This window comes from Homo sapiens, chromosome 9 (assembly GCF_000001405.40).
Source record: "Homo sapiens chromosome 9, GRCh38.p14 Primary Assembly".
In the NCBI taxonomy this organism is placed as follows: domain Eukaryota; kingdom Metazoa; phylum Chordata; class Mammalia; order Primates; family Hominidae; genus Homo; species Homo sapiens.
In genome coordinates this window covers 65,261,172-65,325,123 of record NC_000009.12, presented here as the reverse complement: position 1 = coordinate 65,325,123, position 63,952 = coordinate 65,261,172, and the positions used below count along the sequence as shown (strand labels likewise).

At 37.1% G+C, this 63,952-nt stretch overlaps 1 protein-coding gene and 1 pseudogene across 1 annotated transcript, besides 3 other annotated features; both read left to right on the top strand.

The window, feature by feature from the left end:
• Positions 3,842-37,844, top strand: ZNG1DP (Zn regulated GTPase metalloprotein activator 1D, pseudogene; annotated as a pseudogene).
• Positions 18,261-18,785: an enhancer, noted in NCBI's record as "H3K27ac-H3K4me1 hESC enhancer chr9:70199945-70200469 (GRCh37/hg19 assembly coordinates)". NCBI's record gives its function as "activates a minimal SCP1, AML or CMV promoter by ChIP-STARR-seq in naive and primed H9 embryonic stem cells {active_cell/tissue: H9 hESC(naive and primed)}" and the evidence as "EXISTENCE:reporter gene assay evidence [ECO:0000049][PMID:30033119]".
• Positions 18,786-19,312: an enhancer, noted in NCBI's record as "H3K27ac-H3K4me1 hESC enhancer chr9:70199418-70199944 (GRCh37/hg19 assembly coordinates)". NCBI's record gives its function as "activates a minimal SCP1, AML or CMV promoter by ChIP-STARR-seq in naive H9 embryonic stem cells {active_cell/tissue: H9 hESC(naive)}" and the evidence as "EXISTENCE:reporter gene assay evidence [ECO:0000049][PMID:30033119]".
• A 2,070-nt stretch (positions 37,845-39,914) lies between the features above and the next one.
• FOXD4L5 (forkhead box D4 like 5) lies at positions 39,915-43,023 on the top strand. Its single transcript, NM_001126334.1, has one exon. It carries the CDS (start codon positions 40,747-40,749, stop codon positions 41,995-41,997), a length of 1,251 nt encoding a protein of 416 aa, NP_001119806.1. The 5' UTR covers positions 39,915-40,746; the 3' UTR covers positions 41,998-43,023.
• Positions 41,391-41,922: an enhancer, noted in NCBI's record as "H3K27ac-H3K4me1 hESC enhancer chr9:70176808-70177339 (GRCh37/hg19 assembly coordinates)". NCBI's record gives its function as "activates a minimal SCP1, AML or CMV promoter by ChIP-STARR-seq in naive H9 embryonic stem cells {active_cell/tissue: H9 hESC(naive)}" and the evidence as "EXISTENCE:reporter gene assay evidence [ECO:0000049][PMID:30033119]".
• Positions 43,024-63,952: the final 20,929 nt, after the last annotated feature.

Sequence of the window (63,952 nt, the reverse complement as noted above, 5' to 3'; positions counted from 1 at the left end):
GAATTCTAATATTTTGGAGAGGTAAATGCATTTAAAACATTGCACATTACCTTGTGAAACTAACATTGTATTAGTTACATTTAGGCATGGAAATGCAAAAACAAATCTGTAATTCTTCTGTCATATCATTTTTATGCCTCACAAACTCATAGCCAAATAACCCCAATTTCATATGTTAAAAAAGCTTTCATAAGGTCAATAATATAATATCTTGAAAAATATTTCAGTTTAAAAAGAATTTTCAGTACTATAGGATCATTCAGAGGCAGATGCCTTGCCAAAAATATATCATTGTTAAGTAGATTTACTGCTTAATGGGAAGAGATTTGTTGCTGCATGTTAGATGGCATTTTTCATGTAACATCTTTTATGTATCCCCACAACAGGAGGTGTTAATTACAATTCATTCAACAAATATTTCTTGAGCCTTTGTGCCAGGCACCATTCCAAGGTCTGTTAGCAGCCTCATTCTCTAGAGGCAGAGTATATAACAATAGGACTTGTTGTAGCCTCAGGCCAAGATGAATTATGAAAAAAATATTAAACTTGATCTTTTGGCATGGAATGATTTTTGATACAATACTTGTCAAGTTCTGTGACTTCCATAATTGCAGAGTGGGTCTGCAGTTGAATTGAACAAGATTTTGCCTGAAGTAGAAGTATCATTGCCATGATTTTATTTCAGTTTTGTTTTCCTCAAAATAGAATTTGCTGAACTTTTAGAAGGAAAAAATGTTTCTTCTATAGACCTAATCAAGCGTGTTAAATAAAATTATTACCTGCTTGCTCTGAGGTTCCAAACTATTCAGATACCCCTAATGATCATCTCCCCATGAATTATGAAACTGGTTTGGCTCTGATATATGGTTATTGACATTTGTGTAGCATTGTACACAGACTGATTTTATGTGGCATAAAAGATTTCACAAAGGCTTTAAAATTATGTTCATTTTACTTGATGGGTGTGTGTTCAATTAAAAAAAAAAGTCCCTGTGATTGTATATAAAATATAGTATCCTGTGATGATGAGGGTGTTAGATTTAGTTTCGTCCTTTATAAATGAAAATAGCCATCTCCCATAATTATTATGAAAGCTAAATGAGAAAAATGTATATAATTTATAAAGTTAGATTCAAGGATTTAATTCATTTGTAAAGTTGGCTTCAAATATAGAGTATTACTATAATCTAGTTGCCTCTAAACCTCAGTAGCCAGCTTTTTATTGTGACAGGGAACCTCTATTGAGGTTTGAGGTAATGAGGGTAAAAGTGTAATTTCCCAGAGAAGAAGCTTGTGATGTTGATGACGTTAGGGATGTAAACAGGATTATGAGGGGGAAAAAAAAAAAACAGACAACAAAACTTGCCTCCAGAGAGATGGAAACTACCACTTGGGCTCTAAGTCAGTGTCAAAATATTTTTTGGAGTTAGCCTGACTCTGGAGAGGTCAGTAAAATAAACAGTTGCACTGAGAGGCCAGATTAGCAAGTATGGGTTTCTAAATGATAAACTGCTTTTTGGCTAGAATCAGGGCTGAATCAGCCTTCCCACCACTTATTTGTTTCTAGGGTGTTTGAAAGGCCTAGTACTGAGTTCACGTGGTGCATGATTGTGGGCTGGGGTGCAGGGAAGTATTTTAGATTCTAATATGGGGGTTTGGTGTGAAGGGAAGTATATTAGATTCTAAGAAACTATATTTCAGTGGTTATCCTTTTTTTAAAATAAGTAATAATGAATATTTAGAACCAGAACAGTTTTGTAAGAAGGAAAATACCTAAAATCTGAACTGTAATCTTCTATGTTTTTATGACATTATGTGAATCAAAGGGGTTTTCCTTTTAAGTAAAAGAAAAGGTCAGGAGTATGAAATCCTAAGCCCTCTTCCTCCCCCTATAAAACCCCACAGGTTCACTTGTAGAAAAAAATTGCAAATGAGGAAGAAAAATGCTTTCAGCTAGAAAAGTTAGTTTTGGATTTGTGTATTCAGTAACAGAACATGTTGAAGTTTTTATTAAATGCAAGAAAATGTCTCTAAAGTAAAATCCTTTGTGTTGACATTAGATTTTTTATTGTATTATAGTAACTTTATTCAAACTTTTTTTTGTTTAGCATTTAACAGAAGAGAAACCTGATGGCCTTATCAATGAAGCTACTAGGTATTCATATTTAAAGTATATATTGATTGCTGGCTAATTGTAAAGAGAAAAATCACTAAGATGAAAACCAAAAACAAACTAAGAAATTTTAAAACATAGTCAAGGAAAATTTGTTTTCTTTTTTTCCCTTAGTTGAATTATTGCTATCTATTTATAATGATCTCATAACTAAACTTTTACTTGAAGTCATTTTTGTCGTAGCATAAAGTGAATGCTGAACACAGGAGTTCTGTAATTTTGAGGAACTCGGGAAATATTAACATTTAGAAATATTTTCTTGTTATACAATTTCTTTGGGATTGAAGATTTTTTATATATATATATATGTATAATAATAATAATAATTATTATTTTTTGAGACAGAATCTCACTCTGTCACCCAGGCTGAAGTGCAGGCTCACTGCAACCTCTGCCTCCCAGGTTCAAGTGATTCTCCTGCCTCAGCCTCCCAAGTAGCTGGGATTACAGGCACCCGCCACCATGCCCAGCTAATTTTTGCATTTTTTTATTTTATTTATTTTATTTTATTTTATTTTATTTTAGTAGAGATGGGGTTTCACCATGTTGGCCAGGCTGGTCTCGAGCTCCTGACCTCAGGTGACCCACCCGCCTCGGCCTCCCAAAGTGCTGGGATTACAGGCATGAATCCACTGCGCCTGGCTGAACTTAAGTATTTTTGTAACTTTTTTCCTTATGAAAATATGGTTATTATAGAAAATATAAATAAGCCAAATAGAAAATAGCCAAATTGGATTTGTGATGTACATACTGTTGAAACCTGCTCTTTCAGTGAACTAAAGTTAATTTAGTTTTGAGAATTTAGTTGTATTCTTTGAGATAAAGCATAAGACCCTGAATAATTGAGGAAAATTGAAAGAATTTCCAGTTTTACTATCCTGTTAATAGAAAATAGAGCTTCTGATTATTATCATCTACTTTGTTATCTAGCATTCAGTCAACTGGATTCTTTACAGAGATAATATACAGTATATTTATAGTGATAAAGAAGACATTTGTGCAATATCCTGATATATCTTCTGAAGTATAGCTTATTTTTTTTAAGAAATGGAGTCTTGCTATGTTGCCCAGGTTGGACTTGAACTCCTGGGCTTAAGGGATCCTCCCTCCTCAGCCTCCTAAGTAGCCAGGACTACAGGTGTGCTCTACCATGCCCAGCTCTGAAGTATAGTTTTAAAAAACCTGTTTAATACAGTTTTTAGTATTAAGTGAAGTTATTCTATTTCTTTGAAAATTTTGGTAAATATTACAGTATTTTAGTAGGTAAACTCTTCTTCTTTTTACCATATTGGATATCTGAATTTTATGCTTTTCTTCACAAAGAAAATTATGAGTTTAAAATCATCCTTTTGATTGTAAACTTTTTGAGACTTATCTTTGTAGCGCAAGAGTAGCAAGTAACATAACTTAGTAAATACTTTGCAAATGGGTAATGTGAAATCTGAACTTGCATAGTAATGAATACAATTCATTCACATTGAAAAATTAGCGGATTAGGAGTAAACTGAATCACTCCTATAGAGCACTATATAATTCTTAACTGATATATTGATCTACATGAGGTGTTTTTATTTATTTTTAATTTGTTAACATTTCTCTTTTGATGTATTAATCTGCATGCGTGTATATTATTTAAAATTTCTTAACATTTCTTTTTGTTTGCTATTTTAGGCAAGTTGCTTTGGCAGATATCATTCTCATTAATAAAACAGACTTGGTTCCAGAAGAAGATGTAAAGAAATTAAGAACGACAATTAGGTACAAAATGATAAGTGTGTTAAGTGCCTACAGATCCATATTGTATACACAGAATATTTTTTACTCTGATTGTTGCCCTGTAGAAACTTAAGGTATAAGGTTGACCTGCTTCAAGAACGTTAGGGAATCACATATATTGTTGATGGCTAATTGTTATATAAATGGTAATACATAAAATTAGTCCTCAGTGCTTGCAGAATATAGTTCACAGTTAATAGACTGATATTCAGGGTCTTCGCACTCCATCTTTCTTTTCCTGTCTTCTCTTTGACTCTTTCCTAATGTCAGTCTTCCCTAACTTTACCCAGGATGGTTAATTCACTTTCCCATGGATGCATCCTCTCAGTTCCTGTCTTTACTCATAATGTATTCTCACTCTGCCAATCCCTGAGTTCTTTCTTGTTCTGTTTTTTTTTTTTTTAAATTTATTCTATAGAGCCTATTCTGTCTCTCCCCGCTTCCTATGTGAAGTCTTCCCTGACTCAAGTGGTCTCAGTTTTCCCTGAACTCTTGTTGACTTCATCTTCCTTAACTGTCAACCATGCCTTGTCTTCCAGCTTGCTTTAATATCTTCTTTGTCCATAGCCAAGGCTGATCAGCATAGGACAATCAGGACAATATGAATGATGCTCAAATATGTGCTAACAGTCATTTTGCTGACTGTTCTGGAGACTCCCATTCCTTTTGAAAACAAAGATGGACTTTTCAAATGAAGTTATAGTTCAGGGACTTTGTTTTGAATTATTTTGTAAGACCTGAACTAATAAAAGCCCTATACAGAGAGACATTCGGTAGCTATTATTATTGGTTATCTTTAATGTGTACAATGCTTTGAGCGTGATGGTGGCTCAAAATTACTATTCTTAGTATTTATAAGTTCTACTGACATTAGATTTTGAATCTGTCATCTCAGTTCATATAGTATATATTATAAATTGAATCAATAAAGGTAAGGCTCATTAGGAGATTATTTGCCATGATTAATGATTGTGGAAGAAAGAAATTCACATTTTTTCCACATATTTCATCTTATTTTAATAGTAATGTCCTTAAACTTTACTATAAAAAAATATAATGTCTCCATGTGGAGGGTAGGTATTGTTGCGTAGTGTTGAAGATCACAGACCTTGGAATCTGCTTGGGTTCTAATCCTTGGTCTGTTTCTCATTGTCTTCTTAGGGAGCTTATTTACCCTTTTAAAGCCTCCTCTGTAAAAGGCATAATGCCTATCATAAGTTTGCTTTGAGTATTACGTGAGACAATGTTGGTAAACTTTGCACAGTGCTGACACATAGTAAGTGCTCTGTTAGCTATTATTATGTAATTTTTTTCTTAGCTTACATAGTAAGTTCAAGGTATAGTAAAAAAGGGAAGAAAGAAAAAGATGGCTGATTTTGAAAAGGAGAAAGTGATGAATGAAGATTGCTTTTACATTTTTTGACACTGGTCTTCTAATCTTGTTTCCTTCATAAATCTTGTGCACCATTGTGATTGCTAAGAAGAACACAATCTATTTAGCAAACGTTTTTGGCATAAAAGGAATGATAATTATTACTTGACTTTTATATCCTTATAGAGACCTAAGCTAAATCTCTGACACTGACAATATTGACTATTAGCCAGCTTGTTAACAGTACTAGAAATGAATTTGGAAGAAGCAATTTGATAAATTACACACCCTTTTGGCTTTTACCCTCCCTTTATATCAGACTTGTGACTGACTCAGAATGATATTTGGGGAGGTGAAAAAGGTAAACATGTTTGAGAGGAATTAGCCATCAGACTAGAGTGTATTCAAAAAAGAAGATTTAAGAATTTTGTAAAATAGTGGAGAGACTTGCCTCAGAATCATTATATGTGGGAAGCCTTACCCATGAGAACAACCTTGAACAAGTAGCAAGAATCTTGGGTAAGTAACCCTAAAGACAATTGAATTCATGATAGGGAATTGATGATTGATGATAGGCAATGGAAAAGATAAATAGATGAGGTGTACAGTGTGCTGAAAAGAATTTAACAGGTACTTTTTGGTGCCATACAAAGCCATATTCTATAGTATCAAAAGAGGGAGAATAGGCATAACGGGTAGAGAGCCTAATTAGGGAACTGACGAGGTTATTCTATAAAGGAACCTGGGATGTGTGACTTAGAATTACTGTGAATACTAAGGACAGGCTGGGGGCAAAGCAACTTACAACTAGGTTTTTATTTTTAGTGTGTATATAGCCATTTCTACCACGTATGCCTGAGGAAAAAAGTGACCACCGTAAAAATTTTGAGTATCTACTCATTTTTAAGATCACTAGGATAACTGACTATTTATGAATGATTTTTTCTAAAGTGAAGCGTCTTTTTATTAACCACAAAGTAGCCCTTAATCTGACAGTTGTGCGAATTTTTGCATATATGTTTTATTGATGTATGAGTGGAATATATGTGATTTATTGTTTGAAGGAAAATCATAATTATTTTTTAAAGCAAGTTTTGTTTTTCTGTTTTTAATTTTTTTCTGGTTCCAGATGTATTTGGGTATGCTTATTTCCTGTTTTAGAAACAATATACTTTGTATACTTTTTTAAAAAGTTAATTTTTACTTTTAAACTTTGTCTTCCTCATTTATTATTTATTTCAGATCCATAAATGGACTAGGACAAATCTTAGAAACACAAAGATCAAGGTACTTTAAAAAAGCTATTCCTATTAATAACAAATCATTTTAGTTATTAATAATAAACATTAAGTAATTGACAAATATGCTTGATTCTGATATAAGAAAGATCTAAGTGCATTTAAAAAGAATTGGATCCAAAATGTTGTTTGGAATGCTCTTAATAAGTTAGTTTGGCATATTTGGCTAGTACATTTGCCTGTCTTCAAAACTAAGATTACAAAGCCATGATAACACTGTGTAAGTGTTTGCTTAATGAGGAAGAAAAGACTTCCAAACACTCGAGAGGGTAACTCAGTACAGAAATCTGAAGTATATTGAGGAATCTTAATTTGAAGTGTTTAAATGGCTTTTTAATATTTAAAAAGCCTTCTTAGTGTTTTATAGTTGCCAAAAAATACATGGAGTCTTTACCTTGAAGTTCCTGACAAATTCTTTTATTAAATTTTGACTTTCATTTTCTCTAGGTTCTGTTCCTAAAACATCTGTGAAGTGTATTTCTGTAGATTAAATTCTGTTTTCCATTGAATGTTATCTTAATTTCAGAAAATTTCTGTGCAGGGTTATTTTATTAAGCTCATTTTTTTTTTTTTTTTTTTTTTTTTTTTGGTGAGAAAGGCTCAGCAGCTGATAGACTCAGCAACAGGCAGCCAGGAGCTCTGAGGCTCACAGCTGGCATTCTAGTTCCACTCAGTCTCTACTTGAGAAATTCTTTCTTTGGAAGTACAGCAGAGGCCTTAGGTGAGTGGCTTGTCTGCTATGGCAGAGATTAGAGGTGCTGCCAGACTGCCATAAGTGTTAGGCAGTAACAGCAGCAGCTGCTTATATGCATGTGAACAGCTGGGGAATTAATTTGGTATGCATTCTCAGGAGCCGCTCATCTGCTGGCAGAGGTAGCCGAAGAATGCCCTTTAGTGTAAGTCCTCTACAACCATACACCAAATGTGCTCCCTGCATTTCAAATTCCATTGTAGAAAGTCTCTGATAATCTCACTTATACCATGAGCCATTCCTCAGTATCTGTCCTCTTCCTGTTAGTGTTCTACAATTCCTTTCTCCTTAATTTTTCTCCGCTTTACAAAATGTCACACAGACAAGTGCATAATACTTAAACAAGCTTTTAAAAATAATGCTCATAAATAGCTTTGGTTCTGTCATAATATTCGTATTTATAAACATTTTAAGTCAATTCTCTTCTTTTGTTTTCATTTCAGAAATATCCATGTCCTGAATAAAAGTTGTGTCTTGATTAGTTTATTATGTAACAATTTAGTGTGTTTGACATTTCTAACTTTTATTTCTAACATTTGCTTTATTATAGAACAATAAACATGCAGTGATTGATTTTTCTTACTTCAAGTGGATGAGTGAGCAAGTGACTAAAATCTTCTGTGAATTCTTCAGTGTATGGTTCTTGCCAATGCATCTGAGAATCTAGGGACTTTCTGAAATAGTACTTCCTTGCTATGAGGACTGAAGTTGGATTAGAATCCGTTTCAATGAAGATCAGATGTCCTGAGTAGAATTCTTACTATTGGGTCCTGAATCTTACATTAAATATTCTCTCAAATTCCTTGAGGCATAGCAACTTGAGCTTACCAGTTTAGAAACTGGAGATTTGGGCTGGGCGCGGTGGCTCACGCCTGTAATCCCAGCACTTTGGGAGGCCAAGGTGGGCGGATCACGAGGTCAGGAGATGGAGACCATCCTGGCTAACACTGTGAAACCCCATCTCTACTAAAAATACAAAAAATTAGCTGAGCCTGGTGGTGGGCGCCTGTAGTCCCAGCTACTCAGGAGGCTGAGGCAGGAGAATGGCGTGAACCCGGGAGGCGGAGCTTGCAGTGAGCTGAGATCGCACCACTGCACTCCAGCCTGGGTGACAGAGCGAGACTCTGTCTCAAAAAAAAAAAAACAAACAAACAAAAAAACCGGAGATTTGGTTAACAAAATAGTCAAAGTCACTCTTATAGAAGTTTTGTTTTATTTTTTGTTTTTTAAAATTTTTTTACCATTTTGTAGCTGACAAGTACTGACAATAAACTGCTATAAGCATGTGTAGAAAAAGGCTCACCTTGAGTAGTTAAGAGTAAGGAAAAGGAATAGTGTGTAGCATCGTCTTAGTGGTAAGACTTAAGTTGATTTAGTAGCAAATGGAAGTACTAGTGAACCACATAGATTTCAGAAGTAGGAGTAAAAGGTTAGAAGATGTGTCATTTTAATCTTCTCTAGACTTTTTCTTAATTTTTAGAAATGTAAGTGGACTGAACAGAGGAAAACCAAAACACAGCTGGTCAATAATAAGTTAAATTAATTTGACAAACTGCCTGCTATGCATTTCATAGCATTTTAAGGACTATATAAGCAATGGATAAGGCGAAAACTCTGCCTTTAAGGAGATCAGTCACTGGGGGGAAACAGAAGCAAACAAACAAAAAGGCAACATAATAGATATTAATATTAATACAAGAATTTTAAAAGCACAGAGTTCTATAATAATAGGAAAATAGAGGGAATGATTGCTCAACTTTTCTTGAAAAAGAGTCAGGAAAATATTGACCGAGAAGGCAGTCATTGACCTGAGTCTTAAAGAATGAATAAGGTTTTTACAGATGGAGTAGGGTAGGGATAACTTTCCAGGTATAAGGAAGATTTTGTATTCCAGGGACCTTTGAATATTTTAGAATGGCTAGAAAACTTGGTATTATGTAGCACAGAAAAAGTGGTATGACTGAAGAGATAGAGAACTTACCACAAAGGGTCTTGAATGCCATGATACATAGTTTGGATTTTCTTCTGTAGGGAGCAAGGAGTTAGTGAAGGATTTTAAAAGCAAAATGACTCTTGGGAGGTAGATTCAATGTGAGGCTAATCTCCGAGGTATAGGAAATACAGGAAGGAGGAGCAACAGGTCGGGTAGTGGTGGAAGCAGGTTTGGAAAATGTGATTAGTTTTGTAAACGTTTTTGAGTTTGAATTGCCACTGGGGAAGGCTTTTGGAAATTTATTTCCAGAGTTGAAGACTGAGCTATCATTGCAGTTTGCTCAGCTATTTACTGAGCTATCTACTGTCAATTTGGATAGTATCTACAGTTTTCATTGTAGATACTGGATACTTGGATTGGCTGGTGCACCCTGTTTGTGAGACTCACTGGAGTTTGAAGAGATGACCACTGGAAAATATCCCTAAGCAGTAGCTGCAATTCCACCCCCACCTTGGAGAGCCAAAACCCTCTTCGTTTTCACTCTCCTGTCCTTGGTCTTAAGCTACTTAAAGCAGCCTTTAGACATAGGGAAAAATTGAAAGCCTCTCTTTTAAGAAAAACATTAGGTACTTCTGGAATAGAGAGTTCAAGAAATTAGGAGAAAAATGAACTTTTGAAGCTTTTTCTTTCCCTTTTTTGTTTACTTCATTCTCTTACTCAGTTTTAAAATGCTGGTAATGGTCTTTTTTTTCTTTTTTTTTTTTTCTTGGCGATTTTAATGCTTTGGAAAAGATCTCATGCTTTTATCTCCAAAGGAGGAAATTAATTTGATGCCATGGAAATTAGTTTTCTAGTCGTATGCCTTGAATGAGTGAAGAATTTCTTTTTCATGGTGGTACTAAATTTGGGGAAAGCTATAGAAACTTTCATCTGGAAGCTTACACTTTTCCTCTTTTTTGAAAATTTGGTGAGAGACTTGGATATTTTATTATTTTCTGTAAAAGAGTGTAATTTGTTGTACAGGTCTAATATTGATCCTTTTTTGGAAGTATGGAAAGAATCTGAGTATAAAGCAGAATTACCTCTGGATGGCATGTATTCTCAAGGACGCTGTCATAGTGAAACAGTTTATTTAGAAGCTTGTGTTTCCAAACTGTTGAATTTGATATTCACAAAATTGGCATGTGTAAACTTTATTAAACTTTAAGCTATTTCCTAAGATGAAGATGACAAACTTGGAGGGAAACTTCATTCATTTGGTTTATTTTTATTTTTATTTTTATTTATTTTTATCTTTTTGAGACAGAATCTCACTCTGGTTTGAGACAGAATCTCACTGTGTCCCCCAAGTTGGAGTGCGGTGGTGCGATCTCGGCTCACTGAAACCTCTGCCTCCTGGGTTCAAGCGATTCTCCTGCTTCACCCTCCGAGTAGCTGGGATTACAGGTGTGCACCACCACACCCAGCTAATTTTTGTATTTTTAGTAGAGACGGTTTCGCCACATTGGCCAGGTTGGTGTCAAACTCCTGGCCTCAAAGTGATCCGCCCACCTTGGCCTCCCAAAGTGGAGCCCCCGTGCCCCTTGTTTGTGACCTGTCAATATAAATATGCTCAGTAGCGGGGGGAGGGGTGGGGGGTGAAAAAGGAAATATGTTTAATATTAAGACTTTGGCCTTTTAGTGTAAACTGATATTCAAAAATTTCTTCATAGAACATTTGCTTCTTTGCTTGATCATTTTTCTAATTCTGTACATCTAAAATGCCCAGAATTTGAGTTGCTGTTATAGTCTACTAACATAGAACTTTGGAGTAATAAGATGGGAATTTGTCTCTCTTTTGCCAAGACAAGTATTCGTAATCTAACACAGTATTGTTGCCACGAGTACGAGTATGTGATAGACTGTTGAGAATAAAGAAAGCAGGCACAGTTGGTCAGTCCTAAGATAAAGGAGATGTTTTTTCTTATATGTTTGTGCATTAAAGAAAAAAAAATCTTGAATCTGACCAATGATGTTTTTTTTCCTTGTAAGAAAATTTAACAAATGTTTGGCAAGCTTCTGGAATCTAAATTTGAAATTATACATTTGTCATTTTCTTTAAATATTTCTTCACCTTAGCTTTGATTATGAGAAATCACTGTCCTCTGCTGTTCTTTTTTTTTTTTTCTTTTGAGGCGGAGTCTCACTCTGTGCCAGGCTGGAGTGCAGTGGTGCAATCTCGGCTCACTGCAACCTCCACTTCCTGGGTTCAAATGATTCTCCTGCCGCAGCCTCCCGAGCAGCTGGGACTACAGGTGCATGCCACCACACCCAGCTAATTTTTGTATTTTTGGTAGAGACAGGGTTTCACCACGTTGTCCATGGCCAGGATGGTCTTGATCTTGACCTTGTGATCCGCCCGCCTCGGCCTCCCAAAGTGCTGGGATTGCAGGCATGAGCCACCGTGCCCGGCCTGTCCTCTGTGGTTTTCTGGGCTTATGTTAAAATTATAACTCAATCACCAGTCTTTATAAATTTGCTTTTTTATATTTAAACCAAACCTAATGCTAATTGTGATATGTTATTTATTCTCACCTGATTTGAATCATTGGATTCAATTAAATGAGTTTAATTATCATTAAATAATTCTAAGAGAAATAATGTCTATTCGGATGGTGGGAATTTTCTTTCTACATGCAGCCCCATTCTGAATGAATGAAATCAAATCACGTGAAGATCAGGGTCCTAGAGTAACCTAATATTTTGTACATTGGTTATTTGACTCCTCATTTTTATATTACATGTTATATCAAGGGAGGGGGTATAAAAGAAATACAAAAATTGCAGAGGTATCTGGAATGTACCTATTTGTTAATTCTATTTGTCATTTCTTTTGTTTCATCTTTTGAGTAATAAGCTGCTTGGAAAAGTTTCTGTTCTTTAGCTGATTTTTTAGCTATAAAAATGTATTTGAAAAGCTCATAAATTTCAGGATTGAAAAGATAATTGAAAGTTTAAAAAAAACCTAATTCATTGAAGTAATAACCAAATAATTTTCAATCTTGATTCAACTGTGATTCAAATCTTACACCATTTGCCCACTTCTATGAATTTTATGTATAAAATTTTTTAAGAGTCAGAGTTTTTTTTTCTTGATTAATTGGATGTATTTCACAGAATTTCCAACTGCTCACGTTAGTTTTCTTCCTTTTAGAGTTGATCTCTCTAATGTATTAGATCTTCATGCCTTTGATAGTCTCTCTGGAATAAGGTATGTTTTGTATAATTTGGTTACTTTTATTGTTATGTACCTTTTTTCCCCATAGTTAACAGGAATGATTTGCACAATTGCATCCATGATTTAAGCTTCCTGCCATTCCTTTGGCATACAAGACCATTCTTAATGAGGTATATTCTTGGAAGTTTTACTAATTGGTTGTTTGGAAATCATATTGCATTTTCCTGTAGAAATTATAGTGTAAATGATAGTTAACTTTAGAGGCTAATCGTTAACACTTCTACACCAAACACTATGTCTAATACTCTTTCTATGAGAAAATGCATGAAATACATGGAAAATTTTAGCTTAGCGTTTTCACACAAATAACTCTCTTCACTTTATTTTTTTATTTTTTATTTTTTCTTGAGTTTTTTTTAAATTTATTTATTTATTATTATTATACTTTAAGGTTTAGGGTACATGTGCACAATGTGCAGGTTAGTTACATATGTATACATGTGCCATGCTGGTGGGCTGCACCCACTAACTCGTCATCTAGCATTAGTTATATCTCCCAATGCTATCCCTCCCCCCTCCCCCCAACCCACAACAGTCCCCAGAGTGTGATGTTCCCCTTCCTGTGTCCATGTGTTCTCATTGTTCAATTCCCACCTATGAGTGAGAATATGCGGTGTTTGGTTTTTTGTTCTTGCGATAGTTTACTGAGAATGATGATTTCCAATTTCATCCATGTCCCTACAAAGGACATGAACTCATCCTTTTTTATGGCTGCATAGTATTCCATGGTGTATATGTGCCACATTTTCTTAATCCAGTCTATCATTGTTGGACATTTGGGTTGGTTCCAAGTCTTTGCTATTGTGAATAATGCCGCAATAAACATACGTGTGCATGTGTCTTTATAGCAGCATGATTTATAGTCCTTTAGGTTATATACCCAGTAATGGGATGGCTGGGTCAAATGGTATTTCTAGTTCTAGATCCCTGAGGAATCGCCACACTGACTTCCACAATGGTTGAACTAGTTTACAGTCCCGCCAACAGTGTAAAAGTGTTCCTATTTCTCCACATCCTCTCCAGCACCTGTTGTTTCCTGACTTTTTAATGATTGCCATTCTAACTGGTGTGAGATAGTATCTCATTGTGGTTTTGATGTGCATTTCTCTGATGGCCAGTGATGGTGAGCATTTTTTCATGTGTTTTTTGGCTGCATAAATGTCTTCTTTTGAGAAGTGTCTGTTCATGTCCTTCACCCACTTTTTGATGGGGTTGTTTGGTTTTTTCTTGTAAATTTGTTTGAGTTCATTGTAGATTCTGGATATTAGCCCTTTGTCAGATGAGTAGGTTGCAAAAATTTTCTCCCATTTTGTAGGTTGCCTGTTCACTCTGATGGTAGTTTCTTTTGCTGTGCAGAAGCTGTTTAGTTTAATTAGATCCCATCTGTCAATTTTGGCTTTTGTTGCCATTGCTTTTGGTGTTTTAGACATGAAGTCCTTGCCCATGCCTATGTCCTGAATGGTAATGCCTAGGTTTTCTTCTAGGGTTTTTATGGTTTTAGGTCGAACGTTTAAGTCTTTAATCCATCTTGAATTGATTTTTGTATAAGGTGTAAGGAAGGGATCCGGTTTCAGCTCTCTACATATGGCTAGCCAGTTTTCCCAGAACCATTTATTAAATACGGAATCCTTTCCCCACTGCTTGTTTTTCTCAGGTTTGTCAAAGATCAGATAGTTGTAGATATGCGGCGTTATTTCTGAGGGCTCTATTCTGTTCCATTGATCTATATCTCTGTTTTGGTACCAGTACCATGCTGTTTTGGTTACTGTAGCCTTGTAGTATAGTTTGAAGTCAGGTAGTGTGATGCCTCCAGCTTTGTTCTTTTGGCTTAGGATTGACTTGGCGATGCGGGCTCTTTTTTGGTTCCATATGAACTTTAAAGTAGTTTTTTCCAATTCTGTGAAGAAAGTCATTGGTAGCTTGATGGGGATGGCATTGAATCTGTAAATTACCTTGGGCAGTATGGCCATTTTCACGATATTGATTCTTCCTACCCATGAGCATGGAATGTTCTTCCATTTGTTTGTATCCTCTTTTATTTCCTTGAGAAGTGGTTTGTAGTTCTCCTTGAAGAGGTCCTTCACATCCCTAGTAAGTTGGATTCCTAGGTATTTTATTCTCTTTGAAGCAATTGTGAATGGGAGTTCACTCATGATTTGGCTCTCTGTTTGTCTGTTGTTGGTGTATAAGAATGCTTGTGATTTTTGTACATTGATTTTGCATCCTGAGACTTTGCTGAAGTTGCTTATCAGCTTAAGGAGATTTTGGGATGAGATGATGGGGTTTTCTAGATATACAATCATGTCATCTGCAAACAGGGACAATTTGACTTCCTCTTTTCCTAATTGAATACCCTTTATTTCCTTCTCCTGCCTAATTGCCCTGGCCAGAACTTCCAACACTATGTTGAATAGGAGTGGTGAGAGAGGACATCCCTGTCTTGTGCCAGTTTTCAAAGGGAATGCTTCCAGTTTTTGCCCATTTAGTATGATATTGGCTGTGGGTTTGTCATAGATAGCTCTTATTATTTTGAAATACGTCCCATCAATACCTAATTTATTGAGAGTTTTTAGCATGACGGGTTGTTGAATTTTGTCAAAGGCCTTTTCTGCATCTATTGAGATAATCATGTGGTTTTTGTCTTTGGTTCTGTTTATATGCTGGATTACATGTATTGATTTGCATATATTGAACCAGCCTTGCGTCCCAGGGATGAAGCCCACTTGATCATGGTGGATAAGCTTTTTGATGTGCTGCTGGATTTGGTTTGCCAGTATTTTATTGAGGATTTTTGCATCAATGTTCATCAAGGATATTGGTCTAAAATTCTCTTTTTTGGTTGTGTCTCTGCCCGGCTTTGGTATCAGGATGATGCTGGCCTCATCAAATGAGTTAGGGAGGACTCCCTCTTTTTCTATTGATTGGAATAGTTTCAGAAGGAATGGTACCAGTTCCTCCTTGTACCTCTGGTAGAATTCGGCTGTGAATCTATCTGGTCCTGGACTCTTTTTGGTTGGTAAGCTATTGATTATTGCCACAATTTCAGATCCTGTTATTGGTCTATTCAGAGATTCAACTTCTTCCTGGTTTAGTCTTTGGAGGGTGTATGTGTCAAGGAATTTATCCATTTCTTCTAGTTTTTCTAGTTTTTTTGCGTAGAGGTGTTTTTAGTATTCTCTGATGGTAGTTTGTATTTCTGTGGGATCGGTGGTGATATCCCCTTTATCATTTTTTATTGCGTCTATTTGATTCTTCTCTCTTTTTTTCTTTATTAGTCTTGCTAGCGGTCTATCAATTTTGTTGATCCTTTCAAAAAACCAGCTCCTGGATTCATTAATTTTTTGAAGGGTTTTTTGTGTCTCTATTTCCTTCAGTTCTGCTCTGATTTTAGTTATTTCTTGCCTTCTGCTAGCTTTTGAATGTGTTTGCTCTTGCTCTTCTAGTTCTTTTAATTGTGATGTTAGAGTGTCAATTTTGGATCTTTCCTGCTTTCTCTTGTGGGCATTTAGTGCTATAAATTTCCCTCTACACACTGCTTTGAATGTGTCCCAGAGATTCTGGTATGTTGTGTCTTTGTTCTCGTTGGTTTCAAAGAACATCTTTATTTCTGCCTTCATTTCGTTATGTACCCAGTAGTCATTCAGGAGCAGGTTGTTCAGTTTCCATGTAGTTGAGCGGTTTTGAGTGAGATTCTTAATCCTGAGTTCTAGTTTGATTGTACTGTGGTCTGAGAGATAGTTTGTTATAATTTCTGTTCTTTTACATTTGCTGAGGAGAGCTTTACTTCCAAGTATGTGGTCAATTTTGGAATAGGTGTGGTGTGGTGCTGAAAAAAATGTATATTCTGTTGATTTGGGGTGGAGAGTTCTGTAGATGTCTATTAGGTCTGCATGGTGCAGAGCTGAGTTCAATTCCTGGGTATCCTTGTTGACTTTCTGTCTCATTGATCTGTCTAATGTTGACAGTGGGGTGTTAAAGTCTCCCATTATTATTGTGTGGGAGTCTAAGTCTCTTTGTAGGTCACTCAGGACTTGCTTTATGAATCTGGGTGCTCCTGTATTGGATGCATATATATTTAGGATAGTTAGCTCTTCTTGTTGAATTGATCCCTTTACCATTATGTAATGGCCTTCTTTGTCTCTTTTGATCTTTGTTGGTTGAAAGTCTGTTTTATCAGAGACTAGGATTGCAACCCCTGCCTTTTTTTGTTTTCCATTTGCTTGGTAGATTTTCCTCCATCCCTTTATTTTGAGCCTATGTGTGTCTCTGCACGTGAGATGGGTTTCCTGAATACAGCACACTGATGGGTCTTGACTCTTTATCCAATTTGCCAGTCTGTGTCTTTTAATTGGAGCATTTAGTCCATTTACATTTAAAGTTAATATCGTTATGTGTGAATTTGATCCTGTCATTATGATGTTAGCTGGTTATTTTGCTCGTTAGTTGATGCAGTTTCTTCCTAGTCTCGATGGTCTTTACATTTTGGCATGATTTTGCAGCGGCTGGTACCAGTTATTCCTTTCCATGTTTAGCGCTTCCTTCAGGAGCTCTTTTAGGGCAAGCCTGGTGGTGACAAAATCTCTCAGCATTTGCTTGTCTGCAAAGTATTTTATTTCTCCTTCACTTATGAAGCTTAGTTTGGCTGGATATGAAATTCTGGGTTGAAAATTCTTTTCTTTAAGAATGTTGAATATTGGCCCCCACTCTCTTCTGGCTTGTAGAGTTTCTGCCAAGAGATCCGCTGTTAGTCTGATGGGCTTCCCTTTGAGGGTAACCCGACCTTTCTCTCTGGCTGCCCTTAACATTTTTCCCTTCATTTCAACTTTGGTGAATCTGACAATTATGTGTCTTGGAGTTGCTCTTCTCGAGGAGTATCTTTGTGGCATTCTCTGTATTTCCTGAATCTGAATGTTGGCCTGCTTTGCTAGATTGGGGAAGTTCTCCTGGATGATATCCTGCAGAGTGTTTTCCAACTTGGTTCCATTCTCCCCGTCACTTTCAGGTACACCAATCAGACGTAGATTTGGTCTTTTCACATAGTCCCATATTTCTTGGAGGCTTTGTTTGTTTCTTTTTATTCTTTTTTCTCTAAACTTCCCTTCTTGCTTCATTTCATTCATTTCATCTTCCATCGCTGATACCCTTTCTTCCAGTTGATCGCATCGGCTCCTGAGGCTTCTGCATTCTTCACGTAGTTCTCGAGCCTTGGTTTTCAGCTCCATCAGCTCCTTTAAGCACTTCTCTGTATTGGTTATTCTAGTTATACATTCTTCAAAATTTTTTTCAAAGTTTTCAACTTCTTTGCCTTTGGTTTGAATGTCCTCCCGTAGCTTGGAGTAATTTGATCGTCTGAAGCCTTATTTTCTCAGCTCGTCAAAGTCATTCTCCGTCCAGCTTTGTTCTGTTGTTGGTGAGGAGCTGTGTTTCTTTGGAGGAGGAGAGGCGCTGCGTTCCTTTGGAGGAGGAGAGGCGCTCTGCTTTTTAGAGTTTCCAGGTTTTCTGCTCTGTTTTTTCCCCATCTTTGCAGTTTTCATCTACTTTTGGTCTTTGATGATGGTGATGTACAGATGGGTTTTTGGTGTGGATGTCCTTTCTGTTTGTTAGTTTTCCTTCTAACAGACAGGACCTTCAGCTGCAGGTCTGTTGGAGTACCTGGCCGTGTGAGGTGTCAGCCTGCCTCTGCTAGGGGGTGCCTCCCAGTTACCTCCCAGGGGGTGACCTCCCAGGGGGTCAGGGGTCAGGGACCCACTTGAGGAGGCAGTCTGCCCGTTCTCAGATCTCCAGCTGTGTGCTGGGAGAACCACTGCTCTCTTCAAAGCTGTCAGACAGGGACACTTAAGTCTGCGGAGGTTACTGCTGTCTTTTTGTGTGTCTGTACCCTGCCCCCAGAGGTGGAGCCTACAGAGGCAGGCAGGCTTCCTTGAGCTGTGGTGGGCTCCACCCAGTTGGAGCTTCCTGGCTGCTTTGTTTACCTAAGCAAGCCTGGGCAATGGCGGGCGCCCCTCCCCCAGCCTCGCTGCCGCCTTGCAGTTTGATCTCAGACTGCTGTGCTAGCAATCAGCGAGACTCCGTGGGCGTGGGACCCTCCGAGCCAGGTGTGGGACACAATCTCCTGGTGCGCCGTTTTTCAAGCCCGTCGGAAAAGCGCAGTATTCTGGTGGGAGTGACCCAATCTTCCAGGTGCCGTCTGTCACCCCTTTCTTTGACTAGGAAAGGGAACTCCCTGACCCCCGTGCTTCCCAAGTGAGACAATGCCTCGCCCTGCTTCGGCTCGCGGATGGAGCACGCACCCACTGACCTGCGCCCACTGTCTCGCACTCCCTAGTGAGATGAACCCGGTACGTCAGATGGAAATGGAGAAATCGCCTGTCTTCTGCGTCTCTCACGCTGGGAGCTGTAGACCGGAGCTGTTCCTATTCGGCCATCTTGGCTCCTCTCTCCTCTCTTCACTTTAATAATGGATTAGTTTTCTGCCTTCTCCTGTGGGGAATCTTTTTGGTAAGGGAGAGAAGAAAGATTAGTTATTCTTGTGCATCGGTATCTTTTTCTTTTTTTATTGTAGTAAGAACATCTAACATGAGATCTACCCTCTTAACAATTTTTTAAGTGTACAATACAGTATTGCTAACTATAGGCATGAGGATGTGCAGCAGATCTCTGGAACGTTTCACTCTTTATAACTGAAGCTTTATACCCCTTGAATCGCAGTTTCCCATTTCCCTGTCTTCATAGCCCCTGGCATCCACCATTCTACACTCTTTCTATGGGGTTGACTATTTTAATTACCTGACACAAGTGGAATCATGCATTATTTGTCTTTCTGTGACTGGTTTATTTCATGTAGCATAAAGTCATCAAGGTTCATCCATGTTTTTGCATATGGCAAGGTTTCCTTTTTAAGTCTGAATAATATTCCATTTTCTACATATACCACATTTACTTTATCCCTTTTTCTGTTAGTGGACATTTAACTTGTTCTCACAGCTTGGCTATTGCAAATAATGCTGCAATGAATATCTCATAAGTCTCGTATATGTCCATACAAGATCATGAAAATGGACATGTCTCTGGGTATTTTGAATTGGTGGGACAATTTTGCTTAAGGGTAGGCATAGTGGGTGGCTCTACATTTGAGAGTTCTAATTCCCATTCCTATATATATTTCTTTTCTTTTTATTTATTTATTTTTTTGAGATGGGGTTCTCTGTCACTCAGGCTGGAGTGCAGTGGCACAAACATGGCTTACTGCAGCCTCAACCTCCTGGGCTCAAGTGATCCTCCCATCTCAGCCTCCCAAGAAGCTGGGACCACAGGCATGTGTCACCATGCCTGACTAATTTTTTTTTAATTTTCTGTAAGCATGGGGTCTTGCTATGTTGCCTAGGCTGGTCTCAAACTCCTGGGCTCGAGTGATCCTCATGCCTCAGCCTCCCAAAGTGCTGGGATTACATGTGTAGGCCACCACACCCAGCCTTATATATGTATTTCTAATTTTGCCTTAGCCATGCCCTTAAAAACTAATTATACTTTCAACTAGTTTTTTTTTCCACCTTCAGTCTGTGGTATTGTTCACATTTTGAAAACAATACCTACAGTAACCTGTGAGGTAGGACATGATAGTGTTTTATTGGACCCCTTTTACTTTATGAATTGGAAAAACTAAATTTGCATGTAGTTTGTAAAAAAAAAAATAAAGAAAAAAGAAATTGATTGAGATTATTTCAGCAGCCAGAAGTGTGGGACAGGCAGGGCAGTTATTCCTCCTTCTCAGTTTGGAAACTGAAGCTCAGAGAGTAAACTTGTCAGTGACACAGTTATTCAAGAAGTTGTCTTCAGTTGAGAGATATGTTTTTCACCTGTAGCTTCTGGTATTGGAGCAGTACCTTTTTAGACTAAACAAATTACAGTTAAAATTATAAAGGTATTTTTGGAGTACCTGGAAAAAAATCAGCATTTTGCTTTTCTAGTTCCATTTAGTAGGAAGGCAGGAAAGTTTGGTATACCTGAATTACATGTGAGTTATTTCTATTTTTCTAAAAATTCTTATAAATTGTGTAAGGTAAAAATGACTATTTCTTGTTTTATGGTAAATATAGTTATATCCTTTCAAGCCACTGCTGTACAAAGTTGTGAAATCTCCCTGAGCCTTTTTCCCTCATGTCAGCTTCAGGTATCCAGTATCACTTATGCTTGATAATGATTGTATGAAAATCATTCAGAATTATACTATGTTTTTTCATATAAAGCTTTTGTTTTACTAATTTTGAAATAACTGTTCCTCCATTAAGCGAATACAGCCCTAAGCATAAATTTGGTTTGTTCATTTAAAAATGGTCTTTTTTTCCCATCTTATTTCTGGCTTTACTAGGGAGATAGATTGGCTGAGGTTGTCACCTAATTCTGGGAGGTTAAGAGCCTTTGTCTTTTGCTACCCATTTCTGAAATAACCAGAAGTCTAGCCCATCCTAACTTTCCTCTCGATGATCCTTTTCTTCTTTTTACTTCAAGGTTCCAGCCCTTCATTTGACTATCAGTGCTGTTTCACTAGTTAGCCATGATCCCTTTCATCCTCCGTGTCTGGATTAGAACTGTATTTTTAATTTGATGCTGTGGGCAGTTTTGATAGTTACAGATCCTGTGATACATTTAAATGTGTTTACAAGGGGAACAAATGAAACAATGCTGCATGAAATTTGCCTTTCTTTTTTTTTTTTTTTCCCCTTGGAGACAGGGTCTGGGTCTATTGCCCAGGCTAGAGTGCAGTGGTGCGATGTCAGCTCCCTATAGCCTCTGTGTCCTGGGCTTAAGCCATCTTCCCACCTCAGACTCATGAGTAGCTGGGACTATAGGCACGCACTACCATGCCTGGCTAATTTTTTATTTTGGTAGAAGATGAGGTTTTGCCATGTTGCCGAAGCTGATCTTAAACTCCTGGGCTTAAGTGATCTGCCCACCTCAGCCTCCCAAAGTAATGGGATTATAGGCATGAGCCACCACACTTGGCCTTTTCTTTTTTTTATATTTATTTAATTATTTTATTTTATTGAGACAGAGTCTCACTCTGACACCTGGGCTGGAATGCAGTGGCTATCATGGCTCTCTGCAGTCGTGAACTCCTGGACTCAAGTGATCCTCCCATCTCAGCCTCCTGAGTAGCTGGGACTACAGGCTTGCACCCATGCCTGGCTAATTTTTTTATTTTTACTTTTTTGTAGTGACAGGCTCTCGCTACGTTGCTCAGGCTCATCTTGAACTCCTGGCCTCAAGTGATTCTCCTACTTGGCCTCTCAAAGTGCTGGGATTATAAACCTGAGCCACTGAACCCAGCAAAATTTGCCTTTCTTAAACTAATTTATCTCTGTTGGGTCCAAGAGCTTACAAGTTGGTTGTCATTTAATATGTTAAACACTAGAATATTTTTTAGTTGAAATTTTATTTTTTCCCTTTACATATTGTATCCTTTAGTGCTTTATTTCACTAATAAGAATTATAGTATGCAATCATTTCCCACCTCTATATTCAGTATATCAATTTTTGTTTTTCCTTTCTACTTCTGTCTTTTGCTATAATTTGCTGTAATACAGGTACTTTCATCAAGGCATCCAGTTCTTTATATCATTCTATATTTTTACTTGGGAGAAATAGAAATGTTGCTAATTCCATCTTACTGACAATACCTAAATTATTGTTTGTTATAGAACATAATGATTTAAATATACAAAACACTAAACTGTTTGAGATTTTTTACATTTTATGTGTGCAGAATTTACATTTTATGTGTGCAGAGACAAAAATTGTTATAAGATTACAAGTTAATGTGCAAGATGATTTCCGATTCATGAGTTTCAGGTTTTGATAGCATATCCTTATCCACTAGATTAGTCTTTTAAAAATGTGTATGATAGGGAAAAAATCGAGGGCATGAAATTCTGAGACTTATGGGAACTAAACTTAAATGTTCGTTGTTAGATTTTTTTTTTTTTTTTTTTTTTTTGCTGCATATGAAGTTTTAGGCAGTCATTGTCCAACAACATTAAATACTGAACATATGGGAAAAGCATATGATTTTTCAAAATGTTTTTCTAAAGTAATCTCATTCTACATACACTTAAGAGCAGTTATAATGCTTTAGTGACACTTGAAGTAGCTTTTTAATGTGATCTCACCACTATAGGGAAGGCCGTTGCATGACTTTTTTGTGTGTGCTTAACTGCTAAACAGGAGAATCTTTTCCTGAGCAACCAGCTGGGAAGGATTTAATTTGACATTCTCCCTACTAGGACCCCCCCAAAGAGACTCATTCCCTCCAATAGTTCCTACAAGTTCTTTCTCTTTCCTAAACTTGCTGTTACTAATTTACCCCTCACTGTTTTCAAGGCAAAGCATCTGCAAGGTTTTCAGTCCTTTCCCCCTCCCGTCCTGTCCCCATCAGTGTTGAAATGTATGCTACAGTTATTATGGTTGTAATTTGTTATGCCATGTTGATCTTCTTGTGCTTTTCATATCAGAACAATGCATTTTTAACATTCTGACTTTCTTTTTCTCTCAATTGGTAACTGACTATATAGAAAATTTATATTTATGGATACTATTTCTTTTTTAATAAGTTCAAGGGAAAACATTGATAAAGGAAAATTTATCCTTTCAACTTTCTTTAGGTGCCAGCATTATTTTCATATTAGGAAGCAGGAGAAAGTTAAGGAACTCTAAGCAATACTAGAATGGTTATATATATATTTAAGTTTGTATTAAACCTGTTGGAATGGTAAAGAAATTTACTGACATATTTAACCATACAAAATAGTGTTGCTAAAAGACTAGTTTTTCTCTTTATTCTGTGCATATGTATATATATGAATGTGTGTTTTTTTTTTAAGAAATTTTAAAAAAACTTAATCTGCCAGCTTTTCTCTATTGGAATTTGCAAACAACTTGTAAAATTGGAATTACAGAATATTAGAATAGTCAGTTATGGAAAGTCACTTCATTATCCTTGTGTCACTAAATAACGTATAAAGTTAAATCAGAAGTGTATTAATCTCTGAATTTCTAATCAGTTGTTTTTAGTTTGCAGAAAAAACTTCAGCATGTGCCAGGAACACAACCTCACCTTGATCAGGTAAAGAAAAAAAATCTAAATCTGAAATTCCTAATCAATGTTTTTAAAGGACCTCTTTAACTAGATAGGCAATGTTTAGGACTATTTTATTATAAACTTTTTCTAAAATGGTATTTTTGAACTGTGTTGATAATTTTTGGAATCTTAAATGCTTTTGACATAGTCTAATTCTATTTCTTAACACATAATAGGAATTCATCAAACCAGATTTGTTTTAGAATCTGAGGAAATCATGCTTTCTAGCCTTTCCATTCTGTAGATTGCTTAGCATATTGGTTAGTTCTGATAGGGATTACTCCTTAAAAGCAGCCTGGGGGTTCTATAGGCAGTCTGTTTTTAAGTATGTTGAATTGTTTAAGGAAAGGTCTGATATAAGCATGGCTTATTTAAATAAAAATTGACTTGGAGTTTCACCTTCAGGTAGCACTATAAATTTGAACTCCTTAAGATGTTTTTCATGCTCTAAAATTCTAATCCCTAAGGTAAATATCTAAGATGCTAGGAACAATTTAAATATAATTTTACTGTACCTGCGTTTCTGTTAAGCAGATCATAGATCGTAGAGGTTTAGGATAACTTCTTTGTTCCTCTTAAAACCCTGAGGGTTGGAGTGGGGGATGTGTAAGTGAGCAGTGTGCCTAATCTTCCTTCCTCTCTCTCAAGTGATCACTCAATTTTTGAATTGCTATTGGTTGTAATAGGGCCAAGATAACAGCTACTTGCATTTGTATTCATTTTGGTTCATATTTATGAGCAGGTTTGCTACTATGTTTGTGGCACCTTTCCCTGTGAAACTTTTGTTAATAGGATATTCCTCTTCACTTATCTTTAAAATGAATAAATGAGAGAAATACAAGTCCTTGGAGATAGAATTTATGGTAAAAAAAAAAAAAACCCAGTTCTTTATGATAGTCAGTATCTGTCATATAGTTGAACATGAAGCACATTTGAGCTTCTGGGTAAAGAACGTGATGCCAAGAATCATAGGGATGAATAGATGAAGAAAACGCAGTACTCACTTACCATGAACATTTGGAGCAGCCAGTGTCTCCATCCATAGAATCTCGAATGAACCCCTATTGTGGCAGTTATGATGCCTTGTAGTTTGGTTGAAATGCTTTTGCCTTGCATTAGTCTATAAATTCCTTAAATATAAAATCTTTATTGCTTAGTACAGGGCTTGGTGGATACTCAGTGAATATTTGTTAAAAGAATGAAAAGCTGTGTTTCTCAAATGGGGTATAAATCAGAATCACATGTGGAGCTTTTTTAAAAAAAATTCGATAACTCAGTAGTTCTCACCCCTCAGTCTCCAGGATTGGGACTTGGGTATGTGTATATTAATGTATATTTTTAACATTTTATTATGGAAGATTTCAAAGATATAAAAGAATAAACAGAATAGTAAAGTAAACTCCTCGTATGCATCACCCAGTTTAAATGGCATCAACATTTAGCTGATTTTATTTCACCTATCCTCCCAACATTTCTTTTGCCTGGAGTATTTAAAAAAAACAAATGTATTTTAATAGGAAATTTCAAACGTACATAAGAGTAGAATAGTATAATGAGCCTTTATGTACCTATTGCCCTTGGTGTAGTGTATTAAAGCAAATTCCAGACATTATGTCACTTTACTACTAAATAGGGCATATCTGTATTTTTGTAGCCTCTGTAGGAGATTCTGATGCACTGTCCTGCTTTAGATAATATAAACATAGGGAAAAATAGTATCACAGCCAAAGGGCTATGGGATTCAGAGGCATGAACAATTTCATTTGGTTTAGTGGATCTGAGGTGTAAGGGAGGAAATTTATCTTTTCCTCACCTATCACTAGATTCATGGCTGAGGTCTCTCTAACAGAAGACCAACTATCAAGAGAAATTTCAACATAGAAATTTATTTAGTAAGTTTTACTTGACACAGGAGCCTTCATAAAACATACCTGTGTATGTTTTCTGTTAGTTATGATATGGAAGAGGATAGTAATGGAGAAGCATAATTAGATAAAACAGTATGATCTAATAAACTGGGAAGAACTTAGCAAGGCCTGTTTGCTCAGATTTTTCTCTGTGACCCTTCATATTCAGACTTAAGGATGTTCTTTTCCTCTGTGTATAGAGAGGGCACCTCTTAAATGAGGGTCTTATGACCTGCATCAGCGGAAGGTCAGAAAATCTTTCCTAGGTTTTATGACCTGCTTCAGGAGAGAAGGTGAGAGTGACCTTCCTGATTCTGCCATTTTCTCAAATATTGAGTTGCCATATTTTGGGATAGCATGTCCTGAACCCCATCAAATGCTTCATGAGGATAGTTTTTCATTTGTTTCTTTTGGTTTTGGTTTATTTATTTGCATACAGTAAAGCATGCAAATGTGTAATTTTAGTGTACAATTCAATGTTTGGGTTTTGTTTTTGTTTTTGTTTTTTTGGTTTTTTTTGAGACGGAGTCTCACTCCGGCTAGAGTCTCACCCAGGCTGGAGTGCAGTGGTGTGACCTTGGCTCACTGCAACTTCCTCCTTCTAGATTCAAGTGATTCTCATGCCTCAGCCTCCTGAGTAGCTGGGATTACAGGCATGTACCACCATGCCTAGCTAATTTTTGTTTTTTTTTTTTTTTTTTTTTTTTTTAGTAGAGATGGGGTTTCACCATGTTGGCCAAGCTGGTCTCAAACTCCTGACTTCAGGTGATCCACCTGCTTCGGCCTCCCAAAGTGCTGGGATTACAGGCGTGAGCCACTGTGCCCGGCCTCAATGTATTTTTACATATATTTGTACCTATATATCTGTCTATATGCACATTCAAACACATATCCTTCTAACTCCCACTCAGGTCAAGATACAAAAGATATCCAAAATTGTAAAGAGTTCCTTTTTGCCCCTTCCTAGTCAAAGAAGGGGTAAGTGCTATTCTGACTTACTTAACAAAAAATAAACTTGAACTGGTAGGATTTTTTTTGACGGTAGGATTTTTTTTGACGGGAAGAAGTAAGGAAAAGAGCAATACGGATGTTTAAAAATGAGAAGGTGAGAATCTTATAGATGAGTAGGTCTCTGGTACAGAAGTCTTAGTGGAGAGTTGGTACTGGAATCCTGGTCTAAGGTATTAGGTTTTAATTTGCTAGACAAAGAGAACTCAAGCAGTGCTGTCTAGGAGTGTTATGTAAGCTAGATTGGACTTTAGAGTCAGGAGACCATGCGGGAAGATACTGTGTGATAAGGGCCTGAAACATGTTGGTTACAGTGAGACTAGAAATGGGATAAATCCAGAGCTGTTTCACCAGTAGACTTGCCTGAATATCCTGTCTGACTGATTATGGATCAGAAAGAAAAGAAGGGGTGATGGGAAACAAGCCTAGATTGACTAGAGAAACCTAGAAATAGAAAAATCGGGAAGGCAAAGTGATTTGGATGATAATGCCATATATTCAGTTGTCCCTGGTGGCCAGATATTATAGTATAGATATTATACAGGCAAAGAAGAACGGAGGGATAGAGTGTGAAGGTACAGATTTTGAGTTTAAGCACATTAGGGGGCTTAGTGTTCTGGATGAAGAAAACATATAAAAGTTATTGTATGTTAGGTATTGTTTGCAAAAGAGTAGAAAATGGAGAAATAACCCAGTGGGTTAAAGAAGAAACAGACTAAATAAACAAACCTGAGTAAGTTGTTCCTAAATTTTATTTTAGAGGCAATTCCTCATTTTGCTTTAGTTTTCTCAATTATTGCCTCACTTTTCTGTTTCTTTCTCTGTCAGCATACATGGAAAAAGGAGTTAATTTTAGATTCAAAACAAAAACTGGAAAAAAAAAGTCTGAAATGGGTAATACCTAGGACCTAGTATATATGTGTTATTAAGGCTCTATCCCTGAATTTTTAATGCAGTTATCTATTTTTCATGGATTCTTTGTTTATTCCCCATAAGGAACACCTGGGTTTGGAGAATGGGAAGGTAGATGAGAAAACCCAAGTGACAAAGAATGTTTAGTTTATTATTAGAACCAACTATGAGTTGTGACCCTTATCTTCTGCACTGGGAATTACAGATTTTTTCAGGGTTTTTCTAACGTGAAAAGAGTTTATTGGTGTAGGAAAACATCTGGTTCCAAAATATAGATCATCCTTCTTGAGCCCCGTGATGCGTTATCTTAATTTTTAAAGCCTTTTGTGTCTCATACTGGAGTTTATTGTACCCCTTAAAAATATTAAGTCACATATTTAACCTGATAAAAGCAAAAATCATTATAAAAATCTTTCGGCTGGGTGTGGTGGCTTATGCTTGTAATCCTAGCGCTTTGACAGGCCAAGGTGGGTGGATTGCTTAAAACCCAGGAGTTGTAGACCAGCCTGGGCAACATGGTGAAACCCCATTTCTGCAAAAAATACAAAAAATTAGCCAGGTATGGTGGCATGTACCTGTAATCCCAGCTACTCGAGAGGCTGAAGTGGGAGGATTGCTTTAGCTTGGGAGTTCAAAACTGCAGTAAGCCATGATTGTGCCACTCTACTCCAGCCTGGGCAACAGAGTGAGACCCCATCTCAAAAAAATTTATTCAGTTAAAATCTTTAACAATAAAGCAATTTTGAGTCGTATTTTGCAACATTCTCAATATAGTTTTCCAACTTGCATTAAAATACATTTTAAACATTTTTGAAGACTAAATTAATTTTTTTAACTGACATTTATGTTTCATTTGACAACCTTTTGCTGTATATTTTATGTGGACTTTTAGGTATTGTAGTGATTCCTTTAATGAAGAAATAAAATAATTGTCATTTAAAAATGCATATTATTATTACCTTATGCTATAAAAATAGTTTTAAAATAGAGTATGTTTATTAAGATTTAAAAATAAGTATAGTCATGCACTGCATAACAGCGTTTTAGTCAGACTGCATAAGATTACGATGGAGCTGAAAAATTACTGTCACACAAATACTTACCATTGTGTTATTATTTCCATACACTGTTCAGTACAGTAACATATATGCTGTACAGGTTTGTAGCCTAGGAGCAACAGGCTATACAGCATAGCTTAGGTGTGTAGTAGGTTATACCATCTAGGTTTGTGTAAGTACACTATCATGTTTGTATAACAACAAAATTGCCCAACAGCTCATTTCTCTTTATGTATCCATGACTGTATATTTTTTATTGTGGTAAAAAACACTTAACGTGAGACCTACCTTCTTCCACAAATTTTTAAGGGTACAATATAGTATTGTTAACTGTCTGTACATTGTTATATAGCAGATCTCTAGAACTTTTCATCTTGCATGACTAAAATTATACCCATTGAACAGCACCTCCCAATTTTCGTCTCCCTCTAACCCCTGGTAACCACCATTTTACTTTCTGATTTGATGAGTTTTACTGTTTTAGACACCTGATATTAGTGGATTCATGCAATATTTGTCCTTCTGTGACTGGCTTATTTCACTTAGTGTAATGTCCTCAAGATTCATCCATGTTGTAGTATATGACAGGATTTTTTTAAGGATACATAATATTTGGTTGTATGTATATTACCACATTTATTTTATCCATTCAACTGTCCTGGACATTTAGGTGGTTGTTAGTGTCTTGACTGCTGTGACAAAATAAGTACTTTTAAAAGTCTCACATTTGCAAGTTCAATTTGAACCTTTTTTTAGTCTGCTTGCACTTCTCTTATCAAGCAAGAAAGCACTTTTCTGCTTTTTCTATTACTAGTAACAGTGGAGATTAAATATCTCATGTTTTTGGGCGTTCTAGAGCCCAACACATCACCTGTTCCTTTCCATACTACCACAACTGACACTCTCTGGAAAGTGCCACCTCCCTGCAGCAGGCCAACCAGCACAAAAATAGTACATTAAACCAGCAAAGCTAAGAACCCTCAAAGAGTACATTTCACCCTCCTACCACCTCCACTGGAACAGGTGCTGGTATCCACAGCTGAGAGACCCACAGATGGTTCACATCTCCCGACTCTGTGCAGACTACCCCCCAGTACCAGCCTGGAGTCTGGTAGACTTGCTGGGTGGCTAGATCCAGAAGAGAGATAGCAATCACTACAGCTCAGCTCTCAGGAAGCCACATCCATAGGAAAAGGGAGAGAGTACTACATCAAGGGAACACCCCGTAGGACGAAAGAATCTGAACAACAACCTTCAGCCCTAGACCTTCTCTCTGACAGAGCCTACCCAAATGAGAAGGAACCAGAAAACCGACCCTGGTAGTATGACAAAACAAGGTTCTTTAACACCCCCCAAAAAATCACACTAGCTCACCAGCAATGGATCCAAACTAAGAAGAAATCCCTGACTTACTTGAAAAAGAGTTCACTAGGTTGGTTATTAAGCTAAGGCATCAGAGAAAGGTGAAGCCCAATGTAAGGATATTAAAAAAAAAAAGATACAAGAAGTAAAGGGAGAAATATTCAATGAACTAGATAGCATAAATAAAAAACAATCAAAACTTTAGGAAATAATGGACATACTTATAGAAATATAAAATGCTCTGGAAAGTCTTAGCAATAGAATTGAACAAGTAGAAGAAGGAAATTCAGAGCCTGAAGACAAGGTCTTCTAATTAACCGAATCCAATAAAGACAAAGAAAAAAGAATAAGAAAATATGAAGAAAGCCTTCAAGAAATCTGGAATTATGTTAAATGACCAAACCTAAGAATAACCAGCATTCCTGAGGAAGAAGAGAAATCTAAACGTTTGTTAAACATATTTGGGGGAATAATTGAGGAAAACTTCCCCAGCTTTGCTAGAGACCTAGATCCAAATACAAGAAGCACAAAGAACATCTGGGAAATTCATCACAAAAAGATCGTCATCTAGGCACATTGTCGTCAGGTTATCTGAAGTTAAGATGAAAGAAAGAGCTGTGAAACAAAAGCACCAGGTAACCTATAAAGGAAAACTTACCAGATTAACAGCACATTTCTCAGCAGAAACCCTGCAAGCCAGAAGGGATTGGAACCCTATCTTCAGCCTCCTCAAACAAAACAATTATCAGCTGAGAATTTTGTATTCAGCAAAACTAAGCTTCATATATGAAGACAAGATACAGCTTTTTCAGACAAACAGAGAATTCACCACTACCAAGCCACCAGTGCAAGAATGCTAAAAGGAACTCTAAATCTTGAAACAAATCCTGGAAACATATCAAAACAGAACCTCTTTAAAACATAAATATCACAGGACCTATAAAACAAAAGTACAATTAGAAAAACAACAAAAACCAAAAAAACAAGGTATACAGGCAACAAATAGCATGATGAATAGAGTGGTACCTCACATCTCAATACTAACATTGAATATAAATGGCCTAAATGCTCCACTTAAAAGATACAGAATTGCAGAATAGGTAAGAATTCACCAACCAACTATCTGTCGCCTTCAAGAGTCTCACCTAACACATAAGGACTCACATAAACTTAAGGTAAAGGGATGGACCAAGACATTTCATGCAAACGGACACCAAATGTGAGCAGGAGTAGCCATTCTTATATTAGACAAAACAAACTTTAAAGAAATAGCAGTTTAAAAAGACAAAGAGGGACATTATATAATGAAAAAAAGGCCTTGTCCAACAGGAAAGTATCACAATCCTAAACATATGCACCTAACACTGGAGCTCCCAAATTTATAAAAGAATTACTAATAGACCTAAAAAATTAGACAGACAGCAACACAATAATAGTGAGGGATTTTAATACTCCACTGACAGCACTGCACAGGTCATCAAGACAGAAAGTCAACAAAGAAACAGTGGATTTAAACTATACCTTGGAACAAATGGAGTTAAAAGATATATACAGAATATTCCATCCAACAACCACAGAATATACGTTCTGTTCAACAGCACATGAACTTTCTGTAAGATAGACCATATGATAGCCAACAAAATGAGCCTCAATAAATTTTAAGAAAATTAAAATTATATCAAGCACTCTCTCAGACCACAGTGGAATAAAACTGGAAATCAACTCCAAAAGGAACCTTCAAAACCATGCAGATACATGGAATAACCTGCTCCTGAATGATCATTGGGTCAAAGATGAAATCAAGATGGAAATGTAAAAGTTCCTCAAACTGAATGACAATAATGACACAACCTATCAACCTCTGGGATACAGCAAAGGTGGTGCTAAGAGGAAAGTTCATAGCCCTAAATGCCTCCATCAAAAAGTTGGAAAGAGCACAGACAATCTAAGGTCACATCTCAAAGAACTAGAGAAACAAGAACAAACCCAGCAGAAGAAAGAAGATCAGAGCGGAATTAAATGAAATTGAAACAAAACAACAAAAAAATCCAAAAGATAAATGAAACGAAAAGCTGGTTCTTTGAAAAGATAAATAAAATTGATAGACCGTTAGCAAGATTAGCCAAGAAAAGAGAGAAAATCCAAATAAGCTCAATAAGAAATGAAACGGGAGATATTACAACTGACACCACAGAAATACAAAAGATATTCAAGGCTACTATGAACACCTTTACATGCATAAACTAGAAAACCTAAAATAGATGGATAAATTCCTGGAAAGATACAACCCTCCTAGCTTAAATCAGGAAGAATTACCCTGAACAGACCAGTAACAAGCAGGGAGATTGAAATGGTAATTAAAAAATTACCAACAAAAAAATGTCCAGGACTAGACGGATTCACAACAGAATTCCACCAGATATTCAAAGAAGAATTGGTACCAGTCTTAAAGACACTATTCCACAAGAGAGAGAAAGAAGGAATCCTCCCTAAATCATGAAGCCAGTATCACCCTAATACCAAAACCAGGAAAGGACATAACCAAAGAAGAAAACTACAGACCAATATCCTTGAACATAGATGCTAAAATCCTTAAGAAAATTCTAGCTAACTGATTCCAACAACATATCAAAAAGATAATCCACCATGATCAAGGGGTTTCATACCAGGGATGCAGGGATGGTTTAACATACACATGTGCGTAGCCAAAGCAAGACTAAGCAAAAAGAACAAATCTGAAGGCATCACATTACCTGATTTCAAACTTATACTATAAGGCCATAGTCACCAAAACAGCATGGTACGGTTATAAAAATAGGCACATGGACCAATGGAACAGAATAGAGAACCCAGAAATAAACCCAAATACTTACAGCCAACTGATCTTCAACAAAGCAAACAAAAACGTAAAGTGGAAAAAGGATACCCTTTTCAACAAATGGTGCTGGGATAATTGGCTAGCCACATGTAGGAGAATGAAACTGGATCCTCATCTCTCACTGTATACAAAAATCAACCCAAGATAAATTAAAGACTTAAATCTAAGACCTGAAACTATAAAAATTCTAAAAGATACCATTGGAAAAATCATTCTAGACATTGGCTTAGGCAAGGATTTCAAGCAAATGCAATAAAAACAAAGATAAATAGCTGGGACTTAATTAAACTAAAGAAATTTTGCACAGCAAAAGGAACAGTCAGCAGAGTAAACAGACAACCCACAGAGAAGGAGAAAATCTTTCATAATATATACATCTGAAAAAGAACAAATATCCAGAATCTACAATGAACTCCAACAAATCAGCAAGAAAAGCAGTCCCATCAAAAAGTGGGCTAAGGACATGAATAGACCGTTCTTAAAAGGAGATATACAAATGGCCAATAAACATATGGAAAAATGCTCAACATCACTAATGATCAGGGAAATGCAAATCAAAACCACAGTGCGATACCGCCTTACTTCTGCAAGAATGGCCATAATAAAAAAATCAAAAAAATAGTAGATGTTGGCATGGATGTGGTGAACCCAGAACACTTCTACACTGCTGGTGGGAATGTAAACTAGTACAACCACTATGGAAAACAGTGTGGAGATTCCTTAAAGAACTAAAAGTAGAACTACCATTTGGTCCAGCAATCCCACTACTAGATATCCACCCAGAGGAAAAGAAGTCATTATACGAAAAAGATACGTGCACTCGCATGTTTATAGCAGCACAATTCGCAATTGCAAAAACGTGGAACCAACCCAAATGCCCATCAATCAATGCGTGGATAAAGTAACTGTGATATATATACATACAATGGAATACTCCTCAGCCATAAAAAGGAGTGAATTAATGGCATTCGCAGTGACCTGGATAAGATTGGAGACTATTATTCTAAGTGAAAGAACTCAGGAATGGAAAACCAAACATCGCTATGTTCTCACTCATAAGTGGGAGCTAAGCTATGAGGATGCAAAGGCATAAGAATGACACAATGAACTTTGGGGACTCAGGGAGAAAGGGTGGGAAGGGGATGAGGAATAAAAGACAAAAATTGGGTGCAGTGTATACTGCTCAGGTGATGGGTGTACCAAAATCTCACAAATCACCACTAAAGAAGTTAACCAACACCACCTGTTCCCCAGTAACCTATGGAAAGAAAGAAATGTCTCATATGTTTCTGCCTAAATTGGTCTTTAATACTTTAGCGATTCTCTTGAGTTTGGACTATAAAATAGTTTTGGTCTTTTTGTATTTTCTGCTGTAAGCCTGTATGATTATGTAATGGTGAGTAAAATTGCTAGGCCAGATACGCAGTTCTAGGAAGTTATTCAAAGATGTGCTTTAGTATATTATTTTCTACCTTTTTAAATTCATTTTGAGCTTGGCTTTTGAGCCTCTATTTTCCAAGGTGAGGTGTATGTTTTTATAATGTTATGCTTAGCCCTTGTGTATTTTCATCTCTGAGTTTGAAATTTGGGGTTATATTGGCAAAGGGAGGTTTGGGTTTTAATTAGGTGACCTGTTACAGGAAATGTTAAGCTTCTGTTTCTTTGGGGTAGACAGTGAGAGATTTATCAAGATAAAGAAGAAAAATAAATCCTAAAGTTAATATTCAATACATGATGATGTCACCCTTACTAAAGCCAAAGAGGGCATTATCCTATCATTCTCATCGCTAAGAACTCTTCTCCTCTTGGCACATGCTTATTCAGTTAAAGATAAGCCAAGCCTTTCTTTTGTATTTTTTTTTTAAGAGAAAAAATTTACTTCGGTTTTGAGTTTTATTCCTGGCTCTGGGTAGCTTATTTTTTTGACCCTTATTTTCCCCAATTTATAAAATGAAATAGTTATCTTCACTCCCCAGGATTGTTGTGAAGAGTAAGTCAAAAGATAAAATGAGGTGACTCAGGCAAAAGTACCTGGCCCTGTGTAGTGAGTACATTGTATGTGTTACATATATTCTTATTGCTGAGAATCCACGAAAGAATGAATTAAATAATGAGGACCCTTTCATCAGGGTTTTTGAGTGAGTTTTTTAAAATACAAGGTAGTAGTTTGTGTAAATACTAAATCCATTGGTACCTGTGCAGAATGTAGGAAATGGAGTTGCTAATTCCAAAAAAAACAGCACATATGCTGAGGAAAGTATAATACCTAATATATATGGTTTAAGCAATGTAAAATTCCATGAATATGTTCCTTTTCATCTTAAAATTTGTGATTTAAAAAACATTGATATTACTATAAAGAATTATTATTATTTCCCTTGATTTACAGAGTATTGTTACAATCACATTTGAAGTACCAGGAAATGCAAAGGAAGAACATCTTAATATGTTTATTCAGGTGAATGCAATTTTTAACTGATTAATGATTTATCAATGGTTTTGTTACATAGTTGTTGCTATTAGCGATGGTTGGTCTTATTAAAATATGTCACTTGATACAGAATCTCCTGTGGGAAAAGAATGTGAGAAACAAGGACAATCACTGCATGGAGGTCATAAGGCTGAAGGTACAGTTTACTGTTGCAGACTTTTGGACAAAGTCCTTTTCTTGGCTGTTATAAAAACTATATTTGGTTTTAAACAGAAACACTGGTTTTAGTACAAATCATCTTTGTCTACTTTCATTTTTCTTTATTATTTTCATGACTGAAAAGGAGCTTTGGAAATCACTGCATAAGGCTTGATTTATTTGCACAACTTTCTTTAGGGTTGCAGCTAGAACAAACCTGTGCGCTTTGAAATGTTACCTTCTGCTCTCTGTTCCCAAGTACAGAGAAATAATGTTGCAAATCTCACTTCTGCTGAACATTATGCTTCCTGATGCATTTAGCAGACACTAAACATTTGTCATACTCTAAACAAAGTTACAAAGGACTAGAAGAATTCTTGTTCTGTATTTAGAAACCCACTCACATTACTTGATATTTGGGTATTTAAGTCATGAAAGGTATTTCTTCTAGGAAGCAGTGATTCTAAAGTGTATGCTTAACCAGTCAGTTGAGTGTCTACTCTTGTGTGTTCACAAGTGTACACAAAGTTTTTGGTAAATTAAGAATATTATTTCAAATAAATTAATTTCATCCCCATAGGAGCCAGTTTATCAGATAATTCGTTTCTCATTTCTGCAAATCAGTACACAATGAGCTCATATTCAGATAAATATAATAGTTTTTCTTTATTTCAACATTGTTCATTGATTGCAACCCATTTCTAAAACAAATTATTTAATATAACCAAACTCCTTTAACTTCTCAACTTTTCCCACTAAAACTGTGAAACATTATATAAAATCTTTAATCAATAGGATATGATACATATTTCATCATTTTGTTTCAGGTTTTGGTTGTGATAAATAACACTGAAAAACCATCCTAATATATGTATTAACTTTATCATTAGAAAAGGGGATTGTTCAAAAAAAAAACAATACACAGAAACCTTTTTTGAAAATTAAAAACATTAAGAAACTTCTTGTAATTCACAAATAATTGAAATTAAGTAATTTTCTCAGCTTAAGAGTTTGTATTTTTTAAGTGAATATCAGTAATTAATCCATTAACATTGATGCTCTATTTCTGCTTTTAAGTTTGAACTGAGGCTGATCAATGTTCAGTCAATTCTCCTTTGAGCAGGGATTGGTGTCAATCAAAGACAAATCACAACAAGTGATTGTCCAGGGTGTCCATGAGCTCTATGATCTGGAGGAGACTCCAGTGAGCTGGAAGGATGACACTGAGAGAACAAATTGATTGGTCCTCATTGGTAAGTCTCAAAGGATTCACAGTTTTAAAACAAAGTGAAAAATATATTTGAAAGGGATATCATGTGCCACTTAAACAGATTAACCATTCAGGTCCTCTTTTAAAACTAAATAAGCTTGTGGTCAATGTTTCATCTTTATCATGTTACAACGTTCGTAAAAGCTTGTTAGGACTTTTGTTCTTCTTCAGTTTTAGAAAAGTGGTTAATCCAAGGACCAATGTGACTTTGATGTACTGACCTGGAAAGTTAAAGATGGAATCACTCAATTGCTATTCTTTTTGTAAATTTCTAAACACCATAAAGCATTTAATGAACTGGAATTGATAGGTGAACTGTGTCATTTTAATAAGCATAATGTAATCACGTCATATTTTGTTTTGTTTGCAGGCAGAAATTTAGATAAGGATATCCTTAAACAGCTGTTTATAGCTACTGTGACAGAAACAGAAAAGCAGTGGACAACACATTTCAAAGAAGATCAAGTTTGTACATAACACTAGTGGCATTTCTTATCAAAAGGATTGGATAATAAAAATAAGTTTCTACTGTGTATATTTCAAGCATTTATTTATTACTTTAGTTACGAATTCCAGTATACTTTAAAATGGTATTTGTTTTACAGCATACATAAAATGTAGCAAATCAGTACTGTAAAACATTTAACATTCATACAATTATATATAATATCCTTTTTTTTAAAGAATGGTATTTCACAAAAATATCTTTTGAAATTGGCTTTGGAGTTTACATATACTGAACATGAAAGTTTATAATAATGATGATACAACTTTCAACATTGTCATTTTTTCTTAGAACTTCAGCTGATTGCAGAGATATAATGATTACATTGTTATTAAATTTTTTTAACACAAGTAAGTGTCACCATTTTATGACATGAAATAAAAGGTTATGACTGTTATTGATGTTGATGTTGACGACCTGATCACCTGGCTGAAGGAGTGTTTGTCAGGTTTCTGCATTGTAAAGTTACTCTTCTCCCCCATTTCATACTGTGCTCTTTGGAAGGAAATCACTATGCACAGCCCACACTAAAGGAATGGGGAGTTGTAGTGTACTTTCTTGGGAGTGATCTACATAATTAATTGAAATTCTTCTGCAAGGGACAGTTGTCCCTTTCGCTTTATTAGTTTGATCATTTATGTTTATCAGTGTGGACACGAATATTTTATACTTTGGGTTACAATTTAATACTACTTTATTTTGTTGCTCAAATTTTCCCAGCTTTGACCATTGGGAACTCTTTCAGTTATCTCCTGTTCCCCCCTTTGACATACCCCCATCAATGTGGGTTTTGTGTTTTGTTTTTGAGCGCCTCCTTATTTTTCTCCTGTATTTTTAAATAACCCCAATCCCTATTGAAGCTGGCGCTAGGAAAACTAACAATACTCCCTTTCCCAGGTCATCCGATTCCTATGCTGATGGAGGAAATTTGCCTCACATGCTGGGGGGCGCTGGGGAGGAGGCGTCTGGGATTATGTGGTTGAATAAGACACGTGGCCTGGCCCTCCTGGAGCTTAGTTTAGTAGGTCACACAAGCAGTCATTGGTAAATTTGGGATTCAAACAAATCTGTTAGGCTCAAACCTGTCTGTTATTTGTCCTCCAAGCTTCATATAAACTGAGGAGCCCTAAAGGGTAAAAACTTCAGGAGCAGCAAAGTTTCAAAAAAAGATCAGCAAGAAAGCTCTTTTCCAGATTTTATCCTGAAGGCACTAGCTACTTTAAGCTATTTTTTATTATATTTTGCCCTTGCAGTTGGCGTTTGATTTCTCACTGAACATTCATTGTCATAATTATAGACACTATGTGACTATCAAGGGCATAATATTCTTTCATGCTGCATTTTTTATTAGATGGCACCTCAAAGTTTTCCCAAGTAGGTGGGTTTTAAATTATGAATATATACCGTGGCATAGTATCTTACTTAGTATTTTAATAAGATCCTTATTTATATAACAAATATTTTTTTATTCCTCTGTATTGCTACTTTAGTCTCTGAGCTAATTTTCATGAAGCCAATCTAAAAATCGTGTTACTTCTAAGGATGTGGAGCGAGTGAGATGAACAGTTGTGCTGTCATATTGCCCCTCCCCAGTGCAGATAGTGAATGAGGACCCACTGATTTAAAGGCAACACTGCAGCCCCTTCTTGCCTCATTGAAATCTCAAGTTTTATTACAGTAAAAGCACTTAATGTTGACATTTCTGAAAGAATGAAGAGGCCGGGCACGGTGGCTCACGCCGGTAATCCCAGCACTTTGGGAGGCTGAGGCAAGCGGATCATGAGGTCAGGACATCGAGACCATCCTGGCTAACACGGTGAAACCCCGTCTCTACTAAAAATACAAAAAATTAGCCAGGCGTGGTGGCGAGCGCCTGTAGTCCCATCTACTTGGGAGGCTGAGGCAGGAGAATGGCGTGAACCCAGGAGGCGGAGCTTGCAGTGAGCTGAGATCGCCCCACTGCACTCCAGCCTGGGCGACAGAGCGAGACTCCGTCCCAGATAAATAAATAACCAACCAAATTAGCTGGGCGTGGTGGCGGGCGCCTGTAGTCCCAACTACTCAGGAGGCTGAGGCAGGAGAATGGCGTGAACCCGGGAGGCGGAGCTTGCAGTGGTCCTAGATTGTGTCACTGCACTCCAGCCTGGGCGACAGAGCGACTCCGTCTCAAAAAAAAAAAAAAAAAAAAAAGAAAAAGAATGAAGAGCCAGAGCCAGGCATAGTGGCACGCCTGTAGTCCCACCTACTCAGGAGGCTGAGGCGGGAGGATCACTTGAGCCCAGGAATTCAAAGCCAGCCTGCGCAACATAGACCCTGTCTCTAAAAATGAATTGGTTATAAAGGATGAAGAAAGGAAGGAGGAAAGGGAGAAAGAGAAGCCCTTATAGAGTGGGTGCATTTCTTGTATGTGGGGCCACTTTGTAAGAACAGGATTTTTCAAACTGGGCCCATACTGGTATGTGTGAAATCAACTTAGTTGGTTATGGCCATTTTTTTTTAAAAGGAAATATCAGTGATCACTATAGTGTAAGTATATTGTTTCGTGAAACCCATCTTAGTTATGTATTATGTCTGTATGTGTAAGATTGTTATATAAAATGTATTTCTGTGGTTAAATATTCAAAGAAATTGGAGAACCATTGCTACAAGGGGACAGAGGACTCCGTGTGAGCTCTCCTGCCTTCCCTGAATAAACTTACACAATTTAGTGCTGGGACATTTGGACCTTTTCTGAAAATTTGAGTCAGGGAGAGCATCTTGGGGAGGTGGGAAGGAAGGTAGAAGGAGCAAAGCAACACCCCCCTGAAGCCTGGGAATATTGTCAGAACCTTAAATATAATTCAGCTCACCATTCTGGGTAAGGACAGACTCTACCAATGAAAATGGGTGATTACCAGCTGTGAAACACAAAAACATACTTTTACGGTTACACATTCCTTTACAAACAACCGTGTACATTTCAGCCTCCTGCCCCACCATTTCTTTTCTCCAGGAGGGAAGGCTGCATGTCGAGGTGGTCATAGAATGTTGAGTATCATACTTTCCTACCTCGCTTTTATTTGCGCGGGTTTAAATGCGCCTTAACAGAACCCGTGCAAAGGCTTGCCAACTGTCTGGCTGCACCGGATGAGTAGAGCATCTTCCTTGGTGGCAGGTGGGTGCGAGGAGGAGGGGCCTGGGCTTTTCTCCGGACAGTGTTTGCCCAGAAGACCATCATCCCTGGACTACGTTAGGAGTAAGTGGCACCGCTCCGAGGTGGGGGAAGAAGGGTTATAAAGGGGGGAGTCCACCACACATGGTCTTGAAGAAGCTTTTATAAAAGGCAAAGGCATCTTTGCCGGACGTTGTTGCAAAGGAGTAGAAACAAGCAGACGAAAACATCCCAAAGGGTAACCACTAGCATTGCTGCTTCTTGCAACATTCATCCCAGGCTTCCAGCTCAGCCCGCCCCAGGCCAGGTGATCGGCCGCCACATCCCCTGCGACTGAAGCACCTGCTCCTCCATGAACCTGCCAAGAGCTGAGCGCCCTCGCTCCACACCGCAGCGCAGCCTCCGGGACTCCGATGGGGAAGACGGTAAAATCGATGTCCTGGGAGAGGAGGAAGATGAAGACGAGGTGGAAGACGAGGAGGAGGAGGCGAGACAGCAGTTCCTAGAGCAGTCACTCCAGCCGGGGCTGCAGGTGGCCCGGTGGGGCGGGGTTGCGCTTCCCCGAGAGCACATCGAGGGCGGCGGCGGCCCGAGTGACCCCTCAGAGTTTGGCACCAAGTTCAGGGCACCGCCAAGGTCTGCGGCGGCCTCTGAAGATGCCCGGCAGCCGGCAAAGCCCCCCTACTCGTACATCGCGCTCATCACCATGGCCATCCTGCAAAACCCGCACAAGCGCCTCACGCTCAGCGGCATCTGCGCCTTCATTAGTGGCCGCTTCCCATACTACCGCCGCAAGTTCCCCGCCTGGCAGAACAGCATCCGCCACAACCTCTCGCTGAACGACTGCTTCGTTAAGATCCCCCGCGAGCCGGGCCACCCAGGCAAGGGCAACTACTGGAGCCTGGACCCCGCCTCCCAGGACATGTTCGACAATGGCAGCTTTCTCCGGCGTAGGAAGCGTTTCAAGCGCCACCAACTGACCCCGGGAGCCCACCTGCCCCACCCCTTCCCTCTACCTGCTGCGCACGCCGCCCTGCACAACCCCCACCCAGGCCCTCTGCTTGGGGCCCCTGCCCCGCCGCAGCCAGTCCCGGGGGCCTACCCCAACACCGCCCCCGGGAGATGCCCTTACGCTCTGCTGCACCCGCATCCTCTTCGCTACCTACTGCTCTCGGCCCCCGTCTATGCCGGGGCACCGAAGAAAGCAGAAGGCGCGGACCTGGCGACCCCGGCACCCTTCCCGTGCTGCAGCCCTCACTTGGTCCTCAGCCTTGGGAGGAGGGCAAGGGTCTGGCGTCGCCACCGGGAGGCGGATGCATCTCTTTCAGCATTGAGAGTATTATGCAAGGGGTCAGGGGAGCGGGTACAGGGGCTGCGCAGAGTTTGTCCCCGACCGCGTGGAGCTACTGCCACCTGCTCCAGCGACCATCAAGCCTGTTGCATCCCCAAACCGCTGCCCCTTTGCTGCAAGTGTCCGCCGCCGCTGCTGCTCGGACAATTTTGCAGCAATAGCAGCAGCATCAGGAGGACTGCGCCAACGGCTGCGCTCCCACCAAGGGCGCGGTGCTGGGCGGGCACCTGTCGGCCTCGTCGGCGCTGCTGAGGTATCAGGCAGTGGCGGAGGGCTCTAGGCTGACATCGCTGGCTGCCCCTTTGGGCGGAGAGGGGACCTCACCAGTTTTTTTAGTATCGCCCACGCCCAGTTCCCTGGCCAACTCCGCAGGGCCCTCCTAGAGCCAGGTGGGAGTGGGGAGCGACCCGCAGCTGCTCACTCCACCTTGCGCGGCCCATACTGGGCGTGTGCATCTGAATCCCGCTGGAGAGCAAACACGAACTTCTGTTCGTTCGCTGCAAAATGGTTAGAAAGATTACATTCCTCTAAGCTGGATTACGTTCCTCTAAAAACCACCTGAACGTAACCTTCGCAGGGCGTCAAGTCATCTTTTCTTGCCTTCGGTTGTGGCTTCTATGGCTGTCCCGATTTGCACATTGTCATCTTTGAAGGTTAGTGACATAGCATTCATCTTCTGTTGTCACCTTTTCCGTCATTCCCTGTATGCCTGATGGACAGGTTTCACTGAAGTTCAGAGAACAGCATGCAAAATTAGCTACCAATTAATCTTTATGAAGTGAGCTGCATTTCTAGCCACACTGAGCTTATGTTTTAGCAGGAAGCATTTTTGGGAAATGTTTATGTTAGAGTTTGCCCTTCTTGACAAGGTGAGACATAAATGTCTACTTTAGAGACATGAATTAAGATGGGAAGATATTTGGGGGAATCATTTACTCAAACGCTAAGTAATAAAGGTACACAAAGGGCAAATTATACTAGATTTCTTTCCCACTTGTTTTCTATGTCTCTTGCAATTCACCTTGATTCCCTTCAGTTTCTGTTTAATGTAGAAAGTGGCATTTTCATTATTTTAAGCTTCTAGCACAATGAAAGAATTTCTCTTTTTCATGAACAGGATCATAAATGGAAGGGAGGAAGAGTGTCCTATATCATATTTATTGTTCAACAAAACACTGCTCCACGGCTTCAATTCAGTTTAAAAAAGAGAATTTATTGAATATCTAACACATACATAAAAGGCAGTAAAGACAAATGAGAAGAGGGGAGGATATTGAAGTATACGGACTTCAATGCTGAGTTTTACATCTTAGGAAGTTACTCCACCTTACAGAGTCTGAATTTCCCCTGATTTAGGAAGGCGATGCTAATGGGTATTGCATAGGTGTAAGTATAAAAATGTTGTATTTAAGAGAATCCCACAAGCTTGGTATAAGGCAGAAAATAAATAGATGTGACATGAATAAGTAGTTTATTACATTTGTATGCTACCTGCGGACTAGAGGAAGCAAGAAAAACAGCCACTATGCTTGATTAGCATTATAGAGATGGTACAATGATGGTTGCCAGAAGCTGGGGGGAGGAAGAAATGGGGAAGTATTGTTTAATGGGTATAGAGTTTCAGTTTTACAAGATGAAACGAATTATGGAGATGGATGGTAGGGACGGCTGCACAATGTTATGACTATATTTAGTACCACTGAACTGTACACTTAAAATGGTTAACAGAGTACATTTTATGTTATGTGTATTTTACCACAATAAAAAAATAAAATACCTTAGGAACATTTTCATGAAAAAGCCCACATAAAATTCATTTTAATGCACGTGTTTTTGCATAGCTTTCTATTTTTCTCTTTTCTCTTTATATTCCAAATTCTAATCAGAGAAGGGAATCCCCTCTGTACCTCCAGGATATTCAGTAAAGACCACTGGAGGTTCATGCCCTAGTGACAGTGCTCATTTAGCTCCAAATTACAGATGGCTCTAGACTAACTCCACAAAGTTTAAAGAGAAGATTTAAAACAACAACAGACAAATACGCATCCTGAAGTTACTGAACTGCCTGCCACAACATTGTTCAAAGGTAGCCAATAAAATCTAGATATTCAATAGCATAACATCAAAATACCCCCCCAAAAAAACTCTGACATGCAAAGAAGCCGTAAGATATATAAAATTAAGATATATATTAACAGGATAAAAATAAGTCATTTATAAATGACAGAAAAGAAGGAAATTTCAAGGTCCTTAAAGTAAATATATTTTATAAATACATATAGATAAATACATGTATATGTCAAGGTACTTAAATGAAAATTGAACATAGCAGAAAAATAGAAGTTATAAAATGAAAAATGTGACATGTATAGATGAAAAATAAATATTTGAAATAAAAATTCCATGAGATAGAATGTCATGGATTTTACCCTAACATTAGAAAATTTATAGAAAAAAAATAGAAGCTTTACAAACTAAAGTACAAGGGTAAACTAAAATAAGAAAGCCAGAAACTCACTGATACGTCAGACAACATGCAGCAGTGTAACATACATGTAATTAATGTCTCAAAAAGGATGGGTGGGGGAATTATACATGAATAAAGAATGGTACACTCATTCCTGAGGGCACCGAGGAGTGAGGATAGCTTTAGATTTGTAAGGGAGGGTATTATCCATTCAGGAAGGTCCAACCCCATGAACAAACACCTCCCAGTAAGCCCCACCTGCAACATTGGGGATCAAATTTTAACATGAGATTGGAAGGGGCAAGCATTCAAACAATAGCAAGAGTTAAATTTCCTTTTTAAAAAAATCACTTATATGATTCCATTTCGCCATAGATAAAAGCTAGTATTTCAGCCTACCATTGAGTGTGCTTATAGCTCACCAAAAGGGCACTCTGTCTCGGGAATACAGATTTGCCTACAGGTATCCTATTGCAGTCAAAGAAAGAGCAATGAGGGATAGAAAAGGTTAGTGATGGAGACACCAACGCTGCATTTTGCAACAAACAACGTAAAAATTTTACGGATTGGTTCTGCTAACTTACTACAGTTTACATTCCTCTCGGGGGAGAATTGTTGCGTTTTTTCTTAAGATAGAAAAGCAATTCAGATAATCTGAAATCTCCCCAAGAAGGATAAGACGCACAGCAGAAACTATTCTAGGCAGGAAGTCAATCCTTTCAACTGTCTGTGCTCCATAGAAACAATTGTCTGCACTGGGAGTCATATGAGGTACAGACAACAGCCAGAACTCTGATCCTCTCATTAGTGATTTCAGAAGAAATTACCAGTCAACTGAGTAATTCACTGAGTAAAGTAAACATTTGGCACTGAAAGAGGTTAGACGGATAACTATTTGTATCACCATATTCATGAAGCTGGAATATTTTCCATTACTGGTATCACATCCGAATGGAAGATGTTAAAAGGTCTCTCATCTTGTAAGATGGATATGAAAGAACATTTTCTGATAAATGAAATTATTAACACACCTGCGAGGTGGATGGAAGAGAAAAAAAAGAATAATCAGCTTGAGTTCTTCTCCTTGATAAGACAACTCACTAAAAACATAAAGAGAAAAATACAAGTTTAAAATAATTAACCAGAAGAAGACGACTCTAGAGTTTTTAAATTGCTGATAAGATTTTAATTTGCTCCAAGTTGAAAATAATTATATTGCTTGTGTTTTAAGGCACATAATGAGCAATTATATCACACATGATAGTTTCAGCAGTAAAATATTATCAGTTAACAGCTGGAACTCATAAAAGCATAGCACTATGTGAAGACGGAATTTGCTAAAATAAACCATCTGCTGAAAACTACTATTCTGCAAATTTAAAAATAAAGTTTAAATGTTATTTGTCTTATTTAATAGGTCTGTGAAAAAATGCGCTCTTTGAAAAGCAGCTGCTACCTTAATTAATTCTTTATATTAGACGGCTGGTTACAGTAATGCACAGTAAGGTGCTACATAGATATATTGCTAAATTATCTGCATATACTATGTATTTGGCTTAAATTATTTGAAATTTTATAGTTAAAATAACAAATGTATATTTAAATGTTTTGACACAAATTGCAAATATACCTTTAAAAAGCGTCTTACACTCTAAATATTATTTGTCACATATATATTTGTCTTTTCTCTATAGGAAAGTTTAAATTTTTCCCTTGAAGCTTTAATTATTTGAGTCTATAAAACAAACCAAAAATGTACAAATTAACAGGAAAAAAAGGTTTACAGATATGTGCACAAGTATGCACTTGGAGTTTACATAATATATATGAATATATCTATACACATATTTGTATATTATAAATAGATATACAAATATATACTATATATATAAAAACTCCAGGAAAGGCAAGGTAGTCAACACGCCTATGCCGTCTTGAGGTTACAGAAAACACAGAGCTGTAGGTTGGTAAATCAGGCTTTGCGGAAGACAGGTGATGACAAGGAAGAAAGAGGAGCCTGGTAGCAGAGGTGGTCTTGTTCCATGGATGAAACCTCACAGGGAGCAGCCCTCCTCTTGGGAAGTATAGATAGGAAATGGTTTTTAGAAATGTAAACGTGCCAGGCTCAGTTAATCTTTCCTAAACCCACACAAGGGAGTATCTCAGGAAAAGACTGTCTATATCAATGCAGATTTTCTCTACAAATGCAAGTCTCCCCAACAAACACAGCTTTTCAGCTATTCTTGTAGAAGAAGCTATCTCCAGTCTTCCGAGCAGCCATCTTGAAATATGTCAAAAAGCTGCCCAGGCGCACGCCTGTAATCCCAGCACTTTGGGAGGCTGAAGTGGGTAGATCACCTGAAGTCAGGAGTTGGAGACCAGCCTGACCAACGTGGTGAAACCCCGTCTCTACTAAATACAAAAAATTAGCCGAGTGTGGTGGTGCATGCCTGTAATCTCAGCTACTTGGGAGGCTGAGCTAGGAGAATTACTTGACCCTGGGAGGCTGAGGTTGCAGTGGGCCAAGATTGTGCCATTGCACTCTAGCCTGGGCAATAAAAGCAAAACTCCATCTCAAAAAACAATGTATTTTAGGGTAATATTTTCAGTATCTTTACCTCCATATATACAATAAATATTATTGTGATTTTTAATCTTTTTTGTGGAGGAAACACAGGTGTGATTTCTAGTGTAGCTGAACATCATTTATTTGACAATATTGCACTTGTGTGTGGGTGTGTGCGTGTGTAGCTACTCTTTAATTTTGTTCTCACATAATGATTAGATATTAACAATTAATTCAGTAAAATGTATGTTTTGCAATATTTCTCCATGTTATCATGCTTTAAATTAGTTTAATCATGCCCCTATAATGTGTACATTTTAACCTTTGACTATAGGTCTCAATCTTACTTTGGTTCCTGTATTTGAATTTATGCTAATAAAGTCCTACAGCTAAAAAAGATTATATAAACTTATCTACATTTTTACTAGTATTCTGGTGTCATTTTAAATTATGTAATAAAATCAAATTTTAATTTGGATTATTCTTATCTGAGTTAAGGATCTAAATTTTTAATATTCTTATAAATATTACATAATTATTTCTGAACCATATATTGACTAATCTGCCCTTTATATGATGTGCATTATAAGAGCTTGGGATTGTTTCATTTGCAAAGATGAATGCTTGAGAAGTAGATATTTAATCATAACGTTTCAAAATCTATTGGATAACTTAGAATTGAAAAATAGCCTATAGGTTGAAAAACTCCTGTAGTGAAGGAAGAAAATAACTAATATACAGTGACAATATAAATATTATAAGTATTTATTTTATTATCACCCTGAAATTTGATAATACAAACATGTAATATCTACATATCATCCATATATCATGTCATAAAAAATCAATACATTCTTCAAAAATTTAGCATAACAGAAAATGAACTCTCTCTCCTTGATGGAATTAAGTTACAAATAAAAGTAAAAAATAAATAGATAAGTAGATGGAAGTAGATGTTTGAAAACAAAGAAAAATACTTGTTTTGGATAACATAAAATCTCAATTGACAATTCCAATATTTCCAGAACTTTGCCTGTCAACTGGTGGAGAGTTTTCCCCAGGAGACATTTGTCAATGTCTAGTGTTATTGTGGGGATGTCAAGACTGGTGGAGGTGTGAAATTTAGAGGTCAAACGAAACACCTAGCATTGCTAGGGCAGCCTCCCACAGCAAAGAATCCTCTGGTCCTAAAGGTAAGTAGCACCAAGGTTGAGAAACCATAATCTAGACAGTAAACACTACGTAGCTATTCCAAGTGCTCAGGAAAACACATCAGTGCCCTCGGGGGGAAAAGTGTGAACATTTTAATTGCCGTACATGGTGACACAAATCCATGTTGTTAATCTAAGTGGAAGGGGCTGAAGCACAAAACGTAATTCAAAGAGTTTACTTAAGCCAAAATGAGGACAGCTGCCTGGAAGAAACAGACCCAAGTATCCTTGGATATGAACTCCCTTTGGAGCTTTGCAACAAGCAGTTTCTTAAAGGCAAAAAAGGGTCCAGAAGTGGGATGATGCAAAGAGGTTTGTCACAAATTCTCATTGGCTTATGGAAATAACATTTATTAGTGACTGGCTATACACTGTTACACTATTATTGGGTGTGGATTATACTATCTGGTGTGGCGTTATTGGTTAATTAATAGCTACTGTGGCAACAGCAAGCAGCCTAGATGAACACACAGCTCAAAGAGGAGCAGGACAGAACTGCTGTCTCATTTGAATATCTCTCTGGGCCTGATTATTTAAAAGGACTTGCATTTCTCACATGAAAGTTATTTTCTTTTCTCAATGTCCATAAATGAGAATAAATAGACGTAAAATAGATCTTTTCGAGGATGAAGTAAATGGAATGAAAAACAAAACCCAAGCTGACCAGAAATCATAGAGGGAAGAAAAGGTTATAAATATATGGATTTGTCAGAGTGATTTTAAGCTATTAGGAATCAGTTAAATGTTGGGGGATTTTGTCTGAGAATGGGCTAAAGGAGAATGTCCCTTTTGCCTTCTGAAGTTTCCCTGAAAATCACTAATAGGAGGCAGATAAATAGTAGAAAAGGCATACAGGTTTCTGCAATGTGTGTACACTGGAGCCATTAGAACGAAGACCCAGACACATGATGCGTGCAGAAGCTTATCTACCACATGAAGTTTACAGAAAGAATGGGGTCTTGGATCACAGGAAAAAAAAAAAGGTTATGTGAGAAAACCACCCTGGCTAGCAACAGTGGACTTTTTACATAGGTGAAACCTCACTGGGAGCAGTCCTCAGAAAGAATAGACAGAAAATGTTTCTTTCAGACCTTTGGAGACCTCAGATGCTCAGTTAACCTTTCCTAGATCCAGACAAGGGGGCAGACCTCAGAGAAAGCCTGGCTGCATCAAGGCAGATTCTCTACCGATGCAAATCTCCCCAAGACAGCTTTGCAGCTAAGTTTGCATTCCCAGCCCTTCTCAATAGCCATTTTGAAATATATCAAGGAAATATATTTAGGGGTAAAATATATTAGTTTCCTTCATACAGCTATAAAACATACAGGAATAATTTTTGTCAATGTCTACTACAAATCCAATGTAGCAGTAATTATAAAACCCACCAGATATTGAAGAAAAAATATGTAGAGTACATCAATTACAAATGTTGATACTAAAATGCCAAATAAAATAAAAATAATATCCAACAATGTTTGAAACAGTAAGACAAGAAATTGGCAAAAAAAATAAAACAAATATCCACCTTGGGGATGAAAGTGTGTTTCCAAATTTGGTAATCCAATAATATTAATAATAATATTGATTAGCCCAAATTAAAAATAAATAGGGGATTCTCAGTACATGCTAGAATATATTTGTTAAAAGGCAATATTCATGTCTGTAAAGATTTTAAATGCTGTAAAGAGTCTGATATTCTATATGCAAACGTGTGTATGTCCATTAGAAGAAGAGAGGCCTGATTTTCATATGTTACTACATAGAGATAGAGAAGTGGGTAGATTAATTTGCATATGCATAGAGAAAGCATAAAATAGAAATTTACTATCATATTAAAGGAATTTTAATTCAACAATAAAATAATTCAAAGGTAAAATTTTAAATATTTTTAACAGGTACATTATTAATATTAGATAATATTTATGATAATTGTGAAAATATTCAATGCTAAAATAAGATACAATGTCTAAACATCAGTATTAAAACTAGTATAAATATTTGCTTGTTTGTACAAGGAAAATTCAAGCTTGACCTAAAATTATATAGGAAATAAAAGAAAAATTTTAAGGGAGCTCTTTAATAACATAAACATATATATATATACACACACATATATAGCATGTATATATGTTATATGGGATAGATATAGATTTAACATGTTATATCTATATTTGTATCTATAACTACAGCTGTATGTATCTACATTTCTATATATTTACTCAGTGATATAAATATAGACTGGAATAAATATAAAGACACATATTATTCTTGGATAAAAAGGATTTAGTATCATAAAGACAAATTATTTCCAAATTCACTTATGAATTCACAACAATATACAGTTTCATTAGTATAATTTAAAATTTTTAAATAAATTCCAGGATTCATTTAAAGGAATATACATGTATACAAGCAGTCAAGAAAGAAGCAAGAGTGCACTAAAGTAACTTGCTATTGAAATACATTTTTAAACTTAGTAACTAAAACTGAGCAGTACTGATTTGGAGTACTGGAATTTAGGTATATGGGATCTCAAAAGCACAGAGCTCAAAGGAGACCCCTGTATGCACGAGAGCTTAGGATGTGCTTTGGAAGGCATTACCAAACCACGGGCAAAGTTACTTTAGTTTCTTAGTCTTACTAGGTTTGAAAAGCCAGAGAAAAGACTCAAGACCACCATATAAGAGCAAAACAAAAGGACAGGGAGAGAATGTGAAGATACTGAAACTTTTACATAAAGTTGTATAAAATATCCTTTAAAGAAAATGTAAAGTTTAGGATATACATCAAAATCAGCAGAACCACTAAATAAATAAATAGGCATTGTAAAATAGCAAGAGAAAATTTAAATGGATTTCTAAAAAATATTGACACCTATGATTTTTAAAATATGTTTAAGATATCCCGTATTTCACAGGGCAGCCTTTCACAACACAGATATGTTAGGACATAAAGGTTCTTCTGTTTTTAATTTACTAGTGTTTATAGGGTAACAAATGTCTTCTACCCTTGTCTTTTGTCTGATGGTGCAAAAAATTTTCATAAGCATGTATTTCTGAATGCCTGATGGATTGACATATATAATATGCTGCTAGTATTAAAATATGTGACGGAAAACGCATCCAATCTTCTCACTGTTTACATAAATTCTAGGTTTCTCCTATTTACCTCAAGCACGTATGGAGCGAATTCTTACCTTTTAATATTGCCATGGCATTCACATTGAACATAAGTTGAACTCTCTCATATGGTAGCTGGGTTCAGATTCCCTTGACAATTTCCAATTCTAACCCTCACAGTTCCTCAGTGTGGCTGGCCTAGATATTGACCCTACACAGTTGCCTCCTCCTGGTGACTACCAGCTATGGAACCGTTGGATACAACCTACCTGACTCACCCCACAGACCTCACAGCGCACATGGACAGCCCCCACACGCCAGAGTGACCTGCTCGGTTGCAGCGGGAGTCAAGAAATGTGCCTGCTGGCACTCAACCCACAGACTAGTGCCCCGTGGAAAACTTATTTGGGTAATGTTCTGGGCCGAATAAAGGCTGGAGTCCCACAGACCCCTTTTCTCTCTCCTGCTCCCCACTCATCTTCCCCATTTTGTTCAGCCCTATGAGGTGTGCTACTGTATTAGTCCGTTTTCACACTGCTGGTAAAGACATGCCCAAGACTGTGTAATTTCCAGAAGAAAGAGTTTTAATAGACGCACAGTTCCACATGGCTGGGTAGGCCTCACAATCATGGTGCAAAGTGAAAGGCACGTCTCACATGGCAGCAGACAAGACAAGAGAGCTTGTGCAGGGAAACTCCCCTTTATAAAACCATCAGATCTTGTGAGACTTATTCACTATCAGAAGAACAGCATGGGAAAGACCTGCCCCCATGATTCAATTACCTCCCACCTGTTCCCTCCCACAACATGTGGGAATTCAAGATGAGATTTGGCTGGGGACACAGCTAAACCCTCTTCTCAGCTACCCTCTTCTCTCTGGATCTGTGAGTAATAAACCTACTTCTGTGATTTCCCATGTTTGGTTCTGTGGCCTCCATGGGTCTGAGCTGACCTACACTGGAACCTAACTCTCCTCCTGGCCAGGGTCTCTGAGAGTGGCTCTTGTCAGAAATACACAGGACACAGGTCAGGCAACAGTCACCAGGCATCTCCTAGTCTCAACAGATGTTCTGTGAGAGGGAGGCTTGGTCGTGGGATGCACATCTGGCCACTGCTGGGGTAAGGAAGTGTCCTGTGAAAGGCACATGTTAAGCATCCACAACCCCCTGACCATAACCCCAGAAAGGCAGGGCTCCAATTCACAGTCACTCTCCAGAGACAAACCTCAAGCCCTAACTGGAGGAAAAGAAAACAATGTAAAAAGTTGAATTTATCTTACTATTTCAATGATCCAGTAAAGACATTCTATGCCTGTACACCACATATTTTCTTCGATTGTGGATTTATTTTAGATAGAATTTTATGTCTGGCTTTCACTTTAGCCTGGTCCCTACCTCAAGCATAAGGTAAAGATTTTCCATGGGTTCTTTTCTGATACTACTATCTGCCAGTGTGGGGTCATGTCCTAGTCTATCTTGAGGGAATCCCCCTGTTCATTATTGTCAGAGTGAGACTGTTAAGTCTTGATTTCCCTGGACAACTTCACTGCATGACTTTTAATATGATTTTTTAATATTCCCTTTACTGGACAATAAATTATATAGTTATCTGAGTAAGAGATATGGTCAGGAAGAGGCATTGCCTCATTCAGCTTTTCTCTTTGGTGAACTCGCATATGTTCTCCTCACCCGCCAGTCACCTCTAAACCGTATTGTTCCAAGACAACAAAGAGAACTCGAGTGTGTATCTTTCACCACTGGATTTGTGTTTGCTCCATAAAGCTTCATGCTTAATAGGGTTTCTGTTAGCATTTTCTCTGTTTATTTTCCCATAAAATATCACAGGCCTTTTTCATATGGAATTATGGGTGATTTCCTTCAATTTGCATCATATCAAGTTGAGGTTCATGTTGATGAAAAGTAAAACATACATTGAAAATATCAGTAATGATGTTTTCCCCTCCTTTTTAGCACCAGTGCTTGTGATACAAGCACATTTTAATACAATTGTAGTCTCATGCTTTGATCATTCCTATGATGAAAATAACATTTTTAGATAAAATATCTGAGTTTTATGAGGCCTTTAGTATGTGATGTGATAGAATATCAGAAGACCATACTTTTTTCTAGTTTTCTGTGCAATTCTATCATTGTTTCATCTTTACTCCTACCAGAGTAATTTTCCAAAATAGATATCTTGTCATTCTTCCTCTTGTTATCAGTAAATAAGTGAAATGAAAAGCTAGATTATATAATTTATCTAGAACAAGAAAGTAGAATTGAATCTACATTCATTAATGAGACTAACCAGTCAATTACACAGATAAGCATTTTACATGTTGAAGATCATATGGACCCATTGTCAGAAATATTATTATTTATGTCTATATGGACATCACCTGTGCATATTTACATAGAAATCAATGAGAGCTGATTTTTATTTTTATTATATATATTTTTTGAGATAGGGTCTTGGTTTTTTGCCCAGGCTGGAGTGCAGTGGTGCAATCACTGCTCACTGCAGCCTCAACCTCCCAAGCTCAAGCAATCCTTCCACCTTGGCCTCCCAAATAGCTAGGACAACAGGTGCACACCACCATGCCCACTTTTTATTTTTTTAACTTTTGATAGAGACTGGGTCTTGCTATGTTGCCCAGGTTGCTTTTGAACTCCTGGGCTCAAGGAATCCTCTCATTTCAGCCTCTTCAACTGCTGGTATTACAAGCATGAACCACCATATGGGCCGGAAGCTGATTTTTAAAATACTGAGATCATATAGACGACAACACCTGAAAAATAGACAACACCAAGCTTTATGTTAAAAGGTGTGAGGGTATCAATATTGTTGTGGCTATTGGGGAGGAAAACATTAGTAAAACCAGTGAGTTAAAGCTGTTGCTTTAAACTTTGGCTTTAATTTAACAAATGTTCTATGGAGTGACAGTATGTATGTAACCATGCTATGCCCATTCACAGATGCAGTAGAGGGAAGAATTTCTCAAAGACAACTGTTCTAAGACTCAAATTAAACCGTACTGGGTTTGAAAAGAGAAAGTCCAGGGATTACCAAATATTTTAGATATCAGATAAAAGAGAATGCCAGATATGCGATGATAATCAGCAATGGTTGTTCACACAATACATCAAATCAGTATTTGAATTAGCTTTTGAATTACAAGGACAAATGGACCAAGTCTAGACTCCTTAGTAGATAAATCTTATTAGGCTGAGATGTGTTTTCCCCTGTTTTTCCACAATTAGATTACAAATTTGCAAACCTCAGCTGCTCTCATTTTATGCTCTCACCAAGCTAAAGCTGAAGTTCATCAATCAGTGTGTCTAAGTGTTCACTGGTTATATACCATTTTGTAGTTTCAGCTATCTTTCCAACTTCCTAAATCATCACCTTCATTTGATCTTGTTTTTTTCCACTATCACTTCTTTATTGACCATATAAAGAATATAAGTGAGTTCTTATTTTGTTATTGTTCATTTTAGTCTAATTTCATCAAAATATCACAATCTTTTAATTTCATTTTAATTTCAAAGATTAAATGAAACCTACATAGAAATGTGTGTAAGATTTGCATTTGCATTATTTTGGCATCAATTTGCTATCCTCCCTCATGCACATAGAGATCATTTCCACGTACGTGATTTCAAACATCCAAGTGCAGTATTAAAAGCAGTTGTAAATTATGGTTCTCATTTTCATGATACAATTACAATATAAACTTCCTCTTGCTGCTGTAACCAATTACCACAAACTTCATATCTTACAATAAAGTGACCATTAATCCTACAGTTCTGTAGTTCAGAAGACTTGAATGAAACTCACAGGGCTAACATCAAGTTTTGGGCAGGGCTGCAGTCTTTCTGAGGGCTATGTGGCAGAATCTATTACTTGATTTTTTTCAGCATCCAGAGGCCACCTTTATTCCTTGGAACATGACCTCATTCTTATATCCTATTTTTCTTTTTTTTTTTTTTTGAGATGGAGTCTCCTTCTGTCACCCAGGCTGGAGTGCGGTGGCATGATCTCAGCTCACTGCAACCTCTGCCTCCCGGGTTCAAGTGATTCTTCTGCCTCAGCTTCATGAGTAGCTTGGACTACAGGCACTTGCCACCATGCCCAGTTAATTTTTTGTATTTTTAGTAGGGATGGGGTTTCACCATGTTACGCAGGATGGTCTCGATCTCCTGACCTCGTGGTCCACCCACCCCAGCCTCCCAAAGTGCTGGGATTAGGCGTGAGCCACCGCGCTGGGTCCTCATTCTTGTATCTTAAAAGTCAGTGATGTTGAGTAATTTCTCATGCCACCACCTCCAAGGTTGCATTTCTTCTGTCTTCTTCTTTCACTTATAAGGAAGTTTGTGATTTCATTGATCCCACCCATTTAAGACAATCTCTCTATCATTTTTCCGCAACCTTAATTTCACTTGAAATCTAATTTCACACTGCCGTGCAACCTAACATATTTGTATGTTAGACTCTGGGAATTAGGACATGAAAATTTTTGGGAGGCCATTCTTTTGCCTGCAGCAGACATAATCTATTTACCTGCAGATTAAAGCGTTCTTTATTTTTCTGTCTCCCTCTCTTAATTTTTTAAAAATAATATGAATTGTAGTAAAGAGAAAGAAAAGAAAACAAAGAAAAAGAAGGAAGGAAAGAAGGAAGGAAATAAAGAAAGAAGAAAGAAAAGGAGGAGGAAATGAGGGAAGGAAGGGAGGGAGGGAGGAAGGGAGAAAGGGAGAAAAAAGAAAACATGAACACAAGAAAGAAAGAGGGAAGGAAAGAAAAGAAAGAAAGAAACAGAAAGGAAGAGAGAAAGAGAGAAAGAAAGAAAGGAGGAAGGGAGGAAGAAAAGGAGGAAGAGAGAATGGTAAAAGGGAGGAAGGCAAAGAAACAAAGAAAATAAAGAGGCGAAGGAAGGAAGGAAAAAGAGGAAAGGAAGGGAGGGAGGAAGGAAGAAAAGGAGGGCGGGAGGAAGGGAGAAAAAAGGAAAGAAAGCAAGAACGTGAGAAAGAAAGAAAGAATACGAGAAAAGAAGGAAGAAAAGGGAGGGAGAAAGGAAGGGAGGGAGGAGGGAAGGAAGAATAAGAGGAAAGAAAGAAAGAAGGAAAGAAGGAAGGAGAAAAAAGAAAAGAAAGAAAGGAAAAGAAAAAAGAAAAGAAAAGGAAGAGGAAAAGAAGAAAGGAAGGAAGAAGGCAAGGGAAGGGAAGAGAAGACAAAGGAAGATGGAAAGAAGGAAGACCGCAAACATTAGAAATTCTGGGTTTGTTAGAGAATATGCCATACTGTTTTTTTTTCACTTGAAAGGAAAGAGTAGCTGCCATTGAAGATTGGATGTCTTGTTGGCGATATTGTTGTTCTTATCTTCCACATGATTACTGAGTTTGTGCCTAGTCTTTCCATTACTAAGACAAAAGTGTTGAAGTCTGCAAATATAATTTTGGATTTTTCTAGTTCACCTTTGATTCTTTCATGTTTTACCTCACGTATTTGGAGGCTCTGTTGTTAGCTGCATACCCTAATTAGTAGGATGTTTACATCTTCTTGAGAATTGATTATTCTATTATCTATTATCTCTCATCTCTGATACTATTTCTTGTTCCGAACTCTGTTGTGTCTAATATCAATGTAGTCCTTCCACAGCCTTATTTTAGTGTTTCCATGATATGGCTTTCTCCATATCTTGATGATAACCTATTTATATCTCTATATATTTGGAGCAAGATATAAAATTTCGACTTGATTTTTTAAAGATTTTTCAAGATGGAATTCTTATTTCTTTTTGTTCTATTTGACATTCTCTGAGTTTCCTATATCTGAAGTTTGATTTTCTGTCACTTCTTTTAGAATATTTTTGGCAGTTATTTTGAAATATATTTCTTTTGCTCCATTATTTTTTCCTCTTTTCTTTTTGGGATTTCAATCATAACTAGAGTAGGCAATTTCATCTCAGTCTTATGCAGGTACATTTTCTCAGGGTCTCAGGAATGTAGCCTTCTCACACTTCTGTTCTTTTCCTGGCTGTGTTGGTGAGCTCAGTGATATTCCTCCTTCACCTTTAAGAGCAGTTTTGTTTTGTTTTTCCTGTTTTCATACTCCCAGCATCAGGAGTATTCTAAGTGTGGCAGTTTTTGTTGCCTTCCCCTACATATTAAGTGGAATATCTTGGTCTATTTGGACCCTTATAACAAAATAACATAAACTGGGTGACTCAAAAACAACAGATATTTCTTTTTTCACACTTCTTGAGGCTGTAAGATCTCAGGTCAAGATGCTCACAAATTCAGTGTTGATGAGAGCCCATTTCATGGATCATAGATGGTGCCTTCTTTCTATGTCCTCACACAGTGGAAGTCACACAAGAACTCCATTGAGCTTCTTTTATAAAGGCACTAATCCCATTCATAAGGGCTCGGCCCCCAAGACCTGGTCACCTCCCAAGTGTTCTGCTCTCCCTGATCTGTGTCATATACAGACTCTCTTGGATTCCTTACCAATTGCTTGAGAGATCACAGTGGGTTTGTGGGGAAAAAGTTTTCAAGATGATGGATCTTTCCCAACTTCTGCAACTGTCAGCGGTCTCCCAATCTCACCAGCCCCACTTTGTCTTTAGGAATTTATTGATTATTCCAGCTTTACTTGTCATAGTGGTGTCTATTTGCATCTGTCCTATGTAAGTGCATCTGTCCTCTTTCTCCTTGCAGGTGCTTGTTTTCCCTCACATTTTGACTCAGTTCTTGGCAACCTGGTTGCTCTAAAAATAAAGTCATGACTTTGAAGTTAGTTTGGTTCTTTCATTGTTGTCAGGTTAGGAACCCTATTCCATCCCAGATCTCCAAAACCCAGACTTTTTGGGGGGTTGAAATGTTAGGCTTTCTCTTTGAATTGTAGTTTTATCTTCTTTCAGTTACCATTTGCATTTTCATAATGATTAATGAGACTAAGCTTTTTTTGTGTAGTTGACTGTACCTTTGGATTTTTTTCCCAAATACCTTTTTATTTCTTCTTTTCTTTATGGTTTTAGAAAATGTAGTTTACATAATTGCAGCTTGATTTGTTACTCAGTTAATGGCATGCTTAATGGAGAGAAAAAATATTAAATATATTTCCCTTTTTAATTACTGTGCTTTTTTCTTTTTTAAGGAAATGTTTCATTATGTTAAATTTCAATGTTATTCTACTTAGCTATTCCTTAAATATTATAATATTTTGGATTTCACATGTACATTTGTAACATATCTTGAGTTTATTATGTATAGAGTAAGGCTATTTTCTTTTTGAAGGTAAAAATCACATAATATAAAATTAATAACAACCATTTTAAAGCATACAATGCACTTGCTTTTAGTATATTCACAATGTTCCAGGGCAATTTCATCATGTCCCTTCCAAAAACCCATTATGCATAAAGTTGTTACACCCTATTCTGCTTCCCTGAGCCCTAACGACCACTAATCTAATTTATATCCCAATTGATTTGCCAATTCCTGATGTTTCATGTGAATAAAATCAAGTAATATTTGTCCTTTTGTGCACTTAACATAATGCTTTCAAATTTCACCCATATTATAACATATATAAGTACTTCATTCTTTGTTATAGCTGAAAATTGGGTGTCCATTTATGAGTCAACAAGCGTATGGATTGTTTCCACTTTTTGACTGTATGAATATTACTGCTGTAAATATTCATGCACATGTTTATTTTTTGAGCACCTATGTTTTGTAAGATTAACAGCTGACTTAAGAGAAACAATGGAAGGCAAGAGGCAGTAGAATAATATATTCAAAAGATGCAAAGGAAAAAAAACTCTCGGCCACGAATTCCTTATCCAGCAATTATTTTTCAAAAATGAAGATAACACAAAGACTTACCCAGATAAACAGAAATATTAACTGAAGTTGTTGCTGGCAGACCTACCACATTAAAAAAAACGCTAAAATAAATTCCTAAGGCTAAAAGCAAGTCACAGAAGACAGTCACTTGAATCCACATTTTTAAAAAAGTACTGGTATAGGTAACATTGACATTATAAAAGACAGTAAAAATGCATTTTTTCTCTTTATCATAAATTGTTTATTAAATAACATGTGTATAATAGCCGGGCACGATGGCTCACACCTGTAATCTGAGCACTTTGGGAGGCCAAGGCGGGCGTATTACAAGGCCAGGAGATCGAGACCATCCTGGCTAACACAGTGAAACCCCGTTTCTACTAAAAATACAAAAAATGAGCCGGGCGTGATGGCGGGCGCCTGTAGTCCCAGCTACTCGGGAGGCTGAAGCAGAAAAATGGCATGAAGCCGGGAAATGGAGCTTGCAGTATGCGGAGATTGTGCCACTGCACTCCAGCCTGGGTGACAGAGGGAGACTCCGTCTCAATGATAATAATAATAATATGTGTATAATGTATTGCTGAGTTTTTGACATGTAGAAATGTAATACGTCTATAACATATTTTCCAGTAACATCAAAAAGGAGGTAGTTGGAAGAAAAATGTATTGTGATAAGGTAATCACTCTAGATGGTAAAGTAATAATTACTAAAATGTATTGTTGGCTTTGTAACTTTAATAGATGTAATGTGTAAAGTGATAATACTTTAAAATGGAGGAAATAAAAGAGATTTATATAAGAATGATGTTTCTATGTATTACCAGAAGTTTACTAGTATAAATTGGAAGATGATTTGAATAATTAATTTTCCATATACCTATATGGTAAACTTACAACAACAACAAAAATTCTCAAAAATATATAATAAAATAATTCATTAGTAATCTAAAGTTCCCTATTTTAGAAAATATTCTTTCATTGCAAAATAAAGCAATAAAGAAAAATATTTGAGAAATATATAAAACAAACGGTAAAATGGCAGACATAAATAGAATTATACCAATTATAATCTTAAATGTGAGCAGATTAAAATCCATTCCAGAGGCAGAGATAGTCAGACTGGATTAAAACAAGTGATCCCAATATACGCTGAGATGCAAGGATACTAATGGATTGAAAGTAAAAAGATGACAAAAAATATCATGCAAAGAGCAATCATAAGAACACTGAACTCATTATACTCATAACACACAACATAGACTATTAAAAATGTGAATAGAATTTTAAAAATTATATTGTAGTAAAACGGGGGTCAACGCTTTAGGAAGACATAGCTATTACAATCATGTATGCACAGATATGAGCTAAATTGTTTCCTTTATATAGATGCTGAAATTCTAACCACTGAATATGACCTCATTAGGAAAATAGGTTCTTTGCAGCTGATCAAGTTAAGATACAATCAGATGAGCCTGAATTCAATATGACTGATGTCCTTATTAAAAGAAGAGATTTGAGTAGAGGGAGACATACACACAGGGAGAGTACCATGTGATTATGAGGACAGAGATTAGCCAAGGAATGCCAAAGACTGCCACTAAACCATCAGAAGCGAGAAACAAGGCACAGAACAGGCTTTCTCTCATAGCCCTTGAAGGGACCATCCCTGCTGACCCCTCAATCTCAGACTTTTAGCTTCCAGGACTATAAGACTATAAATGTATGTTGTTCATGGCACCCAGTTTGTGTTACTTGGTTATGGCAGCCCTAGGAAACTAATACATGAACTAATAACAAAGCATAATAACATGAAGCAAAAATTGACAAAAGAGGAGCATCAGCAAAATGGCAGTGGAGACAGCTGCAATCTTTCATTTCCCCACAGAAACATCACACAACTAAGAGAAACTGTCCAAATAAACTTTGCCAAAACTCTGGAAAACAGTCAAAAGATTACAACAACCGAGTGAAAGCAGACTCAAGAAAAAGACAACTTGAAAACTTTATGACATTTTTAGCTTGCCTTTGCCCCAGCAAATTGGCAGTTTTGAAGTGTCAGAAGCCCACGTTCCCAGTGAGGAACACTGGTCCATGGTCCAAAGGAACAAGAGAAGATCTTACCCGCAAATTACTATGTGTCTGTTCTGACTGGTCTGGGGGATACCTAAAGGACTCATGAAAGGCTTTTGTTTTTCTGTGTTGCTAGAATACAGAACAGATAAGGAATGGACATTATCAAGGAACTCTGCAAGGAGACCTAACAAACCACAGATGCTTAGGGCAAAAATTAGAGTTTACACATATAGTAGATCACCTTCAGCACAGGAAGAAAAGTTGGAGAAGAGTATTTGGAAAACTAAGACATTCAAAATTATTCACGTACATGGGAGAGTCTAGAAAGTCACATGTATGCATAGGTTAAGCCACATGCTGACAAATGTCATAAGAAGACCCTACACTTTTACCTTGGCCGATCCCTCCCCTCAGTGCAAGCTCTGTGCAAGAGTGAACTTGAACTTCACTCAGTGCAAGAGTGAACACACACTTTGTGCCGGCTTTAAAGAACCCAGCACAAAGCCAGTCTGCATGGCCTAGAAGCATATTTTGCTGGACAATGATTACTTGTTTTTCTTTTTGTTTTTGTTGTATTTGCCTCTTTGCTTACTTCCTGACATACAAGAAAATCACTGTCAAAACATTAGCTTAACATTTGTTAAGGAAACAAAAAGACTTCGGTGACCACACCTTATAAAGCAAACAGTTTTGTAAATCACTTTGGAAAATTTCACTAAAAAAAAAATCCTTAACAATATAATAAGTAAAGAAAATTTAAAACCCCAAAACATTACTGTGTTTGTAGGGGAGGGTCTGATTTACAGAGTAACCACATAGTAATTATAATTATTATAATGCCCAGTTTTCAAAAAAAGTTACAAGGCATACAAAGAACGGGAAAGTATGGCTCATTCAAAGGAACAAAACAAACTGACAGAAAATATCTCTAAGGAAACCCAGACTTCAAACTTACCAGACAAAGACTTTAAAACAACTCTCTTAATTATACTCAAATGTCACAAGGAAAGCATAAACAAAGAAATAAAGGATTCAGAAAAAATATTAAAAAGTAGGAATATCAACAGAGATAGCAGAAATTCTGGAGTGGAAAACTACAATGATAAAAATTTAAAAATCACCAGAGGGATTTAAGAGTATATTTGCACACACAGAGGAAGTCATGAGCTTGAAGATAAGAAAATGGAAAATATTGACTCTGAGAAACAGATAAAAAATGAGCAGAGACTAAGGAATCTGTGGGACATCATCAAATAGACCAACGTTCATATTCTAGAAGGATAAATTATGTTGTTGAAAACTTTAGCATTCTTTCTTTTCACCTTCCTCCCTCTTCCTCCTCCTTTTTACTTTTCTTCCTCTTCCTTTCTCTTCTTCTTTCTCTCCTTCATTATCCCTTTCGCTCTGTTTCTCTTTCTCCCTTTCTCTTTTTCCTTTTCTTTCAATTTTCTCCATTACTAAGAGATGTTTGAATACCCTTACCATGTGAGTTGATATGGTTATTTCTCCATTTAATCCTCTTTTGAGATTTATAGTCTCTCTAAGTAAAGAGATAACCCAAACATAAGCCTCACAAACAGGCTTCCATACCATTCTTAATTTGGTCCTGTAATTCTTCATTGCTGTATTAACTTTCTGATGCTTTTAAGGATGTTTTACAACAAATTGTTTAGTTTTTTCCACTGGAATGTTTATTCTCAATTATCTAATTCATACTGTAAGTATAGAGGGAGTTTAATATAAAATTATTAAACTAATATTTGTGAAAGAACGTATTTGTGCATTTAACAAATATGTTAATCCTCAGACTGTTATTGGGCAGCTGAGCATACAGCAATAAAAATAACATAATTTTTATGTGTACAATATTTATGGAATACGTTACTGGAACAAATAAATAATTTAGTTAATAACATGACAAAGAACAGAAATTGTATACACTATAGAGCATAGTAATGGAATAATGATTGAAGTTATTAATATTAGGTAGAAAATGAAGGGTATCTTTGAGAGCAGAACTCAAGGAAACAAGCAATTCGCCTTATGAGGAAAGAGTTACCTGTGGATAAAGGAGAAACTGAAAAATTTACAAGTCAAGACTTTTTGTGCAAAAACAAAAATATGATTATTAGTCACCAATTCAGTACAGTGAAAAAAAAGTTGAAGAGATATCTTGGAAGTAAACAATATTGTGGAAGAGCATGTAGGGTTTTGATAATCAGGGGATTATTCTGAATTAATTTTAAATGCGATAGGAATATATGAGATAACTTAACCAGAGAATAACATGATTGTGTTTGCATTTCAAAGGGGTGTATCTTGTGCACCGTGTAGAATAAATAGGTTTTGTGAGCAAATAAATTGGGAGGCTACTCTAATCCAGAGAAAAAAGGTAGTGACTTAGGTGAGAATGCTGTCAGGATGAGTGGTAGTAGTGGTGAGAAGTCATTAGGCCATGGATGTATTTCATAGGACTAGCCAAGAGAACTGCAGCTAAATTGGAGTGTAGGGAGTCAAATGGAGAACTCAAAGATGACTCTCAGCACTGGAAAGTGACACTGAAGCATGCTGATGCCTCTTATTAAGAGAGTTACTTGGGAATGGCAAGATCAAAACTTCTCACTTTCAAATTTATGAAAAATATTGTTTTCAGAACGAATGACTTTGGGATCAGAAAGCCATCATTCTAATTGATGGTTCCAAGACTACACGGGCTCACACTCCCAAGAACAAAAGTAAATCATCACAAAGGTGCTTCCTGATAATTCTAGAGAATGGAGAATTACTGTAACATCTTTCTGATTTTAGGAGAGGTAGCAGTTCCCCGTTTAGCCTAAACGCTATTTTTTTTTAAAGCTCAGCCAAGAGACTCCATTATAATTTTCAAATGTGTGTAACTTAAATTCTCATATGAAATACCA

Excerpts from the sequence above, each read along its gene's own strand:
- FOXD4L5 (NM_001126334.1), top strand. The coding sequence starts at position 40,747 with ATGAACCTGCCAAGAGCTGAGCGCCCTCGCTCCACACCGCAGCGCAGC.